Genomic DNA, 60948 nt, shown 5'->3' on the forward strand with positions numbered 1-60948 from the left:
CGTGACTAGGATTTGTTTTCAAGTTCATATGATAAACTTCACACAATATTCTATCGGGAAGACTAATTCATATTTCCAAATGAGCCACAGAATTTACTACTGACTTCTTTCTTTGATTAATGAAAGATATGGAACTTCTTTACAACCTTCACACACGGCTAGTTCCACAAGATATGTTTTAAATTCCTGAAGTTTATGTCTCTACAGCAGGATGATTTAAATTGTCAATCTCGACACAAAATTACATGATATGTTGAACACCAATTCAACTATGTTTAATTTGGAACTTTATACTGAATGCAGAATTTATCACACTATGAAAATCTAAATTTGATTTTCCCGCCAAAACAATAATTTAACTATCACAAGCAAAGCTTCCTTTAAATAACTAATTCATCATTGAATCCATTATAATTTACAAACAATATTATTCTACTTACACGAACAATGTCTTAAACCAGCATGGTTCTCACAAAGTTGGAAAAGTTAAAGTGTCGGCTTCAACCACGACGACCATTTTAAACTTCGCCAAACCCGACTCAAACACAAGGCACAAATTAGCTTCTATTGCTGATTCTAGCTTCCATAAGACCTGGTATATCTTTCTGTATGAAGCATCGCAAACTGGTAAAGCCTTTTTAGCCATACGATGTTAGTATAGAGAAATATCCATCATGCTGAATAAAACAACATTTCACTTCCTCAGTGAAATGGGCAGCAGATCTTATCTCAATCGGATGTTAAAATTGAATGCCCAGATATTCTGTGAACATGCATCCACCAAGCCAAAGACTACATTTACATGACACACAAAAAATCTGAATATTGACAATACCTAAAGAATTGTCCACAAAAGAAATGGACTGACCTAGAATCCAGGTCTGACCACTACATACAATACACACACCACATCTAGATTGCAAGCTTCAGTGCACATAACTGCAACTAGATTTAAGGGATCATGACATTAAGGTGAAATACCCAGAGAACAATCCACTTTTATTTTAAGGGATCAACTCCAATTATGACATAGCCCAATTGTGCGCCTAAGGCGCGGCGTTGGCATCACTGTATATCATAGGTGATGAGATCCAGGTTGCCACTACGAAAAAACCTATTATCACCCGAAATGCCGATGATGTCATTTATTCTGGGGATGATCATCGTTAATTAGTATAACCGCTCTTCAATCAATCAATCAATTAATACTCATTCCCTGTGACGTGTCACATATATAGTGATTAGCGAATGCATGTTGGATTCCATTTGTATCTTCAGTAGATAGCATATAGTAGGCTTACCATTTTTAAAAATTTAACAATAGAGTCAAAGTCTCGTTACTTTATGCGATTATTTTATGCCTTATAAATGTATGTCAATTGCATTCTATATACTACACTGAGTAATACTTCGAATCTATACAAATATTGTCATGTCTGAGAAACATGTTTTCAAAGCTGAAGACATCTTCTATCTCTAATATAGGCCTGCATAAATTATAATTTATCTTATTTCAGGATCTCCCAAGCTTTAAGAATTAAGAATAATTGCAAGTTTTGTGCCAAATAAATATTCCCTTCACACGGCTGGATACAATCACAGAAATGAATTCTTTCCTCATAATTATAATCTTTTATTTTAAACTGATAACGGCAGATACATATGCTATATCCCAATCCGACTGGCCCTGGATGGGATTTATTTTAATTATATTTCCCGACCCTTGGGGAATTATATGCCCTGCTCTCCTGTTGTTTATTCCTGGTTGCAGGGCTGAAAAATCACACACTATCACAAAATGCTATACCGTAAACGTTCGCCTAATGGCGCTTTTGGATTCTTAGAAATGTGAGAGCGCCATCCCTGTAAAATCTCAACAGCATTAAGGATACGTGTATGTTAAATTGAGCAACCTGGACATAATGCCTCAGAAAAAAATATCGTGACATGACCCAATACTTTAGGTCACTAGGTTAGTTGCTAGAGCAGCAAATGTTTTGGGGTTTCTTCAGGTATTCTTTCTCAAAGTGCCATTGGACTTAATTTGTAAATCGATTCATACGTTATACCTAACTCATTTTGGTAAATCTTTTTATAACAGTGTAATTTCATATTTTTTTTCATATTCTTCAGTTCAAAATTACACCCTTCTATTGTCTGACCCGTTAGCTCAGTCGGTAGAGGGTGCGCCTTGAATGGTGAATGGTACTTGTTCGAATCTTGATTTCTGCCCCCACTTTTATGTGAAGAAGGGTCAGGAAATGTTTTTGGATTTTACGAACGAATGTTGTGAATTTTTTTTAATTTAATTTTAATTTTTTTTTATAGATAAACAGGCACTGCGTGAACAAACGGCAACAAAAACCGCTGTCAAAATTTGCTCCACCTGCTACCTATCAATGCGTGATATATTCCTCTACATTTAACAGTTAAATGACCTTTGAAAAATAGAACGGCCTCAATGTTTCAAATTGTGTAACTACATTACTTTATTCATTTGTGCATTATAAATGATCAGCTATTTTTTCTTTTCTTAAAAGGATCGAACCCAAGTAGATCAGACCATTGATCATATAACTATCAGACCACGAAGTAGTTACGTAAACTCCGTGATGGTATCGGAACCAAGCACTGTTTGTATGGCGATCATTACGATCACGCTATTTTGGTATGCATTTTTTGTGTACTGATTGTTTCGATCGTGGTTCATTACTTAAGCGCGTGATTCCGTTGACATAGTAACATTACGTAACGTCGATACCGGGCTTCGATACTGAAGAGTTGTTGAGTGCACATAATATGGAAAGCCATTGGGGTATTGTGTGCCTTCCAAAGCGCCTTATAACATGTTCTCATTGTGTTGTGGAATCCTAGCCAGTATTCAATGATAGCTAGAGGCCTTGCGTTTATCGATTGGCTCCAAACAAAGGATTTGAACCGGTTTCTCCCCCGTAATCATGGCGCAGTGCAGTCCATTCAATCAAATGTTGTCATCAACATATTTGATCGTAGTGCATTTTGTTATGTGTGTGAGATAGACGTTCGCCTTTTGTATCTCTTTCCTTGTTGGAAAGGTATAACGTTGTGGAGATAGGAACATGTACGACCATCCGGGACCTACTCTGCCATGTTTGGCTGAGTAACGGTAGATGAACACGGTCTTTTGTGCCTATGTAAATTATCCTCTGACAGGTATTCAGCATCGAAGTGGTTGCGTAATTCTCTTGGTTACCGGATCACGCTATTTTGATATCCTTCGAGTACCATATACTTTGTGTGGTGATTGTTTCGATCGTAGTTCATTACTCTGGTGCGTGATCCCGTTGGCATAGTAACATTACGTAACTTCGATACTGAAATGTGTTGAGAAATGACCCCACGACTTTCACGTGCTTAGAATTGTACCATTGACATTTATCAAATGTTGACGTTCGGACAACGATCGGATCTTTCTATATATGCAGATCATATTCGTTAGCCTGATATCTGGCCTTTAAACTTACCAATATTCTTCAGAAACTTGGTCATACATCTTTACGGCATGAAATACACGAAATTTGTGTGATATTGGCAATGTCAAAGGTTACGATAATCTGGACTATTCTACATTACGGGGGAGTCCGAAAATGAACTTTGTCAGGGGCTGAAATGCATTTTTTACTAGCGCAATTTCTGTTTGTAACTAAAGCATTTGGAGTTCCAAGACAATCCAGCGTGTATTTTTTCTATTCCAACTGGCGGCCGGCCGGTCGGTCATGCGTGAACTATTCTCGTTTTATACAGGTGTTTTACGTTCCATGTTAATTTACTATTCCTAATCCACTACTCCGTTATTTATTCACCCTCCGCAAGTGAAATGGACATGACGAGCCCAGGACATGAGGCGAGGACCTCGCGAGGTCAAATATAATCAGATGCGATTGCAGGCTACCCATAATGCTAAGCGTATGATGGGCTATGTATCGTATCCCACAAGCTACCACATAAAATATCATGTAATCATGGTAATATACTGCAAAGCATTCTTGGTAGGGAAGATTGTTGCATATGGAAAAATTCAAAGCGCCCTCGCCGCATCAGGTCGAGAGGTCAAATGATGTCAATGATGTAAATAACTGTAGAACCAAGCAATACCCTCCAAGTAAATGCAATCGTTTTCACAGCAAATCAACAGGGATCGTCGAATTGAAGGTAACAGAAATTGGTACAATATGATGGTCAATATAGAGGTTCATTTCTATAGGTAGGGAAAGTGTGCATAAATGTGAAAACCATGTTTTTTCAAATGGAATTTTACAGCTCTTGCGGTAATGGTATGACACATGCCAAGTGACCCAGGAACACAATGAAAAGGTCAATTTTCATCATTTATTTGTTCCGGTGCGTTCAACCATCTCCAACAATTTTTTCAATGGAAGTTCCTCTGGCCAGGGCTAGGACACTCACCTCATTTGCATGGCAAAATTACCCGTCTCCTCTGTAGCCAATTTGGTTTCGCTCCATCGAAATCAAGCTGGTCACGGAGGAGACTACCCTCCTTTGTGTTTGTTCATTTGTGTATGGAGAGCCCTTTTTGGAGTCTATAATGACTTAGGCTACGCTCTCAGCTAGAGTCCGACGCTGCATTGTACTAGAAATACCTGTTTTGTGAAATCGCTATAGAGCCAATCGGGAACACGTATTCGTTTTGAAAATATAGCATTAAATTAGTATCACCCTTGTGGCCCCCGTGCAGTGGAAAACCTTAATTCTTTCATTAAAAGGAAATGAAAATTAATAAAACACGGATCTACCTGTGCACCTATAAAATGGGCACAGCAATTTGTCTCAAATATGAATGAATTTTAAGAAACATACGGGATATGATGAACATTGACCTGACGCCATGATATATACATTGTATTTTATATACAATGTACTTTTAGTATATACCGTATTGTCATAATACCAATATTTGTCATTATATATGATGAGTAATATTTAGCAACGTATATGTGCAGTTCATATGCACAAACGAATACTGATCTTTATGATATTCAGGTTTTTGTACATCACATATAACATGTCACATAGGAGGTCATACGTGTTGACCTTCATCTATTGTATTTGTTCATCTGTGTATGGAGAGGATTAATGCCATTAAAACTCCATCAGTATTAGGGCGTAGTTCAGTGAACTCACCGGATTGCTGTTCCAAGTACTTTGATAATACAGATAATATGTATTAATGGGTCGAGGCGATTGCATTGAAAAACCTAATAAATTATTCATAACAGTTACGTAATCAATCGATAGTGCGGACACTTTTCATTTGCAAACCACCAAAATTCGTGATCTTTTAGCGTTGGAAAAGAAACCACGTGAATAGAGTGCTCTCTCAAGAATATCAACTCTCTGCTCTGGCCCTAGTGGAAGTAAAAACGGATACTATGGCCAGAGTTCTAGGGCTAGTGTGAGACGAACCATAGATGAACTCCTGGATGGGGCAGCTTTAATTAGCATGAGGCCGCATTGATATGTAAATAGCGTATTGTTATTTAAATTTGCGCCCAGACGTATTGAGGGCGACAGTCATGTTATCCAGACGGAGAATGGCTGCATATGCCGGGCATGTCAATTTGCTGAGTGAAGGCTGATAATCACCTTTCTGTATAGGTAATAAGCTAGTATATTTCGTGTACCAGTTGGTTATAACAAAAAAATTAGTATCATATTAAATATATTAAATGTATAAACTTTGAAATTTACATGAATTTGAAGAGCAGAGCTTCGAAATGTAGTCAGGTGATGTGAAATTCTGCTGCGTGACCCCCTCTGCGTGGTAGAATTATATTCATAAAACATTGAATTTAACAGATATCATGGGTAGCCAACCACGATTTATCAGCATTTAAAATATATGTTAATTAACAAAGATAAATAATAAAGAGTACAAATGGCAATTAACTAGTAAACAAGCCTCAAATCTTAAAATGTTGCCACGTGATTTCCCGAACACATGATATGTTAACATGTGACCACTATTCAGATTTACCGTAAATATTTGGAGTATGCTTGCACATCATGCACATACACTGTGCATTTCTTTACTTCCGTATAAAATCAATAATTCATGCTGGGAGCCAAGTAACATTGTCTGCTCAGAGTAGATTGGTATTTTATTTTACTTGAGAGCATAATAGAAATACATAAAGACGAATAAGGCGCCATGATGGAAGGTCAGGTCGGGTATCAAAGGTTATTATAACTTAAATACTACTTGTATTTCCCACCTTGCCTCTGTCACATAATTTCCTTCATATTATTGACAGCAAGTCCTAATTTTGACTTTGCTATTGCAAAATGTCATTTCATATCGAATTAGTAGACTTTCTTTGAAAAAACATATCACTGGTGCCTGATGGGAATACCCGTCCGCCATTTCATTAAACTGGATCGTTTTCGCCTGTTTTGTGCCCAGATGTATTGGGGGCGCGCTATACTCTCATTGAACAGGCAAATTTCGCAAAACTAACAACGTTGTTATTTGCCAAACTCAATTAACATGATCCAAGGGGTCGAACATGAATTATTCATAACGAGCTGTAACGGATCGATAACTGGCCTCACTTTCTAGCTAGTAAACCAGCTGAATTTTTCATAGATTTGTCGAACTGTCGCGGTAGATGCAATCATGCTTTTGTTGAATGCATTTGAGTAGTCCGCCATATTTACGGGATGATACGTCATATACACTGCCTCTATTCAGTTGGTCGTTGTATGATTTTGTTCGTTCACTCATTCAAATTTTATTTATATCATTTGAAGACTGAGCCTATTATGGTACATCCTCCGTGGAACAGTTTCAAACAAATATAGCTAGGGATTATTAGGGCAGAGGTTATCTTTTGAATCCTCTTAGAGGGCTATCATTTTTTTCGATTTGTTTGTCCCAAATTTTCAATAAAATTGCGCACCCACTATTTCGGCAACAAAAATGTTATGATCCCAAACCCCAAAATTGTATTGAAATCAGTCTTTTTGAAATAAAATAACACACTTTCTGTGGTCATCGTGTGACTCCCCACATTTTGGTCACAAAACATTTTATGACCCCCTCCTATTATTCTTTTCAAGACTTTATGACCCCCGTATATTTGGGACCCCCCCCTTTCGAATCAAATGATATACCTCTTATGACCACTGATGCATAGGCAAGGACACTCGCGCGAATTGAAAGACTTGTCGCACGCGACAGTTCGTCTCACACACATAACAAATGCTTATACAATCAATTAGGTTCGTTACAACATTTGATTGAATGGATTGAGTTACTCTAAAATGAAACGATAAAAACAAAGAATCATGAAAAAAGACATACAAGATAAAATAATAAAATTATATAAACAATGTTAAAGGGGGGTAACCCTATTGGTTTTGGATATGGATTGTCTTTAAAATTACATAATAATATCAAATATTGCCCCTTTATGCTGCTTTGTGAGAAAACGAGAGCATTTTCAGCGTAAATGTGAATAAATAGCCAAATTTGCAATCCAATACCTTGGTATACGTGAATTGCATTATGGGCAGGCAAGCAACAACAACAATTCCCGTTCGTATGACGACAATGCTGTACAATGCCCGGCCCGTATTGAACGGAAAATATTTGTTTTTTTCGTTCCGTTTCAGAAAAAAAGGAAACAAAATATATTTCCCCTTGCAATATGTGCATTTCAAATGAATATAAAAAAGTTTGGGTTAAAAATGGAGAGGAAAAAAAAAATCCGATACCGGATTTTGAACCGGGTATCTCTCGGGTAAAATAAAACGCGCTATTCGATTGAGCTAAATCACCCATCTCGTCCATCGTGGAATTGTATAACTATATACGGCGTACCGTCTCCTCAGCAGTTAGTGTACGTGGTTCGCTTTTTTCACAGAATGTGTATGACGCGAAACCAAAGTAGCTGTTAATTCCGTCCCCACAATTCCGACGAAGTTTTAGTATTTACAAACTGGTAACCTGTAAAAACCGCTGTGATTCATGATTTCTCCGGAAATACATCGACTTGGAGCGTCAAATTTCAGGATAGTACTGAGAAAAATAGAATCTATCATGTGATACCAAAACCTCATCAACAATGAAAAATATCGGGGGATGATGCTGTCGATCGGGTCACGGACCTTTAAAGATAAAATCAAGAAAATAGAGAATAAAATTTCCTCATATCAGAAAAAAAAAACAGACATCATGATCTGTCAGCAATTACTGCATGAGATTCGAACCATCAATCTTCTCCACAAGTTCTCTTTATCCTCGCACTATTCCCTCAGGTGAATGATTACCGCATTATCATGAACAAGTTTGTTCGATCTTGTTCATAATTGTATGTGTCGATAGGTTTCACTCTTTAACTACACGTACCCTTAATGATCAGTGATAATAGTCGGCTTTTACAGGGATGGCGCTCTCTCATTTCTATGAACTCCGTAGCGCCATTAGGCGAACGTTTACGGTATACCCCCCCGCCCACTCCCACCCCCATCCGGTTAATGTTTGAATAGAGTAGGCCCACGATTGTCAGATATTTTGCCCAAATTTAAAATAATTTTGCGACATTGTTACCAAATATCATTAAAAACACTGCGCTTTTTGTGATGTTTTAGAAAAATATAAACCTTTATACTAAAATTGGGGAGCCATTATTAAATAAGAGGCCCCAAAATGAGACCAATATTTGCGGCTTATTATGACACACGGTCATGAGCACCAACCCCCTAAAACCAACCACAAAAAGAAAATGTCAACCCCCTAAAACCAACCCCCTTGTTTTTCATTGTTTTTGTTGTTGTTGTCTTCCCCCCTCCTACAAACGCGACTGAACATGTAAACTACTTTGACCCCGACAGAGTTTTTACAAAAACTACACTGCTGAGTCCCCCACCCCCGGCGGGTTACCCCTTCTGTCATGGTGTGACAAAATAGATATAACATAAACCTATTAGGCCTACTACAAAATACGCTAAATACACTAATATGGTATTTTGTTTGTACCGGGGTATTTAGTGACATAACACTGCCTATTGTTAAAATTGAATAATAATTGACCGCGTGGTTAAAAACGTGATATTAAAGGTGCTGATTGGGATTCACTGCTCCATTAACGAAGATACTAAAGAAGTAGTTACTCGCCAGATACGCTTCAGCGCAAGTCCCAAATATACTAGTTTATTAAGATACGCGGCAGTTGCGGATTAGTTACTAAAGAAATAAGCTACTAAACTAGTAAGTTACGCGGATTTGGTGCACTCAGCGGTATGACTTTTAATAACTGTGTTCTTTACTATTTGTACAGCGCGTGTGTAACAAAATTGGTTTCTTTTTAAGCAAGGATGTGACACTATTTAACAACTGGTGTTGAAGAGAGTGTACAACCATTTTTTATTGCAAGTTTTAAAAATTATTTTCCCTGTGTATTAATTTGCGGCATTGCATTGGTGTTCATAGCAACGGATCATTTTGCTAACAGCGTGGTTTTGGTCGCACTTATAATTAACTTCCACTATTCACAACCAAAGCTGCTTTGTCTCAATTCGGAAGGAGGACTGGAGGAGAGAAGAGAAAATAAATGGAGTAGATTTTACGAACAAAGTAAGTTATGGAATTGCTTTATATGTCTTTAATTTATGACCCGCTAGCACACAGTATTACATCTTTGAATCCCCCTTTTAAAGTGTTTTAAAGTGGATAAGATACTAAGCGTTGTTGTTTGTTCATTTTACCTAATTATTTTTATGACCCACTGCACACAAGTTACCAAAGTAATAAATATTTCCATTTTCCTCGACAAATGTGAACTTTTGCACACTACAATATTTTCCTTTCCATCGGTGGACTTCATAAGTTATGATTGATCATCTGATTTGATACTAAAACGACATATAATAAGTACCGTTATGTATGACCAAATCGAACCCTTTTTACCGAGGCTCTTCTTTTTAGATTAAAGGTGCGATAGTCCAAAATTGTACTTTAACACTAACACTCGGACTAACTAACTGATTTGAATCAACTGTTCTTCAATTCATAATGTACGATATTTTAAAATTAAATTCGTTCATTTATTGTTCAAACTGATTTTTTGGGTTTTTTTTTTTGTACTGTTTACCCATGTCCCAGTTTACACCTAATTGGAATCATCCAAATTTACTGTTTTATTAATAACATTTTAATTACAACATTTAATCCCCCATAGAGCTCCACAGATTTAAAGCGGCCAAGTAGTTCGTGGTTTATTTTAACGTTACCTCACTATTTTGGCTTAAGATGCAGAGAAACCCATACTAATATTATCTTATCATTTTTGGCAAAGAATTATCAACATTATTACGACTGAAATTGTATACTTGACTTGAACGTTATGTTAATTTGTGGTCCACATGCGGTCTAGTACTAAAACGACATAATCATAATGTGTACTGTTATTATCTTTTTACCGAGGCTCTTATTTTTAGATTATAGTCCTACGGTGCATTAGTCCGAAATTTCGCTAGTATCTTAACACTAAAGCAAACACTCGGACTAACTAATTTTGGACTAGCGAACCGTTTTGTGGACTACCGAAACTTAATTTCGGACTAACAAAGCTTAGATTAGTTAGCCAGTCTCTGTTTCATGATGTAAGCAGAAGAAGTAAACATGCATTAATACTGAGTTTCTTGTACTTCCAGCTCTACTATCATGTGGGTGTTCAACCGGCATAACACCTTACTGATGATTCAACTGCTGTATGTTATGACAGGTAAGTCAGTATACAAAAAACAAACGCGCCAACCCGCTCACGAACGTACCCCATGCCCTCTCGCTAATTCACCTCCAGACCCACACATCCTACACAGACAAATGCACCCCCATACACCATATGGATGCTGAGTTAAGAAAGTAGTAGAACCTGATTCTACACGTAAAAACAAAACAAAATCAAGTAAGTGGTTAAATATGGTGCAAAAATGGAACAAATCGGCACTTTTAGGCTAAAATGGCCAAATATGAAGTTAATTTTGGTCATAAACACAATTATTAGAGTGATTCATCCCCCACCCCCAGATCTACGCCTCTGTCCGTGAAGAATTCTAGGGCATTCATATATTGATAATTATTCCACGTAAAGCGACGCACTTCTCCTAAAGTGCAACAGTTTTGTTGATATACAGGGTGTCTCATAAAAAATTACCGGGCGAATGAGTATGGACGAAAGTCAAGAAATAGACATTTCTTCGCAACCAGTCAACCGAATCAAATAAAATGTTCGTATGTGATGCACAACAAAATAAGCTATGCGCTACATTTTCATTTTTTTTTTATTCTGATGTATATTTCTTGACTTGCGTTCAATTGAATTAGCTCGGTAATTTTTTCTGGGACACCCGGTATGGTATTGTAGTTCTGACTTAAATTTCAAACCATGAAGGTTAAATCAGTGGTTGCAAGTGACTATGGGTCATACTTCAGCCGTTGGTAAAGAAACGCATGATTGACTAATTTTACCAATTTATACCATTAATCCACTATTCAAAAATGGCAAACACAATCCTCATGCTGTTAGATTTTATCAATACCTTTGACATCATGTATTGAGGTTGATCTATCTGGTTATTATGTTTCTAAGCATTTATTATTTCTTATTTATACTAAATTAGAATTTACTAATTTTGTTATAAATAAATTTATAATCTCATAAATACATGCGACGTGTTTAATCTTTTCACAGATAAACAATTTTAAATGCGCAGATGCAATAATTGCAGGTTACTGATGACCGCGTCTCGTGACGTTGTACATAAATACGCGTTACAATGACCGCGTTACGCCGAATATGAACATAGCATGATTGCGCACTAGTGTGGTTTGTTATTTCCTTAATCGGTTATTCGGTGTTATTTATACAGGGAAAATGAAAAAAAATTAAATTGAATTGCATTTTGGTTTTGAATTTAGCAGAAGAAAATGTGAGGCAGATGGAATCAACCTTTTCCGCGTTTTGTAAAAAAACAACAACATTTGTTTAGACCTCGGAATATCCTTCATTGCTGCGCTCTTCAGGATATTGATATCAAATCAATTAAGGCGCAGTCATTAACATCCAATTCGATCACTGCCTTAAAAAGATGTGAACGTACAAAGAGGGCCCAATTACACAGGGTTCCGATTTTATTGAGACACCCTGTATATTTTGAATCTTTAGAAGTTTGAGCTGACTAGTCAAAAAAAGTTACCATGGTCTCAAGACCGCGAAAGCAACATGTTTCCATACCTACGACTCTGTGATATTGTTGATAAATTTATATCACAAATTAATATCGTTCAGAAACACATTATACTCCGGCAGAGTAGCTTCAAAAATATTGTAATTATCATTATTACCATTTACGGAGCCATAAAGCTAGAAAAGATAATTACCTTTTACTGTTATCAAAAAGAAGTTATTAATTATATTCAAATATCTTTTTTTTCCGGCTATTATTGCCATTTACGGAGCCATAACGCCAACTACTGCCCGATATAGGGACCAAATAAAAACAGTGAGGTTTCATCCTTACCAGGATCCTCACGTGAAAACATCCTTAGCCTGCCCTAAGGAAGTTTGTGAGGATCGTTTTCATCACGTTGCTAAATATTAAAACTCTTATGTATTTTATTGACTTACTATTTCTTTTGTATCATATTGAAAAATTAGGAAATTTGTGAGGATCATTTTCATCACTTTAATAAATTTAGAATTTCTTTTATATTTCATTAGATAGATTGTCTAATTCTTTTGTATTCTATTGAAAAAATAGGAAATTTATGAGGATCATTTTCATCCCTTTGCTAAATGTTTAATTTCTTATGTATTCTATTGAATTACCTATTTCTTTTGTATTCTATTGAAAAGAAATTGTAAAGTTATCAAAGTGATGAAGATGATCCTCACAAATTTCCTAATTTTTCAATAGAATACAAAAGAAATAGGTAATATTAAAACGCTTATGTATTTTATTGACTTACTATTTCTTTTGTATCATATTGAAAAATTAGGAAATTTGTGAGGATCATTTTCATCACTTTGATAAATTTAGAATTTCTTTTGTATTCCATTGAATTACCTATTTCTTTTGTATTCTATTAAAAAATTAGGAAATTTGTGAGGATAATTTTCATCACATTGATAAATTTAAAATTTTGTATGTATTCTATTGAATTGCCTATTTCTTTTGTATTCTATTGAAAAGAATTCTAAATTTATCAAAGTGATGAAAATGATCCTCACAAATTTCCTAATTTTTTAATATGTACCTATTTCTTTTGTATTCTATTGAAAAATTAGGAAATTTGTGAGGATCGTTTTCATCACTTTGCTAAATTCAGATTTTTTTTTATGTATTCTATTGAATTGCCCATTTCTTTTGTATCATATTGAAAAATTAGGAAATTTGTGAGAATCATTTTCATCACTTTGCTAAATGTTTAATTTCTTATGTATTCTATTGAATTACCTATTTCTTTTGTATTCTATTGAAAAGAAATTCTAAATTTATCAAAGTGCTGAAAATGATCCTTACAAATTTCCTAATTTTTCAATAGAATACAAAAGAAATAGGTAATAATAAAACTCTTATGTATTTTATTGACTTACTATTTCTTTTGTATTCTATTGAAAAATTAGGAAATTTGTGAGGATCATTTTCATCACTTTGATAAATTTAGAATTTCTTTTGTATCCCATTGAATTACCTATTTCTTTTGTATTCTATTGAAAAATAAGGATATTTGTGAGGATCCTTTTCATAACTTTGCTAAATTCAGATTTTGTATGTATTCTATTGAATTGCCTATTTCTTTTGTATCATATTGAAAAATTAGGAAATTTGTGAGGATCATTTTTAATCACTTTGATAAATTTAGAATTTCTTTTGTATTCCATTGAATTACATATTTCTTTTGTATTCTATTGAAAAATTAGGATATTTATGAGGGTCGTTTTCATCACTTTGCTAAATTCAGAATTTTTTATGTATTCTATTGAATTACCAATTTCTTTTGTATCATATTGAAAAATTAGGAAATTTGTGAGGATCGTTTTCATCACTTTGATAAATTTAGAATGTCTTTTGTATTTCATTGAATTGTCTATTTCTTTTGTATTCTATCAAAAAATTAGGAAATTTGTGAGGATCATTTTCACCACTTTGATAAATTTAGAATTCCTTATGTATTCTATTGAATTACCTATTTCTTTTGTATTCTATTGAAAAATTAGGAAATTTGTGAGGATCGTTTTCATCATGTTGCTAAACATTAAAACTCTCATGTATTTTAGTGACTTTTCTATTTCTTTTGTATTCTATTGAAAAATGTGTACCCTTATGATCTCAGGAAGTCTTTGTTCAGCTTTTTAGCCTTCCATTTTTGGCGCCAATTGAAATTGGCGTTTTCGTCTCTTTCTCGAGTCTCAACTTTCTTTGATGTCTTTTGACGTCTTATTATTATCTGCCTTTCTTGATGATGCTTGTTTTACCCCCAAAACCCCAAATCTGTCCACTATTATGATGTTTCTTTTCCATACTTTAGAAAAGTGAGGAAATTTGGATGATATTTTAAAAACATGTCCGATTTTTTTTGGTCCCTAAATCGTGCAGTATCTACATAACGCTAGAGAAGATAATAACCTTTATTGTTATCAAAAAAAGTCATTAATTATTCAAATATCGTCATTTTTGCCGGCTATCAGGTAGCTATCTTTATTCTTTATTAAACAGCACAGCGGGTTTTTACTTCCCAAATGCAAAGGACAAAATATGAACTTAAGGCCAACCAGCAATGTTTTGTTTTCAAACTACGAACAAGAAAGAAAACAGAAGAAAACAGAAGAAAACAGAAGAAGACACTGCTAATTGGTGACACAATCGGATCCAATCAGACCAAAGGTGGCATTTGTTAAATTGAAATACAAAAAAACAAAACAAAAAAAAATCAGTTTACACAGCACAGATGAATGTGCCATATTGCTTTTTATGTTGCCGATATTGATATGAGTGAAATAGTATGTTTTATATCATATATATTGGTGGTGTGATTTCACAGACGGGTCTGTAATAGTAATAATACAATGTAAATTTATGTAAATTTATGAACAAATGTGCGATACGATGAAACTGTTTATTCAAGCCGATGTTTGTGGGTTTTTTTTATATATATATTTTTAATGTCACCGGGCAGTGAAGCTGACTATCAAAATTTGCCTCGGCAAAACATAGCTTGCAGCAAATATTGCAACAGTCATCTTTTTAAAAACAAATAGAGAATTAATAATGGTCATGCATTACGTTTCATATTAGAAATAATAAAATTTTATCTTTTGTTCAAATTTTTCAAGGCATTACGTAGAGATCTCTTTCTAATTAAATGAAGAAATATAAAATTATTTCCGCTTGGTCCCTCCTATTTCTACCCAGCAGACCAGCACATGTTGAAATTCTAATGACCTTGGAAGCAACTGAAATTTTAATCAAGCATTTTATTTCTACAGTCCGGTATCGTGTATATCATCATCGGCTGCGGAGCAGGCGACTACACGCTTTCTCCAACTAATGCGATATTGGACAAGCTGTTGCAAATGCATTGATCTTGTTTTCCATGTCCTTGATAATTATCCATGACTCGCACCAGTACAGAAAGACAGTAACACACGTTGTCTGAAACATCTTGATTTTTGTTTCGATTGGCAGGGACGGGCTTCTCCAAAGGCGTTCCAGTTTCCAGAAAGCGGCCCAGGCTAGCGCGTTTCTTCTTTTTAGGTCTCCAACACTAGAGCCCATCTTGGAACCCAAATACTTGAAGTATGTGACATGGTTGATGGTACTACCATAGACTTCAAGTGCTGGTTGGGCGTTACAGTTTGCAGTCATATATTCTGTCTTAGGTCTGCTGATGACAAGGCCTAAATCTCCTGCTGCAGTTGCAGTCCTAGTAAGCTGTGACTGGGCCCGGGCTATGGAAGATTCCAGCAGGGCAATATCATCAGCAACATCCTGGCCATTCAGCATCTTGGCAGGATACCTGCTGGACCGATGTGGGCAGGTAACCATTCCAGCGTCAATTTCAGAAGTTGATTTCATCAGAAGGTCGTCTACCAGGATAATGAACATGAATGGTGCCAACACATCACCCTGAAGCACTCCACTTGTTACTTGGAAAGGCTCTGAGATACTTTGTAGAGCACCTGGATGGCATTGACCACAACCTTTGGTATTCCATAATGCCGCAGCGTTAAAAACATGACGGACCTGTTGATGGAGTCGAAGGCTTTTTTGAAGTCCACAAAAGTGACCGTTAAGGGAAGTTGGTACTCCTTGAAGCCTTCCATGATCCTCCTCAAAATGTGTATTGCTGAGCACAGCTGCGACCTGATCTAAAGCCAGCCTGATTGCTTCTCAGTAAAGGATCAATGTGGGGTCGGATCCTGGTCAGAAGGATCTTGTTATACACTTATGCGGCAATGGACATAAACGGAATACCACGGTAGTTTGTCATGAGAGAGAGGTCACCTTTCTTTGGTAGAGGAATGATTGCATTCGTAACCCATTGACGTGGCGGTGTCAGCGTTGAGAATACTTCCATACAGAATTCGATAATCATATCAATCATGATATCCCCTTCTCCCTGAAGTGCTTCTGCAGTTATAGCACAGTCCAATCCTGCTGCCTTGTTGGTCTTCATGGCTGCTATTGCTTTGACTACTTTTTCACGAGTTGGGGGCTCAGTGATAATAGGAAGTTGTTGTACGCATGTTGTATGTATGCTGTTATTACGTTTAAGCAAATAGCCTTAAAAAGTATGTGCGTAATGATAGTTTCGTCTGTGACACTTCATGAAATGACGGGCCATCATTATCGGGTGATGCTGGGATTTTTACTGTTTGTGGTTAGTCTGTATTAGCCTGTGGTCAAAACCTAAAAAGCGCTCTGATTGTCATTAAAATGTAAGAAGATTCTATTATAATAGTTGTGTTTTCTATTACATATTCAGCTCATCTAGCTACGGTGCAGAGTCACTATTGTATTCTTAAGGAAAGACCAGATCCTTCTATAGGCGGTGTCTTGAGATGGTCTCTTCCATATAAGGAAGTATGTTTATGCCAACGTGTGGTAGCCATGGTAGAACCTACATTTGCTCGAGGGTGCCCGGAATATGAAGAAGGGGACCTGTGGTTTATAGATGACATAAGTTTATTGATTAAGAAACCAAATTGGACGATGGACATACTTGATGAACTTATAAACCGCACTACATATTGTGGTAAGACATTCTGCATTATTATTTTTAAAATTAGGCATATATTATAAGTTTTCTTGTGCTCAGGTTGTTTGTTTCAAGAGCCAGATGCTGAGGATCTCTGCTTCTCCAACATGTCGTTGTTTGATTTGTTAAAAAAAGTCATCTGCCACACTTGCCAACACCTTATCAATACCAACAGCAGGCAGTTTTCCTAAATTTTCAAATCGATTGGGGGCATGTGACCCCCTCTCCCTTGAGCACATTTGACGCTAAGCTACTGTTTAACTGATAACAGATGCAGATCAAACCAGGTAGCGGTTACTCTCGGGCCATGGATTTCAATTTTTTGAGCTTTTGAATCTGCTGCTTTTTCTGATTCTTATCAAAACTTTTTATAAAATGCTACTATATAGCACCAGACGTTTATGCCGATTTCGACCCAACTTGACCATATGAAACACTGACCCAAACTTAATATTAGGTATACCTAGGTAGGGGTCAAAGGTCATGTAGGAGTTTTAGGGTACATTGGGTGAAAATCTTATAAATGCTACACCCACTCTAAGAAGACCCACTGACGCAAACTTAAGGTTATCAATTATTTTAAACTGTTGTGATTTGGTAGTTCACAGCATCTTACGAATGGTAGTGAGCTTTGGCAAAAACTGCATTGCTCAATTCATAGCGAGCGTGTAGAAGAATTAAAATATCACAGATATACTTTTATAGGTGCTGCGGTTCTTGAGTTACGTTGTAAAGAGGGCTGAAACAACAACACTTTTGTAAAACGTACATAACTCATTAACAACAATAAATTAAGCAAGTTTGCAAAGTATACGATTTGTAGAATGAACTTTTGCAAAACATGAAGGTGTTAATTTTCAATAATGTATTGATCTAGATAATGAAAATCGATTTTTAGGTTGCTTCGACCAACAATACCTCGTCTACCCTTAATATAGGTGGTACCCGACAGGGGGTGGGTGTGGGGGTTTCAGCAGGAAAATTTAGCCAAACAACACGCTTAAGGCTACAGTGTAGTAGAACATTAATGCCCAAAATTTAAAAGATGCACAGTTTTGTCATTATATAACTTTTTGGATTTTAACAAAATGTTATCAAACCTCTACTGTGATTGGCAGCTGTACGGATATATCTTTGATAGCTAATAATGCCAAGCCATTCAGCAAGTAGCTACTAACTGACCCTGATATGCCTAATTAAACACCGTCATCTGCAATAAAAGCACCACACTCCAGGACCTGGTCACTACATATGCTACTATGCTACATGAAGCACAGTAGTTTGACAACGGAGTGAAATTTCCTCCCCCGGTAGCTGTGCAGACGGTAAAAAACGGAAAAAATCACTGAACGGGTGACATACAGAATTATCGAATTGTTTGCACTCGTAGGCCTTATTAGTCCTTCTAGACGGACTATATTCAAGCCGGCTGACGGACTATTTTGTCTCGCATTGGTGGTCATTCCCAACAAATTTTTATGAACCTGCAACAATCTACGGCGATTTGACACCAGATGACCCCAAAATGACATTGATATTTTTTGTCTCGCTTCGGTGGACGTTCCCACAAAATGTCACGAACCTGCAACAATATATGGGGATTTGACCACGGACGACCCTAAATGATCTTGAATGTTTTGTCTCGTTTTGGTTGTCGTTCTCTTAGTTAACCCACCCGCCAAGCAGATACGTTAGTTACTTGGTGTTAATAAGATATACTGGCTACGGTAAACTATGGGTGGCGTTAAGAGAGAAGACGCCAGGATGGGATCCCCGCGGTAGTCCACTAACAAATGCAAAGTTGCTTTGTCTGGGAACAAGTCACATATAACCACGGTAACCACCAAGTTTGGGCTGTATGTGACTTTCCGAGAATAAGGGCGGACAGACAGACATATTAGTCGGATTTTCGGACAGACTAACAGACATAGCTTATTATTATACCTCAACCTTGTTTCTTTATTATGCAATCATGAAGGAACAAATCGGAGTCTAAAATCATTGTATTTATTTCTAATTTGCAATATAGATTGGGCATCATGGGAAGTATGGGGTGCATGGAGTAATTGTTCTGCATCATGTTGTGGGGAACAATTTCGCACCAGAACATGTTATTCAAGACGTGGTGAACAGTCAACTGATTGTGTAGGTGCAGAAAATGACACTCAAACTTGTAATACACAGGGATGTTCAGGTATGATAGATATGAAACAGGAGATAATATGAATTGCATATGATCGATATTGTTGCTTATTCTTATTTGGGGCACACAAATGAAGGTGGTTATGGAATCAAGCCTGGTTTTAACCTTTGGTAACATTATTGTAAACTGTTATGTTGAAAAACCTACTTTTAACTCGTGTTAACTTCAGACATATGGCTACATGAACTTCTAAAAGCAAATTGTTGCCCTCTGAAATATTTTCATATTCTTATATATATATATAGCTTGGACAACATGGGAAGCTTGGAGCACCTGTTCTGCATCATGTTGTGGTGGTGAACAATCTCGCATCAGAACATGCCATTTGTGTGGTGACCAGTCAACTGATTGTGTAGGTGCAGAAAATGACACACAGATATGCAATATACAGGGATGTCCAGGTATGATAATAATCCATATTGGTATTAAAAATAAAGATTGGTATAAAAATGTATCGTTCTTAGAATTCAAAAAACTGACCTAAACTAGCTTTAATCATAATAATTTATCAGAAGGGACATGTTATACATGCAAGAAATAGATGAAAGTGCAACTGTAGTGACTCATCAAATGATTGTACATGTTTAGGAAATGACACAAAAACTTGTAATATACCAGGGATGCCCAGGTAGATATGACAAAACAAGTGGAATATTATGAAGATGATCGATATTGTTTTGCTGTTGTTATTGTTATTGTTTTTGTTGTCTTTTAATAATTATTATTTCCTTACAGCGTGGACATCATGGGGAGCATGGGGTACTTGTTCTGAATCATGCTGTGGTGAAGAATCTCGCACCAGAACATGTATTTCATGTGGTAACTCGTCAACAGGTTGTGAAGGTTCAGGAAGTGACACACGGGCATGCAATACACAGGGATGTCCAGGTATGATTTATAATAGTAATCTGAAATAGGGATGAAGAAATAACAGTTTTGTGAATGGTATCTGTCTGATGATGCTCTTGTTGATAAAACTTGAGCGTAAATTGTGGATATTTTGAGTTTCATTTTACATACGTTCCAACAAAACCCATACATTTCTTTTACATGATTCCACGTGGTAAAAAATAGCGTAATTCAATATATGGCATTCAAATCGGGCAAAATCCAACATGGTTCCCATCCTAAATTTATTCAGTTTAAACCAAAAGTTCTACTGCTCTACTATCTATAATAAAGGGACGCACCATTAGACTGGGGTTTTAAGATTTTTTGACAGAAAGTAAACTAACTCTCTGGAAATTTTTGTTTTTTGAGAAGCAATTTGCCAAGGAGAATTGTATTAAATTTAGCTTTGATAAAGAGATACAATACAACTGTAATGTAACAAATAAAGAATTGACTATACTGAACAATGCGTTTGTTGACCGATTGATGTCTTCTTTATTCTGATAATTTTAATTCATAACCTATGATATTGATAGCGCGTTTTTAGATAATTACTTTCATGTTGATTTTGACAAAGACCCATAGTAAAAAGAAAAGTTTCCCGGTGACCACCCGATGACCATTCGGTGGTCATCAGAAACCTTTCGGGTACCTTTTCCAGAGTTATCCGAAAGTGCCCGCTAGCGGATAGCTTGCGGATACCTAATGAAGTTATCCAAAAGTTTTCGGGTAGACATCCGGAAGTCTCCCAAAAACTCAAATATTTCAAATGAGTTACCCAGAAGGTTCCCAGAAACTTATATTCTTTGCAGGAGTTACCCGGTGGTTATCCGCTTTTAATTTGACCTTGAAAATAGCATTAAGCATCTTAAGAATGCGTGGGTGGGTGGGTATGTGGTCAAAGGTCACTGAATGAATTCAAATAATGGAGTAGCTAGCTGTTGGCAGTTGGAATATATTTGTGCAGAATATTCATGTTATTTGTGGTCCAAAATGTATGGATTTACTTGTAGGACATAACAAGATGTTTACTAATTAATCTGGAACATGCTGTAGGAATTATAAAGCATTGAATGCTTGATTTCATATGACAATGCAGGTAGGAAAATTTGTATGAAATGATTTGTATTGATGCAATACACTGATGTACCTAATATATGACACATTTGAATATTTTAGTTTATATCTTTTCTAGTAAATCATACATGATTTTGACAGTAAATTAATGTCAATTAAATTACTAATCATCAGCTTATGTGTCAATCAACTGATCAGCTTTATGTTAAGCTATTTGTTGTAAATAAATTATAATATTTGATATGAAAATTATTATGCTGTGTCAGTGATGTGATCACATTTAGGTACTGTAATACATGTATATATGCTGATATCATAACAATTTGATTGTAATTAATTGAAAGGTATGCACCTTATACAGGTGTAAACCAATTAAATTAAATCAGAAATATTTAAAATTACATTGTACACTTTCAAGATTCTTAAAGCAAGCCCGAAAGCAAGATAGCACAAGCTCAACTGCCATGACTGCAGAGTTATATTGCTCCAAAATCTACAATTCAAATAATAAGCTAAATTGCCCAATAAATTTGTGCATACTCATGAATTTGTATTTCTGCAATCCCAAAAGGTCAACAGGAAGTCTCCAAAGAGGTCACCAGGTATATCGTCACCAAAAGTTATCCGCTAGGTCCCCGAAAAGTTATCGGGTAGTTATCCGCTAGTTCCCCAAAAAGTCATCGGGTGGTTACCCGCTAGTTTCCCAAAACAGTCATCGGATAGTCATCCGGTACCTATTACCTGAAAGGTATCCACTATTGTTTCCCAAAAATTTATCTGGTAGTCACCCGCTACCTATCTAATTTGCATGTGAAATTTGCCGGTGTCTACCCGGTGACTATCGGGAAGTTATCCGAAAAGGTCTCATTTTTTGATATGGGGAGCTTTGTAATCCAGCTTACTACAAATGTTAATAGAACTGTACAAAGTGTTGTAATATTGAGGTGTTATAACGAAGTAAGAATTGACTACTGTACTAAGCGTCAGTTTAGATGCTATTGACCAATTAAGTCTGAGTTAGGTCCCAGTATCGAGTTTAAGTGCAAGTCTTTTGAAGGCCGAGACTGAATATTTCACCAGAAACCTGAGTCGGGAACGAAAATATTGAGTCAAATCTTAACTTCCATCTGAGTCTCTAATCCTTCATCACCACCGCCAAATATGGTATTGTGAGATGAACCGCAATACCATGTTAAAAAGTTAAAAAATAATTATATTGCCAACCACTACTCTTTTTTAGAGATATGAATAAAATATACAATAACATATGGGTGAGGTCAATGCAATTTCACTGGTACATTCACCACTTTATTTATCTGTCTTTTTTTCAGCATGGGGAACGTGGTCACAGTGGGGGTCATGCAAAGCATATATTTGTTCGTTTTCAGCTACAAAACGGACAAGGACAAGGGAATGTTTGTCGTGCGATGGGAAAGTTACTACCACTACTAGGTGTAGCGGTGACTCCTCTGACCGTGATTGTGGGTGCAATATTTTTGGATAACCTCATTTCAATAATTATGGCACAAAAGTGCGACTGAAATTAAATATAGGGTGTCCCAAAATGATTAATATCGATAGATACCCATTATTTGCCATTTTTTCCGCCATGGTGAGTTAATTCTGAATTGACACTTAATGTAGGTGTACTTTGTCTTGGGTCCAAACAATACCATAGAAAGTTTGCTATATCTTTATAAATATAAATGATTGATTGTTCTGGATTTGGGTTTTAGCAGCTTTTAACATATCAAATTTGAAAGAACTAACGTTTAATTGCAATATTTCGAAACTACAAACCAAAACTGGGTGCGAGGTGTTTTTGTAGAATCAGCAGGTAGTACTGATTATGAAATTGCACGCTAATTGAATCTAAACATACAATTAAAAAACCGCTGTGATTATTTATGGAAGAAATTTAAGAGAAATGCTCTAATGAAATAATTGATATATTAAACATACATTTTGTTTTGTCGACGATGAAAATCCGTTCACAAATAAAGTTTTAGGACATTATTTGACCTTTCAATTCATTTAGAAAATGCAAGATTGGAATGTGTAACCATGCAGTATTTTTGATGTAATGTGCTTGTAACTAAATCCTGTTATCTACCCAGCAATGTTTGCTTATCTTAATTGGAACCCCAATGATTGAATAGGCCTATGATAGTGATATTGATTTGAAACCTTGTATTTCCACGAGTCAGGATGTTGGTATCATTATCACTGATTTATTGTAAGATTAGTGCAGAGTAGATTAGATACGAAAATGGAAAATTAAAACAAATTACTATAATGAAAGGCGAAGATAAAAAGACTAGTTTGCGTCTGACGTCATCTGTCAATCAAACTCCGAGCACTCTGTTTACAAGTGTCGTGATGATATGAGTTGCCGAACATGGCGGTAAAACCGGGCGCCTTATTGTTAATTTTGCACCGTTAAACATCTCAAAAGTTAGGTCTTTATACTAGGAAACTTTCTTTGGTGAAGGCAACATGTCAACAATGCCTAGAAAAGTTGCTTTTTGCCTTGTAAGAGTACGTGATTTTTCGAATTTTTCGCCATTCACTGCTATTCCTTTTCTCCAATCGGCACAAGTCAGATGAATCGACCTTCCTTATACGCGCTATTAGCCAATCAAGAATCGTAGAGAATTTGATTGACAGTGACGTCAGACGCAAATTAGTCTTTTTATCTTTGTCTTTCATTATATACACATAATCCTTGAATTGTGTCTTTTTGAAAGCCTCTTCTTGCTTCAGTTTTAGCTATTGAATTAAAAAACTGTAGTTTACTAAATGGTACAAGAGAGAAAAGGCAAACAGACAGAAATTTAGAGGAGTTATGAATTAGAGAGTTGACAGGAAGTTCTAAGAGTGAAATCGTTATGAACATGATGGGTGTAAGCGCGAAAATATTGAATGTTAGATCAAAGTCATCTGAGGTTAATTAAGTATAGATTGTCAGATTGTCGATCACAATTCTGTGCCAAATGTTTTAAAGGTCATCTGAGGTCGACTAAGTATAATATTATTGAATTGTCAGAATGTTCAAAGTCGTGTCATAAAACGTAATCACAATTACGAATTAATACCATCAAGGTCATATCAAAGTTAACAGTTACTGATAATAGATATTTGGATTGTCATGGCTGATTATGATCACCGGCAGCAAACATTCTTATGGTCGTCTGAATATAGAATGTTGGATTGATGCGAAACTCGGTGGATGTGATTTTCATTGGTCCGTTTGTTGTACTAGTTTAAATTAAACGTAACCTATTTAGCACACATTTTTCAATTTAGCTTTCAACATAAAAATTCTTGAGAATTTCCTATAGTATGTCATTGGTGGTAACAATATTTTCCACCCGGTTTGTTGTGCATGTGCTACAAACAAAAAGTTACCAGCATTCCAAGTACTTAAGGGGGTACTACACCCCTGCCCAATTTTGTGCGTATTTTTGCATTTTTCTCAAAAATTATAGCGCATTGCACTGAGAATAGCTATTGAAGGAAATGAAGAGGGGCTAGGATTTCATCTGGAAAAGAGGCGAAGTAGGAGAGTTGGCCCAGTCGTGGTGACAGACTGATTTTGCTGACGACATTGCACTGTTTTCTGAGGAAATACACCAAGCACAAGAACTGCTTCATAGAGTGGAGACTTCAGCTGCTAAAGTGGGCCTGAAGATGAATGGAAGTAAAACAAAGTATATGTCCTACAATAACAAGATAGAAATCATCACAACAAATGAGGGTGTAGAACTAAAGGAGGTAGATGACTTCAAATACCTAGGCGCTTGGATGAAAAGCACAGAAAGGGATGTAAAGTTACGTAAAGCAGCAGCATGGAAGGCGTGCAGTAAACTAAAGAAAATCTGGAGGTCAATTCTTACCAGGAGTTTCAAACTTCGATTTTTTGCTGCAACAGTGGAGTCGGTGCTGCGTTATGGATGCGAAGCATGGACCATCACCCCTAAACTTGCAAAGGGTCTGGATGGCTGTTACACCCGTATGCTAAGTACTATACTGAATGTGCATTGGAAGGAACATACGTCAAATACAGAACTATATGGAGATCTTCCCAAATTAAGCCACAAGATCAGGGAAAGAAGAACCCGGTTTGCTGGCCACTGTTCCAGAAGCGATGAGCCCGCATCAAAATGGTTCATTGGACACCCAAGCATGGGAGGCGGAAACCTGGAAGACCTGTTCTGACCTACATTGACATTCTGAAAAATTATACTGGACTGGAGGCAGCAGACTTGTTGGAAGTTGTGGAAAGCCATCACAGTTCGAGGACACCACTCGAATTAACCTAACCTAACTAACCTATAATATTTGCAGATGTATACTTCTTTAATTTGTCAGGCTATATATCTTGATCACTGATCTTTTATCTTTGTAAAACTTGTAAAATTTGTATTTTGGATATATTGATACTGTTAAAGTACAGCGCTTTGAAACTGCGTTTATAGCGCTCTATAAATGTATTTTATTATCATTATTTATTATTACTTGTCAATGTAAAATTATGAAACATGAATTTCATACATGGCATTGTCTTTTTAAAGACATTTCTTGTTTTAAACTATGAATATAATCTCTATTGGTCATATTGTGTTTAGTTGTATGTACTTGCAGCTTTCTTATTAATTTTACATTGTAAGAATTAGACTTTTCTTACGGAAATTATACAATATTTTACAAAAAAAATTTTTTTTTCCAGTTTTGTCTAAAGAATGATTTTGACGTTATGTTGTTTTTACTCACTGCCACTAAGAATATCGACATCTATGGCTTGTTGTGATGTGTTACAAAGTAATCCGTGTGTGGCATAAAGATTTACTCCGCTTGAATTATCCTTAAAGGGCCGTTTTGACCTTCTCAATCACAGAAACAAGGAAGGTGTTTTTATAAAAAATAGCCAATTTTCGGATAATAACATTTTTTACAATCTAGTATAAAGAATTTGACAACTTGTAAACATATTTGAATAAAGTGAAAGAGAGAAAAGGTCAAAAAGGACGAAAGGGGGGCAAAGATAACAAAATTACCTAGTGAGCATTATTCTGTCTCGATCTTACCATGCTTACTGGGACATTTGCGGGCGCAGCGCGCGAAACTGTCAGTTTAATACTATTTGAAATGAAAGTGCCCGAAAAAGTTGATACACATTGTTCAAAGCGCGTAAAAATATGCATTTTTTACACTATTTTATACCCAAATTAAGGTGTTTACCAAATGTGTATTTTAAACAGAACTAAAGAGCAAATATTTGTTTCCTTTGAGTTGAGGGGTGGGGGTTAAAGAAAGAACTTTAAGAAGGAAATATTTAGTCCCTGTTGATTTAATATTTTAGTCGGCTTCTAAACGTGTATCTGCGACTTGTGAAAATGCAAACCAAATCAAAACTAACAATATTAGGCTATGCTCAAACTGTATTCCGATTATCCTTAACATCAAAAGCATTTATGACCTCCATAATGTTTTTACATATACTAATCTTTATTCAAATTGAACGAACTTTACAATTTTACTCCTATTGATTCCATAACTGACCACGCCTCCCCATGTTTAATCTGATTATAACCCTATATGCACGTAATGCCGGAGCCTTTTTTAACATTATTCTGATGATGATGATGATGATCATCATCATCATCATCAGTCGGCTACGGAGCAGGCGACTACAAGCTTTCTCCAACTAATCCGATCTTGGGCAAGCGAAACCATTTTGTTTGGCTGCAGCATCCCTTCAGTATCTCCCAAGAGGTGCTGGACATACTGTAAGTACAGTGTGCGCGGCCGTCCCGGTTTCCTCTTCCCATGTGGTGGAATATAAAGCGCATATTCTTTCACAGGCTCGCCATCTTCAAGACTCAATATATGGCCGATCACAGCGCTAAATATCCAGCAAAGAGTGGATTTTAATGCTAATTTTAGTAATCAACCCTATTTGACCCCTGCATGACCTTGAACTCAAATTTGTATACACACCATAGACACCAGTTAATGTCAATGCATATTTGTCAGTCGTATATTAATATGTTGTAATCTGCAGGTAAAGAAGTATTTTGATCGAGCGCTACGACGGATGTATAACACTAAGGGTAGGAAAACAATACTTGTCTAATTAGATAATTGTTACATCAGGGGCGTAGCCAGATTCCTTGGTGGGAGGGGCGGTGGCAAAATAAAATTTCGGGGGCACAGACGAAATAAAAAATGTAGTTGCATCATACAATACATAATTGTATGCAGGTTTTGTTTTTGATAAAGACTTTACATGCCTTCGAGCTTCACAAAAAGGTTTTATTGGGCCAATGTGCGCGCAAAAAATTGTATTTTACACTATTTTTGCCCATTATCAGGATAAAAAGGGCTTTATTACGACAATGTGCGCGCGCAGCGTGAATTATTTTTGTGTTTTACACTATTTTGGCCAATGATTGGGGTGAATTTTGGTAGAAAATGGCATTCTTGCCCTTTTTCTTTTCCTTTGCCCTCCAGATTTTCTCTTTTCTTTTTTGTCAGAGGGGCGCTTTTTTCGCTGACTACGCTACTGTATTACATGACTATGTGTCATACAAGTATATTACCAGTGATGTATCGTTCGAGTCCGGACTAGGACTCGAGTCAACTTTTTGTTGGACTCGGACTTGGCGCGGACTGGGACACAAAAAGACTCGGCTCGGCTCGGACTCGGACACAAAATGACTCGGACTCTAAGCCGAGTCATGTCCGAGTCCAGTCCAATATTAAATCCATGTAAAATGTGAAATGATTATCTAAAAATGTCAAGATCTCAAATTTGTTGACTTCACTTATTTAGCCATAAATTATTTGGGGCTGTCAAATCTGAGATCTGTGATATATATCCTAGCACCCGATTCTACCATTAGTATACATTGGCTAATGCATACTAATAGATAATAGTATGCCTTGCTCATTGTCTTGTGATATATTTTAGTATCACACGAGAAATTAGTATTTGATGACCAATGTTTACTATACTATTTTGGTTAATACCCCCTCAACGTAGTGTATAAATGCTGTTGGGAATGATTTAATATCCTAAAACCAGTAAAAACTTATAGTATACCCCTCATCGAATCAAAACGCCCAATTGGGCTTCTTTTAAAATAGGCCTACTAGTAAAACGTATATGGATAATATTTGCTGCATCTTAGTCCGGACCGCGGGTTGGTAGTCCTAGTCGCGAACACTTGCATTAACCAGTCTTTTTTGAAAAAAATGTCTTATTCATAATATTTTGACTTTTAAAATTAACCCGAATTTCGAGTTTGCTTTGCCGCATCATTACATTAGTCTCGGACATAGAATCTAGCCAGCTCTATAACGGCGACAAGAACAGGCTGTAAAGGAGACTACTGTATATTTCAGCCACAGAACACGTGTGGCCACCGAAGTAATTTAAAGGTTGTAAGGTCAAGGTCAAATATTCTAGACCAGCTTAAAATGTTTATTTTCGCAAACATTCATGAATATTCATTAGGTAACGTCATAGTAAATGCTCTCTGCCAAGTTATTTCAGGATTCTGGTGGGGTTGTGCAATAATTTTGTGTACTCTCAAAGTGGTCTGCCAAAAATAGCTTGGCCTCCCCCTTTGGCCGTGCCAAAATCTTTGCCCCCCCATTTGACGTGCTAAAATATTGGGGGGGGGATTTCCAAACGGCCCGCCAAAAATCGCTTGCCCCCCCCCCTCTCGGCCCGCCAAAAATCTTTGCCCCCTCTTACACGTGTCAAATTTTTAGGATCGCAATTTTCAAACCGTTAATGGTCTATTATGTTGCGAGCGCAGCGAGCAGGAAAATTTGCATATAAAGCATTTCCGTACTGTTTTCCTAAGCCTTTTTAGAGTGATTTATTTAAAAGACGCCCAGTGAATGTGTGCCAAAAATCGCTTGCCCCCCCCCCTCTCAGCTGGCCAAAAATTGCTTCCCCCCTTTTCGGTTCGCCAAAAATGTCTTGCCCCCCCAAAAATTTTACCCCCCCCCGGGCTCATAATTATTGCACAGCCCCTCAGTATAATCGAGTGCAGCGAGCAGGAAATTTCCTAATGTTTTCCTACACCAAGGCGTATTCTTATGTTATAGAAACGGTACGTGCTATCTGTGCTAAAAATCGCTTTCCCTCCTTTGGACCTGCCAAAAATCGCTTGAACCCCCGGCCCTTTCAACCTGCCAAAAAATGCTTCCCCCCCCTTTTGGCCTGCCCAAAAAATCTCTCCCCCCCCCCCCCCACTATAATTCACCACCCGGGGAACACATAATTATTGCACCACCCCGGGGGCTGTGCACCGGCGCACCCGCATTCTTTACGCCTTAATCAAAATTTTTAGCGGCATTCCCCCGGGTGGAAAGATTTTTGGCTCTGCCAGTGGGGAGCGTTTTTGGCAGTCCATTTTGGGAACTCGCCAAAAGGGGTACACATAATTATTGCAAATCAGCCCCTAATTACGACGGTGCGGTCACTTTTACGAGGGCGGGATCAGGTTTTTTATTTTGACAGCGAAAGGAAGGGGGTCCCAAATATGTCGGTGACTGGAGACAATTTTTACGACCCCCCCTATCTTGGGTCAAAAATTTTATAATCCCCCCCCAGCCAGACTCAAGTCAAATTATTCATTGCCGGAACTAAGGGGTGGTGCAATAATTATGTGTACCCCGGGGGTGAATTATAGGGGGCAAAGATTTTTGGCAGGCCAAAAGGGGGGCAAGCATTTTTGGCAGGTTGAAAGGGGGGGTCAAGCGATTTTTGGCAGGTCGAAAGGGGGGGGAGGCAAGCAATTTTTGGCACAGATATTTTGGGCACCGTTTCTATATTACGCCCTAAAAAGGCATAGGAAAATGTTACGAACACGTTCAAATATGCAAAATTTCCTGCTCGCTGCGTTCACATTATATGTTAAGACATGAAGGTTTTAAATTTGGGTTCCCAAAATCTTGCATGTGTAAGGGGGGGCAAAGATTTTTGGCACGTCAAAAGGGGGGGCAAAGGTTTTTTGGCCCGTCGGAAGGGGGGGCAAAGGTTTTTGGCACGCCAAAGGGGGGGCAAGCGATTTTTGGCAGACCATTTTGAGAATTCACCCCCCGGTACACATAATTATTGCACCACCCCTAAGGACCGGAGCACGCCAAAAGTTAAGAGCAAAGAAAGTGTAAAAGAAGGCGCGTGAAGTGCGTAAAAATTTTGCATATAGCTATAGATTGTATGCACATTATGATTTTGAAGTTAAAGTCTGTGCGCAGAAATTTTGAGTCACCAGCCCTTAATAATAATTCTATAACCCCCCCCCCCCCTATTTATTTTTGGGTGTTAAAAAATTATAACCCCCCCTTATTTTTGGTCTAAAATTCTATGACCCCCCAGTATATTTGGGACCCACCCCTTCCGAAGGAAATGCGAGCCCCTTAATTTATTTACGATAAACTATTTCATTACAGTTTTATTATTGTTGTATTTTATTACCAGTTCTGAGCAGAGATGACGTAATGAAATGAATATTAATGAGGAGCATACAATATGCGGTTGATAAAGCATCGGCAGGGTTTGATAATCCGTCATCATTTATTTTAGAAGCCTAATTGGGCGACTTTTGAAATTTTCCTTGTAATATTGGTCAGTCTTTTTGCACTTTTGGTTTATGTGTTCCAGTATCTGTAGTTTTTCTCCCATAGAAATCAAAAACAACAACAGCAACAACAAAAACTAATTTTCCAAAGTCGATCTTTGAAAATGTTTAGTAGAAAATTGGGCGACTTGTCAACTAGTTACTATCTGACCGGCGAATTTATGTGGCAACCCTTGTAACAAGTGTCAGTGGCGGAGCATACATGTACAGTACAACAATCATGCTGCATGCCTGCGGTGATGAGGTGAATTACAGGTAAGCTTAACAATTTATAAGTTTGAGTAAAGTTGGTAAACTAAACATAATGCATAATATGGTTTAAAATATTCATAAGGTACGGGAGGGTCTCCTAGCAATCCCGATACAAAACCTGCTGCACCCGGTCAAGCGTATATCTCGTCATTCTCATAAGAACTGCTATATCCCCATTCAAACCAGCAAAGACTGCTACAAGAACTCATTCATCCCACTCACTATTAGAAACTGGAACTCACTACCGGAAGAAACGACAAATATTACCAGCAACAAGCTATTCAAGGCAACAATTACCAAGCACTACCTCAAGTAAACACAGAAATTTCATCGCTACCACCACCGATCCTGTCCACTTAGCTCCGACTTTGGGGCGTGGGACAGTATACCTACAAGACAAGACAAGACAAGAAATATCTGACCGCTCGCCATTAATTATCAGATTATATACTTGGACAACGTATTTCCTTGTAGTACCGGTAGTAGTATGTTGACTAGTTCACCACGTAAACTTGTATGGCTCAAAATTCGGACCGCTTCGCCATATATAGTTTACTGCTTTCTGTGTTTTGAAATTTGTTGATGTTTTAATGATCCCCGATTTCCGGTCGATTATTTTAGCTGTGCCGCCACGTGCATGACGCTAGTGGGTACCAGCCAAACTTCAGAAAAAAAAAATCACGATCGCCGATAACGATGTGATATGGGACTTACATAGGATTACACAGAGATATTTCTTGCCAAAATTTGACCATTTCTAGGTAGCTTTGCCCTACTTTGTCTGTGTTATATGAAAAGGACAGTCTTAAGTAAGTAAATGTACAACGCTTAAATTGATGTTTTGATGTTTTGGGAGACTGGGAGGATCAGAACAAAAAATGATGGAGCCTATTCTTGACTGTGACCCGCTGTGTAATATTCCTTCAGCACATTATCGTACGGTAATAGCCTTATACGATGGACAGATAGTATCAGTTTGTGAATGAGGACATCGTATTTGTTCCTTGTACTATATGTTGACGTTGTCATATAAATCATAATCTCACATGCATAAATACATTGACATGTGAAAAACCACGGTTTTAAACGCAGATAACCGCTACAAAAATGGCTAAAGCCAAAAAAACTATAAAATCTCAAACAAATTATTAAGTTACAAAAACAAATCGTTTCCTGAGTAGGTATGTTCACATTGCTTATATAGAGGGCGACGTTCAACTCAAAAAGCTCATAAAGTTGCGACCACAGTAAATGGCTTAACTGTGTAATCCCCATAGTAAAATTCAAAATTTTGAAATTTGGACAACAGAAACTTGGAGACGTAGTCTAAAAAGTGCTGACCAGTACGTAGGCCTACTTTATCTTTGATTCAGAAGTCACTATGCAGTGATAGTTAAGTGCAGTAAGTCATTGTAGGGCATTGTCAATGATGGCCGCAGATTTAATGAAAAATCTTAAAAACAGACATTTGCTCATAACTTTGTTTCAAATATTTGAGCTACAGACATGGTTGATCGACCCCTCATTTTTTTAAAAGTTAAATAATCACCTTTTTAAACAAAACAATTTCCATGTGAAAAACCAGTAGACTTGAAAATTTTGTGATCATGTCTACCTGAGTGTTACAAGGCCAGATTTTGTTATTCTAAAAAGAACATATTAAGGGTACTACACCCTGCCCAATTTTGTGCCTATTTTTGCATTTTTCTCAAAAATTATAGCGCATTGGTGACAAGTAAGATATTATTGGGGCAAGGACTACAACTACTGCACTGGAAATTTTATCTCAACACAAGCAACAGTTGTGGAGTTACAGTCAAAAATGAGGGAAAACCAATATTTGATCAATAAATCAATAACTACTCGCCTTGAGTTGCTGAATTTTCAGTGCAGTAGTTGTAGTCCTTGCCCTACAATATACATATATCTTACTTGTCACCAAGGCGCTATAGTTTTTGAGAATAATGCAAAAATAGGCACAAAATTGGCCAGGGGGGTAGTACCCCCTTAAGAAATGAATGGCATGCATTTTCATTGCTTAAGTGCATTTAATCGAAATGTGGCATATATATCAGATTAAAAAGTTGTCATTAAAAGTTGTGTGTATATGAGTTTTCTGGTATTTTTTTTTTAATATTTGACTTAATTTGAGTGACTATATGATGTGAGTTTTTGCCGGTTGAAACCAGGCAAAAACTGGCAAAAACCGGTTTTTGCCACTGGTAATGGCAAAAACCGAACCGCGGGGGGTGGGGTGGAGCTTTGGGTATTTGGTTTTGGAACGGATGTGCCACTGAGAATTTGAAAATGAACCTATCAATAGGCATTACCGTACGGTACCGGTACTAATTTTGTAAAAAAATTGGACCCATCGGTATGTATTTAGTATGTACTGGTACCAAAATTTACAATTTTTGGCAGAATTTAACCCAAATCATGAAGTAATTGGTACAATTACCGAATAGGGTGCAACTTGCTAGACTTGAGTCCAGTCCACGTTTACAGAGTTTCGGTTAGGGGCTATGGTTGGGGTAGAGCAGTCTTGTAATAAAAGACTAGTCGAGTTGCACCCCTATTCGCAATCTTTCCAAGTAATTTTACCAATTTCCCCTGAATTTCGGCTAGATTGAGGCAAAATTGGGCTAATTTCCAAGTCATACCGACCGATCATCCCCCCGAGGTTAAACACAGCCGATCATGACAGGCGATTACATCAAAAATGTTGTTAATTGCACTTCAACAAAATTTTGGACTGTTAAAAAAAAAAAGGCAAAGAACTTGAACTCATTCAAAATAATTTTCATCCAAATTTCATCATTAAAGGTCTGTAATCCTATCAACAGCATCATCCCCCAAATTTTTCTCATTGTTGAAGAGTTTTTGATATATCATAAAATGAATCATATTTTTCTCATTGACCATCCTGCAATGTATTTCCTAAGAATATTATAATAAGGGCTGATATTGAAATACCCTACCGGGTACCATGTTTTCACACAGAAAGAAGGCAGGATTCCCCTCGCTATTTTATTAAAGCGCGTGCCTCGGGAAAGCTCGGTCATAAAACGGATGGATTATATGCATCAGTGATACATCCTGCCCAGGATTTTAACAAAAGAAGGCTAGCACAGGAAAGCTGCAGGATGGCGCACACCTTCCTGTGTAAGGGAATTTCAATGACCCTAAGATTTGGTAGATGCAATGACCTTTTGGCATCATGCATGAGTCTCACACATTTTTACACATTTAGACACTTTCTCCCACTTTCTATCATGCTCACACTCACACACCAACAGTAAAATATGCGCAGTGATAGTGCGCTACGCACAGGCACAACGCCTAGATGTTGATCCACAAGCCTCAGCACACTTTACAGCACACTTTTTAGTCGCCAAACAATATTTCAGTCCCGCACGCCCTGTTCAACAATATCTCATGTCAAGCAATCTGGAAATTTGTTGACAGTCCTGCTTTAGTTTGATCTAAATTCCAGCTAAATATCTAGAGGTTTTTTTTTTTCTATAGTCAAGGTACTGTACTAGCTCTCTGCTATTTCACTCACAAAAATGATCTGACAACCTACAAGTAGAAACTAAGCTTGCACAAGAGGTGTTCTTATCTGTGATGTCAAAACTCTACGCATATCCCTCATAAATTAGCCATTTCTTTCAAAATGTACATGTTCCCGCATAAAATTTCCCTACAGGTGCAAGTGGCTATTTTCAACAAAATTTTGTTAATTGATTTTTAAAGATGGCTGTATCCAACCAAGATGGTTGTACTGTTGTACAATACCACAGGGTTGTAAACTCAGTTTCAAGTAAATATTAAGTATTGCAACCTGAAATCACTTCATTTACATTGATTTCTTAGGATGGTTGTATCCAACCAAAATGGTTGTGGAATACCATTACCAATATAAACAGGGTTGTATTTATAGGTTTTAAACATGTATCACTTGTTGGAAGTGGAACTGTACAAATGAATGCACACGTACTGAAATGTCTAATGCATGATGAGCCCCGAAGGGGGAGTGCAATCGATGCATCAACATCTCAGTACAAGTGCAGTTTGTACAATTTCTCGAGTAACAAGTAATTATAAATATTAAACATTGGACATCTGAAACAATTCATTTACATTGATTTCTTAGGATGGTTGTCCAACCAAGATTGTTGGAGGGTACCATTATACCACCATCAATAAACAGGGTTGTAAACTCAATTTATTTATATTTTAACTTTCATTGATTTCTAAGGATGGTTGTTTCCAACCAAAATGGTTATAAACTCAACCCATTAAAGTGATTAATTTGAATCATAAGAATTTTCATTTGAGGACAGTTTTTACTGATGAATAGAGGCCACTGTCTAAATGTTTTAAACAATGTTGAAGGCAAACTAATCTTTTAAAATATTTCCAATGTTATTTACAGGTATATTAAAAGATCACTGCTGGCACACCATTCTATCTACAGATGTTAAGGTAAGCTTTGTCAGCCCACTGCCTTATACCCAAAACTTTTTTGAGACAAAAGAAGGAATATGAAATGAAAAATATGTGTGTGTTCAAACGTAATGTACATGTTGGGAGTAAGGGAAGTTGTTGTCAGTAATTACAGGTAATTTCGTGGTTCATTTTATGCATAGAGTTTTGACTTGATTGTGTGCAACTTCAGTGTTGCATGAAATCTTTGCATTTTGTGACCATTGGAGGTTTAAGTAAGTTGCTGAAGGCATCATCGGATTAAGCCCATTCATTGAAAAGAATAAAAGTCCCCCATACAACCACAAAGTCCCTAAAAATAGGGCCACAGTTGAATCTTCTCCCCATTGTACAGCATATATTCCAAAATGTCTATAGAGCTTATTAGGCGTAAGTTAATGTAACCTGCAATGGACATGATAAATGTGATCCCCAAATTAAAATAAATGAACCTTTTATAGGCATAATATTTCTTGCACTGTGGACTACATCCTCACTCTCGGCATGCCTTCTCATGGTCTGCGAGCGAGTTGAACCAATGCACATAGACGGCCTCCTTTCAATAGGCCTATGGATATTTTTGCCGCCTTGATAACTTGTCTATACGTTATGTATGACTTTAATGGCATTCCATATTTGTTTTTCTTTTTTTTGATATGTTTTTCCTTGCTGGCCTCCCATACTACACAATTTTCACACCTATAGAGTGTATGCAATTGTATAACAATTGAAATGACAGTCATGTTGGAATATGTTGAAATACAGTTCTACAATAGCTGAATATGACAGAGGGATAAGTCTCTAGATTGATTCAACAACCATTCATGCATATCACATGTTTTATTGTCCTATTATCATGTGAATTGCCAGGGTCGTCCGTGGTAGGACAGATTAAAAAAAAATATAATAAACAATTTCCTGATAATCAAATATCTTGATTTGATAAAAATAATATCACAATACCACTGGATGATTAAAATTATGTTATCCATGATTGATGACAATAAATTGTTTAATAAAATATTGAAAAAATTCACTTGGTCATCGGATATCGAACTTGGGTCAGTGTATCCGGAGTCGAACGCCCTAACCATTTAGCCACGGGACACTGATGTAAATTGCTGTGTCGATGCACAGCATTTATTATATGAATGGATGCATCGTCCAGAAAGAACAATTAAGAATAATGTGAAAAACTTGGATTTTTTGGTGAATGGGACTCAAAATTGCATAAAATATCATAGAAAGTTAACAATATAACTCCGTGTAAATATAGTTTTATGGGGAGCATCTGTTTAGTCTTCTTTATCAGTCGATTATTTTTAAAACTTGCTGCTCACAGCTACCGTGTGATTGTGACTCTAATACAACTTCCGTGTGGTAGACCTGGGATTGGGTGGTAAAAACAGCATTTTTCTTATTTTCTGTCATTAAAAAACAAAACTGTGTTTTGCTTTTTATTTGACTGAAATCTGACTTTCCATTCAAACATTAGAACTTATCAAACATTATTTTGCTAATGACCACAATTTTGAATCCAAATTGCTTTCCCATAGAAAATGTGTACATATTCAATTTCTTATGTATTTTATTGCTTTTGCCAAGCCTTGTTGACCAAATTTATAAATTAACATTAGATTATCAGAACCAATGCTGAACCAAACACATGTTTTTGACAGATGTCCCAAATGATGTTACGGTACTACATGTATCTCTCAAAAGACTAATTTTGAAGTGAAAATCATGATTTTCTGTGTTTTTTAATCAAGGAATTTAAACTAATTACTTTCAATGCAAATTTTCTATCATTTCATTTTTCATGAGTTTATGATCTCCATAAAATGTGAGAGTCAAAACTACATCCCCTATGAACTTGAAACTTTGCATGATTGTACTTTAATCTGTGATCTGTATTTTAAACCTCAATTGAAAAATGTAAAAGTAGATTGTATTCACTAAAATGACAAATTCTGATAATTGAGCAATATTTGATCATTCCAGATTTTGGTTTTTCACAGAAAGTGAATAACCTAACCCCCCCTTAGAAGTCTGCATAAAGAAGTTTATAACAGATCTCTGTCGATAGAGCTTCAATTTGATACCTCAATGAGCTTTATAAGATGTTAGGTTGAGGCTCCAAATTTTTTTTGAAAATATGACCTTATCGGCTAATGAATTTTTCTAATTAGCTAATTAATGTTTTTTTAAATGTTTACGGTAGTATAGAGTCACATGCTACTTTCATTTATTCCCAGGTCTACCACCTTCAAACTACCATAATTTTGTTCATATCACCTAGTCGAAACACATATCAGGTTAATCAATGTTTGCGCTGGCAGGAAGGGTTCTTTACTACATGTAGTGTGTGCAGGGCTGGGGTAGGGGACACTTAACATTGTCAAGGGGGTATAACGTATCATCCTTGAGCATGGACGAAAATGCACTCAACAAGTATGGCAAATGTCACTGGCATTATCTTATTCCCTAACTAGTAAGTAAAGTATCAATTTTATGGACTCTAAACCAGTTAGTAACCCCTGAACACTACCTGCCAATCTAACATGGCCTCTGATTGGTTAATTACATGATATCATTACTTTCAGAATGGAGCTTTGCAAATATTTCACCCGATGTTTTTGTGTGGTGAAATTATTCTAACAATGTTGACGATTGGTCCAATTGATCCTTTATTACACTGCTTGAAAACTGTTACTTGAAACTGACAAGGTCAGAAAGTTTCCATAGGACCTTTAATATGCATGATCTATAATTGAGCAATACCTTTTTTCTCAAATTTGCTTGTCTTAGAGAGACCATATTCATGTTACATATGTACAGTAGTCTTGAAAATAATAATTTTTCATGAATTTTTTTTTCACATAATTATGATAGATACCTACTGAATACTGATCAATACCCAGGGACCCCCATGGGGTGTAGGGCACAAAAGAGGGTGCCCTTGTACATGTAGGCAAGAGGCATGCTGAGCCAGAGGTTCATACATTTATGCTGGACATTCCATTTGTTCCATGAGGGACAATTTTAGTATTTTTTTGTGTTGCTTTTTTTTTACTATGCCTCAAAAGATATTTAAAACATCTAAATTCATCAAGGTACAGTAGTGCACCCTGCTAATATTATAGGTTTTTAATTAATACTGAAAATCACATAACATGTGCAAAACCATTGTGTGTTCATTCTTCCGGGTTTGTGATCATGCTCCCCTTTTTAGAGGGTATTTGGTATTCTGATGGACCTTTAATGAGTATTTTCGTTTGTTTGCTTGCTTGGTTGTTTTACAGATAATTCATCACAATGAGTGACAATAGTGCAACTGGGGATTCTGATCAGGGCTGTCAGCGGAGTGCAGTGATTAGTGAAGTATTTGATTTGGAGATAAAACAAAGGAGAAAAGGGTCTTTAAAGGTGCTGCTGAAAAAGAAGGTAAGGTATGGTAAAAGTTTCTGTCTTCATGACAAGTACTTTGACAAAGTTGTTATATGATGTAAAATGAGATAATACTCATACATTTTGATTCATTGAAGACAGCTTTTTACTTTTATGAAATAATAATATTTATATTACTGGTATAATCTAGTCAACTGGACTTAATATTTTTGAGTGGGAAATTTTCATGTTCATCCCTGTACGCATCATTAGCCCTTCTGATCATCTGCCAGTAAAAGTTCAGATGTTGTTGTATCACTGGAGGTCACATTGGAGTTCAATCTGAGAGATATCTTTTTGATCGCTGGACTGTAGGCTTCCGCCAAGTATTGACTATTGGCATGAGCTCCTGCCAAGTTTGCAGAATGCATGTACCAGCATAGACGAGCCAGCACTGGTTGTGGAGACTATGCAAACATTCTTTTGACAACAAGGACATAAATCTTGAACAGAGAAAGCAGATGGTAATTGGTATGAGCAAATTTATGTGAAACGGGAGGACGGAGTGGCCTACGTCATAACTTTGCAGGAGCCTATACAGTTTAGCGATCAAGAAGATATCTATCAGGTTGAATTCAAATGTATTAAACCTGTGATACGAAAGCATCCACTTCACAGTTCAATGAAGCCTAAAGTCGGTAGGGCTAATTGAACATGAAATTTCCCACTCAAAAATTGAAAGTCCAATTGACGAGACTAATACAAATATTATTATTGTTTACTACTTGGATGAATGATAATCTTCACAAATGTACAGCTTTAATGGATATTTGAGCCCCAATGGCTTTTGGAATCTGGAATGATTAAAGAGTTTGTTTTGGGTCAGGGTTCGGACCCGACCCTCTCATGCCAAGCACTAGGTCGGCTACTGGTAGCTGACCGGTAGCTATGGGTGTTTTGCTGGCCCAGCCAATGAAAGCATGCTATCTCAAATGGTGATTGTGTTATCACATCATGTGGCACGCATGCATGTGCAGTGCATATATCTGGTACATGTAGTACTATTTAAGGTTGGTCTGAACCATGGAATTATGGAAACATTTTAGCCTTTCAACTTCTAAATTGTTGATCTAAAGTGCATAAAAGTATACATATTTCGAATGGAAATTAGCTTACAAATCCAGTGGTGACGTCAGATTAATTTATAAAATGCTCAATTTTGGAGAAAATCATCAAAAACCGTGATTTTGACCCGTAACTAATTATTTTTTTCAGTAAAAATTTTTTTCTTTTTGATTTTCAAAATCTAGGTATGAAAATCTAGGATCCGTTAAATTTATTTTTTGAATTTTGACTAAGTTTAAGAAATATTCGTTGAAATCTGACAGCTTCAGCCTAATTTAGACTATGTTGTGTATATTTTTGTTTTTTGATGGAAATTTTAAAAAATGGCAAGATTTCCCGCCATTGACCATGTGGACGATTTCAGATGGAAAAGGGTGAAATACCATATTTAAAAATGATAGAAATTTGTTTAAAAAAGTTTAAGTACCGGTACACAGACTAATGAATATAGAATTCAAGAAAACTGGAATTTGTCATTTTTTTAAAATGCCATGGTTCAGACCAACCTGAAGTATATTTGTATATTACCTGGATTCCAGTTATATACAGACGATGACAACAATGTACAGGGTACTGTGCACAAATTATAATTTGTCCAGTTAAATTGTCTATGGCCTTGTAAACTGTATATATATAAAACAAATTTAATGAGACCTGCTCCTGCGAAACCTGGGCAAAGTTGGGAAAGGCCCTTAAAAATGTGTAGAAAAACAGTATGAAAATGTTCACATATGGAATGTTAGCCATCACATAATTTGAGTTTCCAAAACCTGATATGTAAAAGGAGGAGGCGAAGATTTTTTTTTTCATGTTGAAAGGGGGAATATGTTGTTAGTGTCACATGAAAAGGGTAAAAACAATTTTTGGAAATCCATTTTAAGAATTCAAAAAAAAAATCGCCCCTTCTATTAAACACCCCACCATTTTTTTCACCAAGATGTTTAAAAATGCTGATATTTCCATGCTATCTTGTGTAGTAAGCTTTCCAAGGTGCACACATGGTCACTAATGGCGTCGGTAATTGGCGAATATCTGCTTGTAAACCCGGAAGTGAACCGGAAGTCATCGTTCCTAAGTTCATAGTTTGTCATTTCGGCATGAGTTTCAAGCTTAGGGTAGGAAGTTTTTCTACAAAAAAAAACTTCACCCACTACATGAGCAAAAAAAAAACTTTCCCCAACAACACTAAAAAAAACTGTGTATAATGCATGAAATTAAAAAAACAAAACTTCGCTGCCCTACCCCCCCCTGAGTATCAAATGGTGCGTCCCTTACCTAATGATTTTAACAGGAATTATCGTTTTAAAATGACCTCTATAATAATTAAATCCCCCCCCCCTTTTGGGAGTGACTATTCAAGGAAATATGGTATTTCAGGGAAAGAGCTTTTGCGATGATATGTAGAATAGGGTTGTATCTGATGATGGTATGGTGGCAATATAACTTGCTTCAATCATGATCCAATTACCAATTCAAGACAACGAATGTGTACTAAGTCGACCCTGCTTTATGGCATATACATGTATGTGATCAGCATTATACATGCATTGCAACTGTGTAACTTCATGTATATCATTGAGCTATCATTGATAGTGCTGTGAGGAAATGTGAATAACAGTTGTACTTTTAAATTAAAACAATCCACCTTGTTATTATAATATATTTGTAAACGTGGTAAATGAAAATCTCACAATTAGAATATTTACACACCCAAAATCAAAGTGCATTAACCAACTGTTATTTGTGGTGACCGCGAAAGATGGTTAAGCACGGGTGACAGCTAGTATTTAAAAATTTGCCAATAATTTTTTTTTTTTTTTATAAAGTTAATATCATAAGAAACAATACTGGTTTTAAGAAACAAGACCTATGGACAGTGGAATATTCAGTGGTTCCAATGATGCTGTTAATTTTAAATTCCTTCCAGCATTGTAGTTGACAGCTTTGATGAAGAGCTGAAGAAGTTTGAATCAAGACATCACATGCAAGGGAGATGGACATAATCAGACCGTGAATACAAGAAAGCACCAAGATAGCTGGAATTCCAACAGAAAGCAGCACTGATCAAAAGGTTGAAACATGATGTTGTTGAATATCTATGCATGCATGAGACATAAAATAAATATGGAGGTAAGATTTTAAATGAATGTGTTAATATGAGTTCCTTTTCAGTACGCTAGGAAGGGAGTGAGATTGTAATGGTGTGATCACATTTATTCTCGGTCCCAGCCTGTTTGTGCTCCTCCCTCACCAAGCAAACCATCTGGTAACAACCTCATTACAAAAGTTTCATATTATGTCTTTTCTGATTGACAAACATCAAGTCTGTCTAAAACCAGGATTTATACCACCGCGTGGCTGTCTATCAACCACTGTCAAAGCCCAGTTCTTGATTGACAGCCATTTCATCCTAGTCTATCCAGAAGGACCACACTATTTTAAGAGAGATCACACTATTTTTATTATAACAATAGTGTGGTCCTTCTTGATAGACTATGATGAATTTGCTATCAATCAATCATTGGGCTTCAGTGGTTGATTCAGATAGCCATGCAGTGGTATTAATCCACACAATGTGACTTCTCTGGCATGAAAGGGGATATCAGACGATTGGGGCCTCAGTTGCTGCTGCCGCTAGTCTATTCCTATTGTAAAGTCTGCACAAAAAGTATCGCAGCTGTTATAAATATGCCTATAGCTTCAGAATTAATAATTGAATACCTGAGTGGAAGAAGGGCCCAACTCCATCAAAACTGTTTTAGAGATATTAAGAAAAAACTTATTATTTGGAAAAGTTATATAGTTTATAGGCAGAATGTTTTCATCTTCAGGGGACCCTTAATACATGAACATACAATATTACATACACTTGAAATTATTTATGAGCTTTCCATGGCAATGGTACAGGTCTTAATACGATCTGGTCTAAGTGAGCTAGTGAGACCAAGGGCACCTGCACATTGCATATATTTGATTGGTCAAAGTTTGTATTTCGACTTGTTTGAGTCGTTATTTCACTGACGAAACAGCCGTGAATGAATCCAATGATTGCACTGCATGCTTTGGTGCTAAAATAGTCTCCAAATTGATACTTAAAAGCAAACCAGACTAACTAGATGCTGTTGAAACTCACACAGCAGATAGTGTCTGAGACTTTATTATTCAACTCTGCACATTCAATTACATTGGATTATGTTTTTAAGGTGGAATCCCCCCAGTTTGGGTGATCTGGAATCTAAAGCTTGTGCAGGTATAAACTTAGTGAATGAAACTTCCCATAACTAGGTGGCATGTATATCTTAAACAAATTTCAAAGGTAGAGACCTTTGGAACATGATATCTCAAAAAGTGTTTTATCAATAGAAATGAAATGTTTGGAATGTGTTCTTCATAGACAGGACTGGAATTTGAACTAGAATTATGATAATCATGTGATGTCTTGGGGGTCTACCAGGGCGGTCAAAGGTCAAATTCAAATTTTAATAATTATTGCTGTATACTATTTTGATGCTGCCATAGCAACAACATAGTTCCCAAGCTTGGAATTAAAAACTTCTAGTTCAATTTATAGCCCTGCGTATCAGCAACACACAGTGTGGACATGCGTTCGCGAAAAAAAGTTTTCGAGATATCAGCAATTTTGTGAATTTTAGTCGAGAAACACTGTTTTTAGAATTTTCTATATTTTTGAAACACTGCTTTATTATAATTTTGATTTGGAAACGAAACACTTGAATTATCACAAATAATTATAATAATGATTATTTTTTTAGATATGGTTTTTAAAGGGAAAAACGTTAAATATCGCAGTTTGAGAAAACAATAAAATACATTAGAATTAATTTTTAAAAATTTGCCTCGCAAAGTTACATTTTTGAATATAACTTTTGAATGGAAGCTCCGATTGTTTTCAAACAAAAAGCAGAAGAAAGGGATTTTTTTCCTTAATTCCAATTTGTAAAGTCAACATGCAATCATGTGTTCTTACTCAGTTCTTTACTCAAAAATAAGATAATTTTTGCCCACAACCAGGGAGATTCCACCTTAAGATATTTGAAAAAGAAACAGGAAATTGTGGTAAAAGTCATCAAAGAAAAGTGCTAGCTTTCCCTTAGACCCAAGGTGATTTATACTTTACAAATTCCAAAGTTCAATTTAAAACCCTATTTATTTTCAATTTTGCCTCATTTTAGGCACGTCCCTGGGTCCACCAAAAGGGTTTGCAACCTTTTCACAAATCGTATGGGATGGTCCATTCTTAACTAAGGGAGGGCATAGACTTGAATTTAAAAAAAATTCACCCAAGAGGCCTCAAAGGTTTAATTTTGATGATAATACAATGAAAGTTAAAAAACAGGTGATATGTATGAATGGTTGTAGTTCGAACTAGGGACATGTCACTCTGACACTTAGAACTGTCTTGGCTGCCCTTTCAATTGTTATACCGTTCCGGTTATTGGATAGGGTGTATATGTGATGATGGTCCACCAGGTTTTGTTGTATGAAATTATGTGAGGCTATATAAGTGTATCAGTATGCAAGGAATGCATTTATGTAAGCCAGGCCTATGTTCTGAAAATCTTAGTTCATGTTCACATTTTTATAATAAACTAATGTTTCAACAGTGAGTTTCACCCAATTACTAGCAAATATTGCTATTTTGCCAGATAATACACCCTGATACGGATAGTTGAATGAATACTATCTCAGCGCATCTATTTATTTATTATAATTGTAACATTATTCCCCATTGTTCTAAATTGATTGATTCAAAAAAGTTTATAGTACTTGACGTTCTACTGCATTTTATAAGAATATCACAGGAAACGACCAAAAAAAAAGAAATGGGGTTTCAAATTGAACTTTGGAATTTGAAAAGTATAAACCATGCTGGGTCTAAGGTGTGCCAACACTTTTCTTTGATGGTTTTGACCACAATTTTGTAATTTTTAAGGGGGTACTACACCCCTTGATAAATTTTTGTCTATTTTTGCATTTTTCTCAAAAACTAATAACACGGTGGTAATAAAGTTATGTATATATAGGGGCAAGGAATCCAATTACTACACTGAAATTTTAGGAATCAAGACAAGCGGTTTGTTATTTATGACCAGAAATAAGGTACAGCTAGGATGTACCTCGTTTCCTATCATATATACTGAACCGCTTGTCTTGAGTCACTGAAATTTCAGTGTAGTAATTGGATTCCTTGCCCCAATAATATACATAACTTTTGTTACCAGTGTGTAATTATTTTTTGAGAAAAATGCAAAAATAGTCAAAAGTTTACCACATGGGTGTAGTACCCCCTTAAAATATCTTTTAAAAAAATCCAATAATCTAAGCTAACTGAATGGACAGTAGCATCCTCTTCTTATGGTAACAACAAACAATTGACTGTTTTGTTGACATTTTTGAAGAAAATGTTGAAAAAAAAATTTCTTTTCAAGAAATTGAGGGTCATCAATAAACCAAAATGGCTGAAATTGCATCCTGAATCTGCTGCATATCCCTGTACCCACTAAGAACCCTCCTCATGGGAGTCTGAAATTTTAGAAATCATTCGAGACCCCAAAAAGACAAAGACATTTTAAATACTTTATTATTGATTATGATATCATAATTATGCTTTGTTCAGTGAAATTGCTTGCATAAAGGTATAACACCAAAAATTGAGGCACACAGTGTTTAAGTTCTTCCAAAACAGAATAAACAATACCCCCTTGGAAATGTGTTATACCCCTCAAAGGAAAAGTTCACTATTGAAAGGGTACAAAAAATTTTGAAACAAACCTTGCTTGAGATTCCATCAACTGCATAAATGTTTACTGTTTGGTCTTTATTTTCTTGCAGAGAACCAATGTCAACCTAAGGCTCCACAATGCCTGTGCATATCTTCAATTTGGCACAATGTGCAGAGAAGGACAAAGGATTTCTCCAGGCAGAGAACTAGAAGAACCATAATGTTATCAACAAAGTTGTGGCAATCTAAATGCATCCATACATAGAGCACAAGACATATGTGTATGATCATGGACATCTGATAAGTCAAAAAATGTATGAGTACAAGATGCCATCAGACTCTTACAGAACAAGTGTTGTTCATATGGTCATTTAAATGATCCTGTACTGTGTAGCCAGATAATGTAGCTGCCGGGCGAAGTTCGCTATTCCCAAGGTTCGGTATTCTGAATGTTTGCTATTCCGAATGTTCACTATTCTGAAAATTAAAAAGGTTCTCTATTAGAAGGTTCTCAATTCTGAAAACAGAAAAGGTTCTCTATTCTGAATATGAAAATGGTTTCTCTATTCCAATATGAAAATGGTTTCTCTATTCCAATATGAAAATATGGGTTCTTTATTCCAAAACGAAAAAATATTTATTCCGAAAAGTCACTGTGTTTTCAATTCCGAATATGAAAAAAGTTCCCTATTCGGAATATGAAAAAAAGGTTCTCCATTCCAAAATCTAAAAAAGGTTCTTTATTCCGAAATGAGTCGCTGTGATCTCTATTTCGAATTATAAAAGAGTTTCCTTTTTTCTGAATCTGTCGTTGTTGAATCATGTTGCACTCTCTATAGTCCTGGCCCTAGCTAGAACCCGGCCTACACCGGATAGGGCAGAGATTTTGACACTTGATTTGGGTTATTGGACCTTTGAGGTTAACGAATCACAGAGGTGCTTTTTGGCGGCTGCAATTTCGAGAAATCCAAGATGAGCGCCATGCCATTTTGAAAATTTTAATTTTAGTTTTCACTCAATATTCATGTGTAATACATCATTCTATAGGTTTTTGCATACAAGGAATCAATTTCTGACATTATTTTTATGATTGAAGGTCAGTATAACATGTTTACATTCAAAATGGCCGCCAAATGGTTGCCAAAAGATGGGGTTTTCATTAAAATGTATTTAGAATTCAATATTTTAACTTATTTGATGTTAAAAATAACCATGGGTTGCTGATATTATGGTCAGTTGTCTATGTCATTTCTATCATCTCCTGGATATGTTTGAAAATCAAAATGGCTGCCAAAATGGCCGCCAAAATCGTCTTTTTTCATTAAAATGTGTTACAGGAGTATTATGAAGTACCAGATTTACAATGAAATGGTGCCAAATATTGTGTTCTTTTGTATTCAAAGTATCTCTCTGGTAAAGGGGTAACAATATGACATCAGCATCAATTAATATGATCTCATGGGCATGTAAACATTCAAAATGGCCGCCAAAATGGCTGCTACATGATTTTTTCATTAAAATGATATTTAAAACAGCATTTTAATAGATGTTGTGTTAAATATTTTCATTGAACGCTGATATAATGTTAAAGGAGTATTTCTATCCAAATTTCTTCCTGCTCATGTGTTTTTACATTCATGAAAGAAACCTAAACCCAAATTTTCATGCAAATCGGACATTCAGTTGGCGAATTATGGGCTATAACATATATTTCAATGGTCCATAGGATTGTGTGTGATACTTTCGTTTCGACAGAATGAAATTCAAAATCGAACATTTCGGCCCGTTTCTCTAGATATAAATTATAAATTTATAAGATAAATTTGCAAGATTCCTTTTGCACATGATCATTATGCACCTAGTAAGGGAGACCGGGGCAGGTTGGCCCCTTTTTCCCCACTTATCTGGAGAGCTCAGTTTGTGGGTTAGGAGGCTCTCAATTTGATACTTGAGAGCTGTTTACTCTAGGTAAATGCTAACAAATTTATATGGCTCTGTGACTTATACAAAAGTTATAGTAGTTGTAGGAGAGAGCGAAAAGAAAATTAACCAGGCCGGGCAGGTTGGCCCACCAAACGGGCAGGTTGGCCCTCTATGCACAACCGTGTGTTATTGCCATATTTCTTTCCAATAAAACATTCTAAAGTTACAACTGCGGTAAGATATCACCTATCATAGTTCCAAGATAATCAAAAATAAAATTCATTTTAGCCATCATGGGTCATTCTTGAGGAAATAGCTAAAATCAAGGAAATAACGTTAACCAATCATCTTATAAAACCCATAACGAAAAACTGAAAGGCTGTGGATAACAATTGTAATTGACTTTTTTGTTCATTATTAACTATTCTGAGTGATGAATTACTTTTTATGTACAAATTCCCAATTATAAAGAAATATGATATTGAAATATTGCTATTTCCAGTCAAAAAGTGCTCAAATAGGACAACAATATAGATTTTTTTTGTACTATACTCCGCCTTTGAACAATGAACTGACTAGTGTTGGTGTGTAAATTGTATTTTGCTTCATTTGACACAAAATGGGTGAAAATGGAGAAAGTATGCATAACTCTTGCCCATAAACACAATGGGGGCAACCTGCCCAGCACAAGTGGGCCAACCTGCCCCATAGTCTATTTTTTGTTTTCCATCAAATTCCGCAAAACAGAAACAGGATGGAAAGCTTTCAACTATATGGCATTTTAAGCAAGACCCATACCTTCCAGCAACTTACAATTTACATAATGTATTATGTGCAACAATAGTGCTTTCTTTCCTTTCTTTTTTTTTTCTTAATGACCATGCATGTAGTTTTTAAATTGATAATATTATGTCTCAACAACATGTAATTTATCTGATTTTTTAAGGAAATGGTGCCACATGAGTGCTTTCTTCGAGATCCAAAAATATCTTTGTGGCAGAAGGGTAACGTAAAATATGTCATTCAAAATTATCCCATGGGTAAGTTCAAAGAAATAAAATTGAAAATGGCCACCAAAATATTATTTTTCATCAAAATCTGTTACAGCGACACTAGGTATCTGGTTTTCAAGGGATGGTGCCATAAAAGGAGAGTATTTTCCCACATAATCATTATAGCATAGCAGTAATAGGAAAACAGCATGGACTTATGGGTAATTGGGCATGTTTAAAATTCAACTTGGCCACCAAAATACTATTTTGATGTTGGTGTAACAGTCATTTAAAAGAGTATATTATATTCTTTTAAATGACTGTTACACCAACTTTCAAGATACCAGTTTTTACAGGAGATGTCATTTTTTCAGCTTCATGGCATATGGTTAACATTCTGTCGTAAAATGATTCTGCCGGCATGCTCATACCAACGGGACCCCTTATATACTAGGTGCATAATGATCAAGTGCAAGAGGAATCTTGCAAATATATTCCCTTTCCAGAGAAACCGGCAAACCTGTTCGATTTTGAATTTTATTCTGTCGCCAACGAAAGTATAACACACACTATGGACCATTGAAATATACGGTATGTTATAGTCCATAATTCGCCAACGGAATGTCCGATTTGCATGAAATTTAGGATTTAAGATTCTTTTATGAATGTAAAAACACATGAGCAGGAAGAAATTGGGATAGAAATATCCCTTTAACATTATATCAGCGCTCCATGGAAATATTTAACACAACATCTATTAAAATGCTGTTTTAAATACCATTTTAATGAAAAAATCATGTTTTGCAGCCATTTTGGCGGCCATTTTGAATGTTTACATGCCCATATGAGATAATATTAATTGATGCCGATGTCATATTGTTACCCCTTTACCAGAGGGATACTTTGAATACAAAAAGAACACAATGTTTGGCACCATTTCATTGTAAATCTGGTACTTTATAATACTCCTGTAACACATTTTAATGAAAAAAGACTATTTTGGCGGCCATTTTGGCAGCCATTTTGATTTTTAAACATATCCAGGAGATGATAGAAATGACATAGACGCCTTATGCTTTGTTGTCACCATAATATCAGCATCCCATGGTTATTTTTAACATCAAATAAGTTAAAATATTGAATTCTAAATGCATTTTAATGAAAACCCCATCTTTTGGCAACCATTCGTCGGCCATTTTGAATGTAAACATGTTATACTGACCTTCAATCATAAAAATAATGTCAGAAATTGATTCCTTGTATGCAAAAACCTATAGAATGATGTATTACACATGAATATTGAGTGAAAACTAAAATTTAAAATTTTCAAAATGGCAGGCTGGCCATCTTGGATTTCTCGAATTAGCAGCCGCTTTGCAAAAAGCACCTCTGTGATTCGTTAACCTCAAAGGTCCAATAACCCAAATCAAGTGTCAAAATCTCTGCCCTATCCGGTGTAGGCCGGGTTCTAGCTAGGGCCTGGACTACTAGCAAAGTCCTTAAAAGGTTTGGTGGTATGATATAGGCCTGTGCAGTGTAATTTAGGGTGCTTTGCCATAGTTCAGGGTTGGATGGTATGCCATTGGGTTTTGACAGTATGTTTTTACGGAATGGGTTGCGAGAGCACATAATGGCTCCAATAAACCAGGGACCATTTTTCTTACCAGCTTGGGTCGAAAACTCTCTATTTATACTACTATTACGGGGTGAAAATCCATAGAATATCTGTTTATATTTTGGTAAACTTTTAGTATTATTTCCAGGGGATATTTCTGGAATCTATAGCAATGAAAATCAAACCGTCATTTGGATTGAACCATGTTGAATTTTAGGCCCTTTTACGAAGCTATTAATTTGGAGGGTTAGGCATGCGCATAGGATCATGGGTAAATTTAGGTCTCATACAGTGGTGTAGCCTGGGTAGCTCCCCCTCCCCCGTGAGAAGTCTTGCACAAGGGATTGTTTCAATGGAGAATGAATGGTGCAAACAATGCCAAAATAAAATAAAATATGAAATTTATATGTTTCTGCATATCAGAAATATTTATAAAACATTTTCAAGATGTTTTTCTGTGATTTCTCAACCAATCTAAAACCACACTTTTAACATTATTATAACATTTTAAAAACAGCAAATGTTGTGAAAATGTTTTGTGTTGGCTATGCTATCAGCTATCTTCAGTATATAGCAATGACTTCACAGAACAATCTGCTATCTTCCTTTGATAGCACTGACTTCACATAGTCATCAGCTATCTTCAGTGGATATTAATGACTTCTTATAGCCATCAGCTATCTTCAGTAGATAGCAATGACTTCGTAGTCATCAGTTACATTCAGTAGATATTAATGACTTATCATAGCCATCAGCAGTATATATATCTTCAGTATATAGAAATGACTTCACAAAGCCATCGGCTAATATAACCTCAGTATATAATTTTTTTTCCTTGGTTATAGCTATATTCAGTGTAAAGTTTGTCAAAATTTACTCCTTCTCAGGCATTTCTCCATGGAAGCAGTAAAATATCAGTCACGGAATGAAACATGTCTAGCATTGATTCTGGGGTATAGGCCTAGTCCATGCAGTCATCATGGTAAAGCCCCACAATGTTACGCAAGTGAGTGTTTCTGACAAAATTTAAGACTAATATTTTAGTCGACATATGACAAATTCGTTTGCTACGTGTGTCTCTTTTAACATAATTAGCTAGGAACAAAAACAAGACTCATCTCAAGTAGAGGTGATTTCAAATCATCCCCAAGTCACATGGTTTGAGAGTACAGCTAGAACATTCCCTAAACCATGACTTTGGGATGATTTGAAGTAACCTCCAGATGAGATGATTCTGGTATTTATTCCTAGCTATCAGTACAACGGCATCTTAGCTCACTTCCGGTAATTTTTACCGGCATGACCTTTGCTGTGTTGAAAAATGTTGAAAATAAGACGACAAAGATGGTTTTTTGGAAATACTAAAAAAATGGAATACACAAGCCATTTCTCGCTTAATTCCTGTACTGGGCCCATAGATAAGATATGAAACATGAGTTTAAAGCAAACAGTAACGTGTAAAAGTCCAATTATTGTGGACAAAATGAATGTTTATTGTGCGTGAAGTAGCCTATTGTGGACAAAATGAATGTATATTGTGTGTGAAGTAGCCTAAAATTAAGAAAAAATGCATGTCACGATCACCAAAATGGTTATATCTACAACTATGAGCAAACGCCGGTCGTATGCTTTTCCGTATTGATAGATATTAACTAATGTGAGCTTGTATTAAATTTTCAGCAAAAATGATTTGTGGAATAATCGAATCGTAGGTTGGAAAGTTGCTTTCAAAACAGCTTTGTGTCACAATCGTGCGTGACCATTGGTGACCAGTGTCACTAGCAAAATAGCCGCTGGCTCTGTCCATATATATATCGATTAATAATTGTCAGAATCGTCCAGTTGACTCCAGTGATATATATTTATTCATACAAAATACTACCATGTCTTACAAAATATCGAAGTCAATATAAAAAGTAATTTCATCCCATTTGACTGAACTTACAAACAGTTTAAAAAAGATTATTGTTGAACGAGACACTGAATTAGAAATAACATTGTAAAAGGTGCAAGAATAAGGTAGCAAGATGTGATGGTCTAGTGGCTAGGGCCGTGCCTGTAGTGCGGGAGGTTGAAAGTTGTTTTTTTTTTTTTTTAAATTATGAAAATATTTACGATATTAGTAAACAACTTTCAGGAAGGATTTCTGGTCATTTGAAGTAGAAATAATGAGGTAAAATGATAGAAAGCATTTTTTTATCTTGACCGCTTAACTGTGGTGTTCTATTGGAGATCATCAAAGTTGCTCTTTACAACGAGCCGCTGATTCCAATTAGGTGTATATCTGGGTATGGTGTAAGGACATGTGTAAAAATTACAAATATGCCAAAAATCAGGTTTGAAATTCGTACATTATGGCTGACGCTATATCATTATTTGATATGTACACATAAAGAAAAACATTGCAGGGAAGACTGTGGCAAAACAAACAGGTTGCATATAAATATTTCCAAATGATCATCATCATAATACTCATAGGCCTAACAGAACAAGAGAGGAAAAAAATCAAATTTCTACGGTAAGGTTCGAACAAATTTGGTTGATGATGCGTGAGATTTTACTCATTTTCCAGCATTTTGCACGAGATTTACTACCTAGGAGTGAGATTATACTACCTTGGCGTGAGACCGTGAGAAAGTGACCCAATGCGTGAGACTCACAGCCAATGCGTGAGAGTTGACAGCCCTGCTAGTGACACTAGTCACCAATGGTCATGCATGATTGCAACACAAGGCTGTTTTGAGAGTAACTTACTCCCTGTTGTAGATATAACCATTTTGGTGATTGTGACATGCAATTTTTCTCATTTTCCCGGCTACTTTGGACATGTTCAAGCTTCTTTATTTTCAATATAATTCAACTTTTACTTGTTTTTTGATGCTTTACACAAATGTTTGGTATCTTATCTGTGGTAAAGGTATGTAATTTAAGCAAAAAACGACCTGTGTCTCCCATTTCTGGAGCTATTTTGCTAAAACATGTTTGCCGGCCAAATTTTTCAACATTGTGTTATGAAACACCGTGCTCAATTTTCTATCGAACAAAAGAGGTCACAAAGTTGCCGCCGTACTGTATTATCATGTAAAAAGAGAAATTGCCCAAATTTGTTAACATTTATGATATATAAGGATATTATAATAGATAAGGAACAACAATGTTTAAAATTTGCTTCATTTGTATGTGATTTTGGGATGTAGGTCTACATTATACCCTAATGGTTAAATTTTGTTGAATTTTCAGTTTGTCATCTTAATATATGCAAATGGTATGCAAAGTAGCTAGTTTTCTATTGTTCTGCACATGCAAAACATTGCAGACTCCACAGTTACAAACTTCAAACTGTTCTCTACCTTTACAAGTAATCAGAGGAACTCCAGATACATGAAGCTCTATCGAAATTGAAAAAAAACCAGACATTTATTAGGGTTCTTCCGCACATGACACATTGGTTTAACAGTGCTTTGCTCAACTCCAATTGGTCTTATTAGAGAGCGTAAAGATGATTCAACATAGACAGATACGGAAAAATGAACCTTTTTTTATAATTTGGGATTTGTGACTCATTTTGGAATAAAGAAACCTATTTAGATTTAGGAATGGAAAACTTTATTCATATTCGGAATAGAGAACCTTATTTCATTTTCGGAGTAGAGAACACTGGGACTTGTTTCGAATAAAGAACCCTTATTTGTTTTTGGAATAGAGAACCTATTTCTTCATATTCGGAATAGAGAACCTTTTCATATTCGGAATAGAGAACCTTTTTGTTTTCGGAATAGAGAATCTGTTTGTGTTTTGAGAATTTTAGGAATAGAGAACCTTCGGATTAGAGAACCGTTTTTTCGGTATAGCGAACCTTTTCGAATAGCGAATGGTAAAATTGCATGTTCGGAAATCAAACCTTTGGAATGGCAGACCTTTGGAAAAGTGAGAGTACCCCTAGCTGCCTTTCAAAGATGGATAAGGATAGAATTCCAAAAATAGTTTCAAAAAGTTTGTTAAATAAAAATTTGGTCTTGATCTTATTATACAAGGATCATTCAAAAAGTTCTACCTCCATCATCATATCTCTGTTATCTCATGTGCCAGGAAATTGAAATTACTCATATTTTCTATGTGCAAATTATTGCAGATTTTGTTCTGAAAATTATTTAATCAATATCTAATGCTTGCAGATAGTACAGTTTTACTGGGTATCACGTCTTTTGCCCAACACAACCAAAAAGTCAACAAAATCTTTCATATTGACCCTTTTCATAGTTGTTGACTTTGATTGGGTGAGCAGCTGTTGGTTTAAATCGTATTAATTGGTTCATAAGTTAAAATCAAATAAGTTGCATGCACAGTTTTTATATTTTGTAAGTACAGCGTGTCCCAAAAGTAACTTAACATTGTGAATTTGCCATATCTCAAATATTTCCTACTTCATACCAAAATGGAGGACATATTCACATAGATCAATCTTTTAGAATTATTTTGATACCAAAAACAGCATTATTGATGACCCCTTGACCTTACTGTGCGACTGTACATATGTGTGTATCAAACCCACAAAAGCAAGCTCATTATTATGTTGTTTGTTCAAGCCTGAGACTAGTATAGGTATACTAGTCTCAGGTTCAAGCACATGAATGATGTGCTTCCCTGAACAATAGAGTTGGTTCACACACTGCACACGCTACATTTAGGTAAGAACATTCATGGATTACATGGCCTAGCGTAAGCGTTACTGTTGTTTTAGATTATAATTATGATATATTGACAATATTAAACTTTACTTTAAAACAGTTGAAGTGAATATGAATTTCCTATAGATCAACAGATTCAGATTCTTTGCGGAGACAAAGTCGGACAAACTCACTCAAGCAAAGTTTAGGGAACATTTTGATGTAAATTATACACCCAGCCGAAATACAATCCAGCAACTAGTGCAGAAATTCCTATCAACTGGATCTGTTCATGATCGGGCAGGACGTGGAAGAACAGGAAGATCAGCTACAAAATTTTTTGTAACAATACTATCCCAATACAACCCAACGCGAGTTATGGCCAATTCACAATGTGAAGTTACTTTTGGGACACCCTGTACATACATGGCACATTCTCCGATAAAGAGTTAAGTCGCATTCAGACTTGTTTCACCAGAAAGAAATGACTTTTATTAATATGACTTATTGCTTTCTAAAATGTGTGGGACTAGTGGTTGTAACATGCCTAAAAATATAAAACAATAAAGCTGATTATGCATATCCATTGATTTCCTCCATGTTGCCAGCCAAGGTGTGTTCCGTTTACACATGCAAACTGGCTGTTCAAGCTCTTGTGTTTTCTCGCATAGACTATGGTAACGCATGGTAACGCTTACTGTTTGGAGCCACTGAATATGACCTACAACGAAAACAAAATACTAAGCCGAAACTTATAATGATGGTTGGCTGTGATACATCTAGTGCCCCTCTGTTACGCCATCTTCATTGGCTACCGATCCGTAAGCGTATCGAATTCAAGCTATGCACATACAAGTGTGTCAACTCACAAGCTCCGGAATACCTGCAAGAACTGATCACATTTCGCAAACCAAAGTATGCCACTCGTTCATCACTTAACAGAACACTTCTCATTGTTCCGAAAACCAGGACTCTCACCGGTGACAAAGCGTTTCAAACCGCAGGTCCTCGTCTATGGAATTCTCTTCTTTGATATTTTTAGTTTTTCAGACGAAAAGTTCATAAAATTTTAGGGTAAAATTCAGAGTTACATTCCCACGTTGTCCACATTTTTAACACTGCATGAAACATTGATATTGGTATTTAGTGGTAAGATGTACTTTTCTCATCCTGTCTGGGAAAGCATTGTACTAAAATGTTGGTATTTTGCAAGCATAAAATGTAACCAATGTTAACTAATTTAGGCCTATACATTTAGTGATATTACAAGAACAATGTGAAAGATATAACTTCTCATTCACCACAGGTTGAGTTTGGGAATGGGGATGAAGTAAATCAACTATTATGGAAAGGCACAAGTAAAATCCGATTATCCTCTTTTGAATATTATTCACCTGTAAATCTTGTACAAAGATTTTATTGAATGCTTTTTGTTATGCAGTATTCGAACAAGTGCAAAATGTCCAATGACGTCATTCAGAGATGCTGCTTTTCAGGAAATTTCCTGATTTCGGGAAATTTTTGCTCTACCCTTCCTGTGCAAAAGAAAAGGGAAAAATGAATTTTCTGGATTTTTCCATGTTTTACAGGAAATCTTGACGACACCAAGTGGCATCTCTGGACTCATTTGCTGTGGCAGCACCAGAAAAAATTTTCTGGGGGCAAAAGGGCAGAGCTTCCGACTGGGGGACATTTTCACCTAATTTTGGCTAAAAAGTGGCTTTTCACCCCTCTTCAATTTTTCTGGGGGGGGGGGGGCAGAGCTTCTGTCTGGGGGAGTATTTTACCCCCATGCCCCTACCCCCACCCCCACCGTGGCGCCATCACTGCTCATTTGACGATTCCACCACCAGTGATTCTACCCATTTTATGACGTTGTGTATGATTCAGCAGTTATACCAAATGCTGCATGGCAGATTATGTTGGATCTTGCCAAAAGATAGACAGGATTTGCAATAACTTAAACCAAACATGCATGTTGGTTGACTAATTTTGTAATTTGTTGATATTTGAAGTGGTTAATAAGCTTTGCACACAATGTATTTAAAGAAATCATGGCCATAATAACAGGCTAAGTTGCATAAATGTATCTGATTAACAAGTGCCTTAAATGTTAAATAATATATATTTTTGTCATCTCTGACACAGGGTTTGCAGGTTTTTGCCGCAGGAGGGAAAAATCGCGGTTTTAACCACTTAAAAAATGCTGGCAAAAATGGCAATAACTAAAAAAAGTGATGAATAGTTCACTTTTTTCATTTCAAAACAAATACTTAAGTTATAAAAAGTAATTTCCTGAGTGTAACAAGGCCAGATTTGGTAAGTAACATATTAAGAAATTAACGGCATGGATTTTCATTGCTCACTAGTGGATTTAACTGCAATGTGGCATATCAAATTCAAAACATTTTCATTTTAAGGACTTGGCGAGACAAAAAGTATGTTGAATGTTTTAATTAGTGTTACTTTTTAATATTTGACTAACTACAAATGAGTTTTTACCAGTTTTTGGCATTTTTGCTGGTTTAACCAGGCAAAAACTGACAATTTTTGCCACTTTGCCGGCAAAAACAGGCTTTTTGCCGGCAAAAAACGAACTCTGCAGTCTGACATTATACTGACCGAGCTGCAGAGAAAGGTCACAAGGTATGAAAACAATGGAGTCAATGAAAATGAATTGGCACTTTATCAAAGATTGTAATTTATAATCATTACCTCATACAAACATTAGGCTATGCCAAAGGTCTAGCATACTTAGTTCTAAAGGTATGAAGTTTTGTGATATCTATTTTCTTGTATTTGTTTTTTTTTTTTTTTTCACTCCATATTTTTGCCTCTATCTCAGTTTTAAATTTGCCGCCTTTGGCCTCCATGGACCAGGTCATGTCACTATTGTGAATTATACATTGTAAACTGCAACTCTATTTTTAGCAAAACATGATTACATTTGCTAGATCATGCAATGTACCTCTGCCCTACTTAGTGTCGCAGAAGTGACAGGGATGAAGAAAACCACTGTTGTTATCCAGGTGGTCACTGATATATGAAAGTTGTAAGCATCCGCATGAAAGAAAACACATATTTAGGGTGGTTTTGAAAAGCAAGACAGGGATCCGCGATTCACTCAAAACACTCATTTTACTAGGAGTGTTTGTTCTTTTTAAAGGATGCGATCATCGCTTGAGGTAGTTTTTATAATTACCTAATTAATGGCCATTAGATTTTATTCCACTTTTGTACCATATTTCATCAGTTTAGCTTCAATATGGCAAACATGTTTGCACGCATTTGTACCATAAACTTAGTGTGTCGCCAAAAGGTGCTGCATTCACTACTCCAAGAATTTTTTCTAACCCCTGCCCACATGTAAAAAAGAAATCTATGCCACTGTTTATGTTATGAACAATTGCCATGTGGTGGTAATACTTTGCTAATGATATCCAAAATATTGGTATTTGATTTCGAGGCATTGCGTCCTCTTCACTGATGCGTTTCATATGAATATATTTCAAATGAAGTATTATATGTTATAATAAACACATCAAAAAGGGAAGTCTGCACTAGTTTGAGTGGCATGCCCTGGTGGCGTGACTTTGAGCACAATAAAGTAAAAGCAGTATTAATGTATATGAACGTTTGGAAAATTTTGTAAATTGTTAGCTTCAGTATGGTACCACACTTGCGTAAATGCGATTCAAAAGTTGCATGCAAATTTTCTGTGTAAAAGCATGTTGGAATGGGTGTCAACCATGCATAATGCTCTCCAAATCGAAAAGACTGTAATCAAAGTGGGTTGTTATTCGATCGATGACACTGATCGACACTCACTTCATGTGAGTGGAACATGTTAGTCTTCAATTTGGAGAGCATTATGCATGGTTTTACACAGCGTAATTTGTTTGAATGTGCAACTTTTAAAATTGCATCGAATTACGTTTATTTCTCAATCATTATGATTCGCCTTTATACAAGTGTCATACTGCAGCTAATTAACATCTCTATACATTCATATCAATCTTATTGCATTAAGTAATTGTGTTCTAAGTTATGACCACTCAAACTAGCAGAGACTTTCTTCTTTTGATGTGTTTGTAATTGGATTTAAACTTCCCACTGACACAACATGAATGATAACCAGTGAAAAAAGTCCACTGGCCATCCAGAATTCAAACCGGGGACCTTTGGTTCCTGTAAAGTATTATGTTGATCAATAAAAAAGTGTTATGTACACAGTAATAGAATTGTGGTGGAGTGTGTTTACTTGAAGTTGTGTAGCGTTATTATTACAGTTGCAGTTGGTGTCAGTCCAATTCTACCATAAATAATCATAATAATAATAACAAGAATCACTAATAATCATCATCATCATCATCAATCAGGGATTGAGTTTTGAGGTGCATATAATAAACTGCTCAAATAAAGAAAGTCTGCAGTCGTGTAACCCGTCCTACACCAAAACCTGATCTTGTTATGACAATTTAATTGATAAGGTCGTGTGCAGAATCTTGTTAGCTCCAATTTGATACAAAACACTCTAAATTCATAGAGATTGATACCAGTATATGAAATTTGATGCATATTCAAAAGTTGCAAATTAAAAACAGACCACGCGGACCTGTAGAGGTGAATAGCAGAGCGCAAACATTGACATAGCCCGAAACTACGACTTGGTCATTTCAATCGCATCGTGCCTAGTATTCATCAGTAAAGCACTGTAGCAATCCATGCGTTTTAAATTGACAATTGAATGAAGCGCGCATTTGGGATAGTCGACAGGGGCCATCGTGGGCAACAAGCTTGACCACATTGCCACGCTTAGCAATTTTGACTGCATGCATACTTTTGATTTGCAACTTTTGAAATGCACCAAATGCCATAAACCGGTGTCAATCTTTGTTACTTTTAAGTGTTTGGTATCAAATTGGAGATAACAAGAGTTTGCACACGACCGTGTCAATCAAATTGTCATAACAAGATCAGGCTTCGGTGTAGAACAGGTTATGACTGCAGACTTTCTTTATTTGAGCAGTTTATGTCTATTTGTATGTGAAATATTAGTATGTGGCACTATGGGTTTGGGATTTTAAATAGTGGAACCAATGTTTTGGGGCATCCTTAGACCTGAAATGATACAAATTTGATTGGTTCCATTCATAGTGAGAACATAACTTGAAAATAATTCCATGTTGTAATGTGAAAATTGTTCCTCAAAGTAAAAAAATCAATTGTCATGTTTTTCTATGGTACTTAGTTCAGGAGTTATAAGGTCGAATAGGTCAATGTCATACATAGAGGTCCAAATTGTAAAAATGGTCCAATTTCATCAAAAACTGGTCTCAAAATACTCCCCAAACATAAGAAATCTCAAAAAATACTTAATTCCCTATTTTAGTGCATATTTTTATTGTCTTGGTCCTCCTTCAGAGTTCATGCAACCCAAGTCCAATAAAAATGTACACGCATAACATTTGACCCATGATATAATCTGATTCCGAGGTTGTATATTTCTCAAAAATCGATCCAAAAGCGATATGAGAACCGGTATGAGAATTTACAAATGTAATGCTATGTAAGAAGAAAACTCAGATTTTGATACTTGCAACATT

At 36.2% G+C, this 60948-nt stretch overlaps 3 long non-coding RNA genes across 5 annotated transcripts; all 3 read left to right on the forward strand.

The window, feature by feature from the left end:
- Positions 1–19375: 19375 nt before the first annotated feature.
- LOC140168900 (uncharacterized) lies at positions 19376–20408 on the forward strand. Its single transcript, XR_011861272.1, has 3 exons — positions 19376–19517; positions 19772–19927; positions 20262–20408. It is a non-coding gene; the product is annotated as an uncharacterized lncRNA (long non-coding RNA).
- Positions 20409–31062: 10654 nt separating this feature from the next.
- Positions 31063–46998, forward strand: LOC140168901 (uncharacterized). Of its 3 annotated transcripts, none has more exons than XR_011861274.1 (5): positions 31063–31408; positions 35841–35890; positions 39193–39334; positions 42330–42532; positions 46256–46998. It is a non-coding gene; the product is annotated as an uncharacterized lncRNA (long non-coding RNA). The 3 variants fall into 3 exon arrangements; XR_011861275.1 differs by lacking the exon at positions 31063–31408 and having other exon boundaries at positions 35764–35890; positions 46256–46535; positions 46566–46998; XR_011861273.1 differs by lacking the exon at positions 31063–31408 and having other exon boundaries at positions 35765–35890.
- A 3571-nt stretch (positions 46999–50569) lies between these two features.
- Positions 50570–55936, forward strand: LOC140169626 (uncharacterized). The gene is made up of 2 exons (XR_011861372.1): positions 50570–55254; positions 55293–55936. It is a non-coding gene; the product is annotated as an uncharacterized lncRNA (long non-coding RNA).
- Positions 55937–60948: the final 5012 nt, after the last annotated feature.

Source organism: Amphiura filiformis, chromosome 14 (assembly GCF_039555335.1).
Source record: "Amphiura filiformis chromosome 14, Afil_fr2py, whole genome shotgun sequence".
NCBI lineage: Eukaryota > Metazoa > Echinodermata > Ophiuroidea > Amphilepidida > Amphiuridae > Amphiura > Amphiura filiformis.